The 72,089-nt window shown below is 31.5% G+C and overlaps 3 protein-coding genes across 3 annotated transcripts; all 3 read left to right on the top strand.

Annotated features, from left to right (window-relative positions):
• Positions 1–33,701: 33,701 nt before the first annotated feature.
• On the top strand, positions 33,702–51,589 carry LOC115887326 (lipase 3-like). Its single transcript, XM_030906727.1, has 8 exons — positions 33,702–33,896; positions 33,961–34,135; positions 37,253–37,391; positions 40,220–40,466; positions 47,630–47,788; positions 49,653–49,737; positions 49,801–49,943; positions 51,258–51,589. Exons 1-8 carry the CDS (start codon positions 33,834–33,836, stop codon positions 51,429–51,431), a joined length of 1,185 nt encoding a protein of 394 aa, XP_030762587.1. The 5' UTR covers positions 33,702–33,833; the 3' UTR covers positions 51,432–51,589.
• A 3,046-nt stretch (positions 51,590–54,635) lies between these two features.
• On the top strand, positions 54,636–55,211 carry LOC115887298 (craniofacial development protein 2-like). Its single transcript, XM_030906690.1, has one exon. The coding sequence runs from the start codon at positions 54,636–54,638 to the stop codon at positions 55,209–55,211; it is 576 nt and encodes a 191-aa protein (XP_030762550.1).
• A 309-nt stretch (positions 55,212–55,520) lies between these two features.
• Positions 55,521–56,282, top strand: LOC115887297. Its single transcript, XM_030906689.1, has one exon. The coding sequence runs from the start codon at positions 55,521–55,523 to the stop codon at positions 56,280–56,282; it is 762 nt and encodes a 253-aa protein (XP_030762549.1).
• Positions 56,283–72,089: the final 15,807 nt, after the last annotated feature.

Here is a 72,089-nt window from a genome sequence, read left to right as displayed (position 1 = left end):
AACAATTCGTAGTGTTCTCTTTAAATGTCCTCAATGCTTTCGCGCTAATCCAGTAATGCCTCAGCCTCCTATTATGGGAGATATTCCTGCTGTAAGACTTTCTCAAGTAAAACCTTTCTCTGAAGTTGGATGCGACTATGGTGGTCCATTCTCTTTATTAAGATATCGTGCACGAGGTGCTAAGTCCTGTAAAGCCTATATTTGCTTATTTGTGTGCATGGCCACGAAAGCTTTGCACTTAGAACTGGTTTCCGACCTTTCCTCCGAGACTTTTCTGGGTGCACTGCGTCGATTCATTTCTCGTAGAGGTCGCTGCAATCATATTTATTCCGATTGTGGAACGAACTTTGTCGGAGCTTCTAGAGAACTGATTAATATGCTAAAATCCGCCGCTGAGCAAGAACAAATTTCCTGGCACTTCAATCCTCCAAGCGCGCCTCATTTTGGTGGCCTGTGGGAAGCAGGAATAAAGTCTGTAAAAACTCACATTAAAAGGGTCATTGGTGATCAATTGCTCACGTATGAGGAATTTTATACGCTACTGGTTCAAATAGAAGCAGTGCTTAATTCTCGCCCATTGTGTCCACAAAGCTCTGATCCTAATGATTTGTCAGTTCTTACTCCAGGACATTTTTTAACCCTAGAGCCGTTAAACGCCCCTCCGGAAGATGATCTTTCCGGAATAAAATTAAATCATCTCTCTCGCTGGCAGTTGATATTGTAATAGAATAATATCAAGCTTTGTAAAATTTTATCTTTTTGGTTTGTTATTCTAAGATGGGACCATTTCAGTTTACGAAGTTATCAGTTGACATAGGCAAACGAATTTTAAAAGGCCTAAGCAAATAATCTAATGATATTCAAGACACATAAACTCTCTAAAAGTACGCATATATCCTGAGAAACTAACTAAGTAAATAATACAATCTTCTAAATATTTAAAGTCACATAAACGAGGGTAAAGTAGAACAAACATTCATCCCTTATTATCAAAACTCTATTTGACAGAGTGGTACCAGTTGTGTACCCTAGGGATATCTCAAAATAAACAACGCAGAAAAAGCATGTAGGCATGCTTAAGGAAATAAGTAAAATTAAATCATCCCCTCGCTAGAGGTTTTAAATTGAAAATTAAAAGTATTAAATATATGTTTTAAAATCAGAATCCAAATGTTCACGAGATGAATGTCTGAAAATGATAGAAATAGGATTATCTTTTTTCCGTTCCTAGAGTTAAATAGAAATAGACAAATGAATGAAATAATAGAGAAATGAATGAATAAATAAAGATTTCATTTCTAGGCGGTTTTTTAAGGTAATCCTATGTCACGATATCATTTGTATTAGTTAAGGTAGATTATGAATGTTTTTCAGCAAATTGGTAAAAGAGTAAGATTTACACGGAAGGGTTTAAAAATTACATTTAATTAATAAATAGGACATGCTGATGCCCTCTCGCGACAAGGACCAGAAACAAGGGTGAAAGAAGTCTAGGGATCTTTCGGGGAAGGAGTCCTTCGGCCAATTAAAAAGGTGCGAAATATGCATTTGGATGGGTATTCGAAGGTTCCTCAAACAGGGGCGTGCCGAAGATGTAGTAACGCCTGTCCGAGATAGTACCAGCATCAGTATTTTCATCTTCAAAATTAGTTCGGTACTGACTTTTAAATTAGACGGTCGAATTTACTCCGTGTAGATCTTATATTATCCAGTGGTTTTTTTAATTGTTTTAGTAAGTTCTCTATCTAAAGATTTTCTCAAGTTAGGAAATTCTAAACTATTCTGCTTACAGTATTTTAATTGTTGTTTTTGGATTTTCTCTAATATTTTTCTTTATTAATGATTTAAGACTTTCTGTTTGTTCTAAAGGCTTTAGTAAATTTTAGATGTCATTGCATAAGTGATTATTTTGCAATTGTTCTTTTTATTAAATTCTAATTTAAATTTAATTGTTCAGTGAATATTTTTTAATATATTAATTTTCTGCCAACGATAATTCTAAGAGAGATTTGAAAGTGTATGCTAATTGTAGATAATTTAAATTGGACTAATAAGAAGAATATTTTGTATTTTTTTTAACTTTATTATCTCTGAGTTTTAATTTCAATTCTCTAATTGTCATTAAGTATTTTTGATTCAATTTCTTTCTTTTTCATTAATTATAAATGTTTTGTTGTTAAATCTTTTTCTTTATTTTTTTATTTATTTATTTCTTTATATTAAATATAGTTAGGTGTTGCGAAAAATCGGCATTTTATTTCTTTATTTCACCTAATCACTAAAATATTAAGTTATATAAAAGAACACTGTGATAACCGGTCGAGTGGTTCAATCCAAAGTATGAGTCCAAGACCGAAGAGGTAGATCTACAAGGGAATCAATGAAATCTTCGACAGGTTCTTGTTGTTGATGTATTGCTGATGGATGTTGACGTAATAAGGTAAGTGGCAATAGAGTTTATAGTAACTGAATTTAGAAAGAGCCCTTACCATAAAAGTGCGATGCCTTAATTTCGATCTTTAGCTGGTTATATTTTGTTTTTATATGTAAACGATAAACTATATTTACGCTCTGAAAAGTCGGTGTTCTCATTATCCAAGTTCTGCCTACCGCTCAATAAATTATTTTAATTATAATTATATAAAGGCCACACTACCATGATAACGGACAAAGTCTTGAAAGTTTTGTCACAATATCACGCTTGCACCAAAGCTTTTGGAGCCGATGGTCTAAAGAATACCTTCAAACAATTTTACAAAGAGCTAAATGGAATGACTCTACTATTTCAATAGAAATAAACTCGGTTGTTTTAATAAAGGATGATAATCTAATTCCGCTCAAATGGAGCATTGGAAGAGTCTTAGAGATTCACCCGGGCCATGATCGTGTTACACGCGTGGTTACTTTAAAAACAGCAAAAGGCATTCTTAAAAGACCAGTGACAAAGATATGCCCACTACCTCTGCAAATCTCAAAATTAAAATTTACTCTCTAAAAAAAACATAATCGCAAAAAAAAACATAATCTCATTATAAACATAATTCACATCTCTTATTTAATTACTTTTCTCTACTCTATAACAAATGTAAACTCTCTTAATATTTAATTAAATTACACTCATGCATTAACCCCAATAATGCATTTCTCTAAATTTCCTCTAAATTTAACTCCATAAATTTCACTCTTACTTTCTTTTAAACATAACGCATTTTTTCACTTTTTTTTTATTTTACTTTACTATTCTCAAACGAAAATGGAAAATATTTCATTTTGGTGGGCGGTATGTTGGATTCTATCCCTTCCTCCCATCCTTTACCCGAAAAACCTGAGTGGGTACGTAGCCGTAGTCGAGTACGCAGCGTGACAAGATCGGCCGAGTACACAGTGTACACCTCCAAGCGCGCGCTATCCTCAAGTGTTTTATAAGCAAAAAATCAACAAGTACGAGTCAAGAACGGGAATAAAGGTGAGTGCCCACAGTCCTGATACATTAACTCACCCTAATGAACTGAGCCCCTTAATTCTCGCCCGTAACAGTCATCGTCACATCATTTCGTCAATAGTGAAGAACAAATATAAAATTGCAATAAACTTAAATGAAATATCAAGTTGACTAAAAGAAATCTCAATTTGAAATAATGTTTTTATATGGCACTATAAATACTTGAATATTGGCACTTAAAGTAAAATAATAGTCAATGGAATGGGACAAAAAACAAACAAATAAATAGAACAAACGTTTGTGTTTTTGCCGGGCTCAAAAAAGCACAATTTATATACCTATACTGGAAATAATGACATCGAAAGACCATTAAGGTAGCGGGACGAGCGAATAATTTGACAAGTCGCCTCTTTCCAGCAATAAACGTAAGTGGAATCCATTCGAAATAAAAAGCTATCGGTCCTCTTTGGCTCCGTTTGTCCTTTTTGCCATGGTTTTCGCATAAATCCATCGGAAAATACTAAAATAATAATAAAACCGTCGCCGACGATTGATCTATTGTTTTTCGCCGGCGCTACGTATGGAAATGGCATGGGTACAGTTGTCATAAGGCGACGCCATATTGACATAAATAATCCGGCTGCCGATTTCCGGTCTGCGGACAGGTGAAAAAGTCAGCTGCCGGTACTTGAAACATCACATTGTCAGTGGATTTTTGCTACTTTAAATGCAGAGGTCATTCGACTCGATATATTGTAGTTAAATTATTCAATTTGTAAAAATATAATAAATTCAAAATATTAATTAAGTTGGAAATTTGACCTCAAAATACTTATTTACTTATCCACTCCGTCAATCGTTTGTGTTGCTTCTGGAATAAATGTTACTCCATGTATAGTGAACCTAATACTGTACAGACTTAAACTGATCAAGTTTAGGACCAGGGAGTTTCACAATTTGTAAATAAATCGCACCTGCATTGGTCTCTGCAGTTTTGTATTCCGTTTGTTTTATTTGTTAAAGTTAATATACATCTTTTTCATGTTTTTTTCTTACAATATTTCTAACTACTCCTATACTGTCAAGACTTGAATATAGGTCAACTTGGGTTTATATCAAATTAGGAAAAAATCATGCTTAAGTAAGTCAGTTATATAAAAATCCAAGGAAATCGTTCACGTAAACGTCAACCTAGACATATTCTTATAATAAGCATTAACAATTAAAATCAGGTCGACGTAACGTGATGATTCAAATTATCACGAATATAGTGAACATATTTAGGAACAAAGGAAGTGCATCAGACTGCGGAAACTACCGAGGAATTTCACTGGCTCTTGGACGATACACATAGAAAAAATCCTCCCAGAATCACAAACAAAGCTCGCAAACCAGCGCAAAATAAAAGCTCGCTCACTATAGTGGACAGCAAAATGCAGGAAATAGGATTGGACATTAGATACAGATACGACGGCGGTCTGTTCAACATAAAAAGACTCAAGGCAAAAACGCGTCAAAATTCATCACAGAACTTCATTACGTTGATGACTGCGCTATAATTGCAAAAACGTTACAGCAATTACAAGAAATGTTGAACATATATACGAGGCTTTGGGCCTTAAGCTGAACATCGATAAAACTAAAATCATGTGCACTTCCTCGGCAAATCAAAACAATGTGATAAAAATCGGAGAAGAACTATTGGAATATGTAGCGGAATTCAATTATCTCGGCAGTTTGATTTCGGAAAAGGCCAATATCGACTCTGAAATTCAGCACAGGATTAGCAGCGCCTCAAGAGCATTCTGGAAATTAAAAGACAGGGTTTTCTACAATCATGACTTGAGCACAAAAACGAAACTTGCAGTGTACCGAGCAATAATAATCCCCACCATGTTATATGGAAGCGAAACCTGGGTGCCGTACCGCCGACACATGAGCGCATTAAACAAGTTGCAACAGAGACATCTTATGATGCGTTTAGACTTGAGCACGCACGCACTGATCCTCCGCGAATGCTCAAGCGTAAACGGCTGTGCGCGCACGCTCACTCTGAATCGGTCTGTGCACGAGCAGCCGCAAACGTGAGCCGTCTGGTGTCGGTTTTTGGTCCGTGCTCAAAGGGATTTTATGTGTGGGCTAACGCTCAGTTTGCACAGGCAATTTGTTTTGTCTGCGTTCGTGCGTGCGTGTGTGATTTTTTTTCGTTTTGTTTATTAATATTATGGAGTGGATCAATGAATCTTCGTTATTATTAATTGAAGAATATGTATTGTACAAAGCTTTTTATAACTACTACTGGGTAAATGAATTTCTAGGTATATTACGATTTTTTTTGGAACTTTAGTTTCGGAGATATAAATTTAATCGGACCTTTTTAAAAAAATTAATTTTATTTTTCAGAAACTATTAGAGACAGAGTTTACCAAAAATGCTTTTTATAACTACTAGTGGGTAAATGAATTTCTAGATATATTACGAATTTTTTTGGAACTTTAGTTTCGGAGATATTCATTTAATCGGACATTTTTAAAAAAAATAATTTAATTTTTCAGAAACTATTAGAGACAGAGTTTACCAAAAATGCTTTTTATAACTACTAGTGGGTAAATGAATTTCTAGATATATTACGATTTTTTTTGGAACTTTAGTTTCGGAGATTTTCATTTAATCGGACATTTTAAAAAAAAAATTATTTTTCAGAAACTATTAGAGACAGAGTTTACCAAAAATGCTTTTTATAACTACTAGTGGGTAAATGAATTTCTAGATATATTACGATTTTTTTTGGAGCTTTAGTTTCGGAGATATTCATTTAATCGGACATTTTTAAAAAAAATAATTTTATTTTTCAGAAACTATTAGAGACAGAGTTTACCAAAAATGCTTTTTATAACTACCTAGTGGGTAAATGAATTTCTAGATATATTACGCTTAATTATAAAGCTTGTATTATTAAAAAATGAAAAAAAAACGCATGGCACGACCTTGTAAATAAAATTAATATTGAATATGTCGATATTAATGAAATTGCTATTCTAAAATTTGTATCTTTTGTTCGTAATTTTTGGTGTTATTAAATTTTGTAAATATTCAAAGTCGGGCCTGGTCATTCTTGTAAAGTTTTTGAACTGATCATAGCCCTCCACAGACACTAAGTTATTGCAGTAAATTATATCGATTTCTAAAAATTTGGGTTTGCCACCAGCGACGTTGTTTTCGATTTTTCTCCTTTTTAATAATTAAGCTGTGCATAACAATGACTGCAGCCTCGACTATTTCTGGGTCGTCCATTATTTTCACCAACACAACTCTGCTGTGCGCGCACAAATGGATCACTTCATTCGTCGAAAAATAAGTTTTTAATTTGAACGGAGCCGAGAGCGCGAACGAATGCCATGCGCGCACGCTCAGCTCGTGCGTTCCACCATGTCTCAAATGTATTGGTCCTTGAAAAAGCTAGCTGCGAGAGTGTTGAAATCATAATTACAAAATCCCGCTTCAGATGGGCTGGTCACGTATGCAGATGGCAAGGAAACTGCCTACCACTAGACGGTAAGAGGAAATCGGGTGGACAATTCAAAAGGTACAAGGATATTCTTCACGAAAACTTAATGGGAATAAACATGCAGAATGAGTGGGAAGAAGCAGCGCACAATAATAGAACGCAATGGAGAAGAATTGTAAATTCAGTTCACAGCGACAACCAAGAAGTGCGGAAGAGAGATCATGTATCGAGCTTTCAGTCACAGAAAAGCTCATGAAAGAAAACGCCTTGTGTAGCCATCTTTTGATACGTGTCAAACACTTGTCAGTGAGTAATAGTATGTATGTATTCAAGGTGAAGTTCGTCGCAATTATCCGCGGTAAAAATATAGAGAAAATTCTTTGATGTACACCAGCCGATGACTGCGACGATAAGACGAATATTAAAGAGTATGCTGCAGATAGCGCAGAGGGTAAAAAGTCAGTGGATAGACAGTTAGTCAGTTACTAAGTGAATGAGTCAGCTGGTTAGGTGAGTCAGTTACCCAGTTAGTTGATGATTGGTGAGGTCACGCAGTCTTGAGATGTTTCTTTAAGTATTTCAGCATATTCTAGTGTGGGAATTTCACAGAGATTGTTTCCTCATATTTATTATACTTTTATTTTTATTTTTATTTATTTACAATAAATAGACCTTTCTTGTAATGGTTGTTTTAATATAATAAGAGAACCTTGAGCTTAAAAACTAAAACCCCCTAAGCTAGGTCGTGACGATATTATATTAATTTTAAGTAAATCATTTCATAACAAATTAACATGGTGGGAAAGGCGTGTTATGATTAATATCAAATTTTTTGTTTATTCTTTTTGTATCTGAGATGTTCCCTAAGAACTCATATAGTCCATATATTTTACTTATCTTCTCCAATCTCTTCAGCTATACATATACTGTGAAGTGTATATCTGCAACTTTGTTACAGTAGAAGAGAGAGGTAGATGTAAACCCTAAAGTTGGTGGTTTGGGGAGTATTGCTAACATTAATGGTTCTGATTTAGAGACATTAATAGCCAAACTATTAGCTGAAATCCTTTCATTTACCAGAACACATTCGTTTCTGTTATTTTTACATATTGTTTTATGTTATTAAATTTGAAAAATGAAATTATGTATAAAATAACTCTAAAGAAATAATAATTGAGGACAATGATAGTAAAGAAACATTGAAAACTGAAGGACAATTTAGCGTAAAGTCACACACACGTACGTTGTGTTCGAGGGCACCTAAAACATAAATCAATTAAAAGGGTTAGTTTAGCTCTTAATCCTGACCCTTTCCCAACTAATTGACATGTCCTAAAAACTTGTATAATAGTTTAACTCGACGAATGACCACTTGTACTACCACGACTATTAGGCAAAATTGCTGGATTTTAATTAAGGTCTTAATAGAGTGTATTTATGTTTAGAATAAATTCATAATATTTTTCTACAGTATATGACCCCGCGGTAAACATATTATATCGTCTAAAATTTAACTCAATTTCAGTAAGGCTTCACTCAGAATCGGCTTTCTGTTCGACAATAGAGCATAGCTTTATTTTATAAAGATGTTGGTTTTTTGTTATCATATTATGTAGATGACCAAGATAGTTCTAACCTGTAACTGCTAACATGTGACCGTAAGTTAGCGGTTAAGGTTCATTAGCGGTTAAATGTTAACCCAAGTTACTACTACATCTGTTTAAACTGGTTTTCATATACATATAAGTACGATTTTAAAATATATTGTAACCTAAATGATTGATTTAGAATATGCAAAGATGTAAAATTGATAAAACAGTAGAAGGGAAAAAAGTTGTTTATGACAGAATCCTTTAAAGCAATTCAAAGAAAATCTCGCGTGAACATTCGAGAAACATACTCGATTTGGCGCTAAAAGCATTTATTAATATTGACAGGAAATGAATTGAATTCCGACGATGTATGTAAATATAAGCAGAGCAAAACGTAGATATTGGTGTTGTCTTGTCTATTGACAAGCAAACGCTTTTTTATTACTTTAGTATGGAAAATATACAAGGTTATGTAATTTCTTTAGTGATAAAAATAGCACTGGCAGATTTGTGTTTTGAAATATTTTTTCCTTTGATTATATCAGTGCTTTGTACAATCAAAAGCTGTTATTTAATAAAATTTATCTTACTAAAAGTCCTTTTACAAGCTTTAGGTAAAATTAGGGTTTCTATATGTCCGGATTTACCTGGACATGTTTGGATATTTATGGTGTCCGGGATATTAGGTGATTAAATATTCCACAAAGTTAAGTTGTTTTTTGTATGCAGCAATGACTGTGTTGATTCCTACATACACGTTAAGAAGTTCAAATATTTTCCTGAAATACATCCTATATACATACTTTAGGTTTGCACTTAAACAAAATTCCCAAGTTTTTTATCTTAAGAGCTACAGATACCGACTATGTCTGGCACTATTGCCGGACCCTGTATAATTATTCTAAAAGTGTTAGGAAGTATAATTTATGGTAATTCTAAAAATAAACAAATAAATATTTTGATAACTTCAGAATGTCTAACTTTTGTCTAATTTTATTATACAAGCTAATAACTTGTTAAGGAAACTTAATATTTCATACAGGGTGCTACAAATTCGAGGTACGAGCATTGGTATATCGGAAACCGTTTGTAATATATAATATTGGGGCAAAGTTGCGCTTTGGGATGTTTACCAAGATGTCATCAAAAAGGTTTTAAAAACTTGAAGGATTGCTTTATCTTTTTTGAAAAAAAAAACGGATTTTTTTTGAAAATCAATTTTATTTTTTCCTGTTCAAATGTCCGAAACAAAAAAGTATCAAGTGTGGCAAATCATTGTACTCGCGAGACCAAGTTCTTTCAAAAACTGAAATAAAAAATGCAGGTCCGTATTAAAAAAAATTAAGTCGGCCTCTGTATCTCACAAATTATCAGCTAATTTTAAAATCTAAAAATACTATCAGATATCAGGTAACCCTAATAAAGTGGCTATAAGATTGTGCAATTAGTTTTTTGAGTTTCTAAAAAATCCGTTTTTTCCAAAAAACTCAGCAATCCTCGACATTTTTAAAACTAATTTGATGGCATCTTGATGAACATCTCAAAGCGCAACTTTGCCCCAATTTAACCATCTTCGTATCTATTACGGTTACCGAGATACCAATGCTCGTACCTCGACTTTGTAGCACTCTGTATAAAATTACTTTTTTATGTAGTTTATTAAATTAATATTAATCATTTTATTTTTTTTTAAATTTTAAATTGCCGCACCTACTTCCTGCAACATTAGTGTATGCATGCCCGAACACTAGGAAAAGTGTGGAACACATTTCATTAAACGTTGTACGATGAAAAAGGTTAGCTAATCAGTACGCGCCGAAAGTCTGAACATAAAACTTAAATCCTTTTAGAGACGATTCATATTGAGTGTATGTGTAAAAATTAGCGCTGAGAAGATCAAGATCGAGAAGAGGGCCCTCTAAAACTGTCTGAGACGACCATTAAAGGTAGGAGTAGGTTTCTCATTTCTCTGTGCGGTTTCTCCCAGGCTATTAATTTAATTTCCGTAGATAAAATAAAACCGGTCAAAATTAAAATTAATACAGTCCACAACTGCATTACTGCACATAACTTTTTAGATTAGTTCAACTACGGTAGCTAACATAGTTTAATGCACCGATTTTGCTAGCGGAGACATAACTGGTGCAGTTTCGGTTATAACAATTTTTTTAAAGGTACATAATTATAATTTTAGATCTTCATAAAAAATTAAGCACATGTTTCGTCAAGCTGCTTGAATCCTTTTTGCTTTTGATTAAATCAGTGTGAGTTGTAAATTATTACAGTTGAGGGTTGGAACTTTTGGTGTTACACTGCAAAATAAAAACACTAAATCACCACAATACACCAACTTTTACTTTTACACTGGACGCGCGTTTCGTTAACCATGTTAGCATCATCAGCAGATGATTATAAAATAATAATATCATCCACATACCTAAACCATACTCTTGGAAAATACTCAAACTGATTCTTAGCCACCACTTCAAACCTGCTCATGAATAAATTATCCAAAAATGGAGACAATGGATTACCCATTGCTGTACATTCCCGCTGTTCAAAAAAGTTGTTATTAAATTGAAAACAATTTTGTTTCATACATAACGATGTAAGCTCAATATATTCAGTCACAGTTTTGTTGTCGAGACCATTTGCGTTCAGTAATTCCTTCAAGTAGCCTAAAGTATGTGGAATTGGAACACTTGGGAACAACGAAGATACATCAAAGGAGACCAAAATTTCACCTTCATGCAATGTTATATCTTTAATTTTGTTAATAAATTCAATATTATTTTTAACTGCGTGAAACGCGCGTCCAGTGTAAAAGTAAAAGTGTTTGGTGTATTGTGGTGATTTAGTGTTTTTATTTTGCTGAGTTGTAAAGCTATAAAATGATGTTTCGGGAGAGTTGAATATCCAGAAAAGTTCAGTTATTCAATGTTATTGCACCCAACAACCATGTAATTACTCCCTCATGTACGTGTTAACATTTTTTCGATAATTTTATATTTGAAATTAATTGTCACAACACAAAGCGATGCCCAGTTCGAGTTCTTTTTCATTTATTTTTTACTACACGAAACAGAGTTCCATCACACAAAACCTCGTACCTGAGTGTTTTAGAGTTTCAATAGCACTATTAAAAACTGAAATACTTAAATATTATGACAAATCCACGATTTTCTTCACGAAAACTTCTGATTTCTGCCGTATCGAGCGCTGCGGTCGGAATTTTTATAATCAACTGAAATGTACTAAGACTATAGGAATTTGTTTATAAGGGTATTTGGTAGTACGTAATATTTCATATAATAACTTATTCTCAATAAAGATTATAAATAAAAATAACTCTATTCTTGTATATTAAATGTCAATATACAAAGGAAAAAACATCGTGTTGTCATGCATTAAATATTCTTTTATTATTGAACCGTAAAGCTTGCTTATCTATCTATATATTTTATACTGGTCTATGGGGAAATCTCAAGTTTAACGCTTGGGGCATCCAGAGGACGTTCAAAATAAAGATGCATAGCGAAGACTTTCAACTATAAAATATATGAGAATATGGTCGTAAGGAAGTTATGGAGATATAAACCAACTAATCATTTTAGAGGGTGTATAATTTATCCTACACGATATTAGTATATATAAATTTACAACAGTACAAACTATTACTAACTTTAATTAATAATACTTTAAATAGACATTTGTTTACAATAGTTTTTAATGGATATTTTGCTTGAAAGCTGAAACGTACACTCAGATGCAAAAAAACGCAACGGAGAAATTTTTGGCTAAATTTTAAACTGTTATATTATGTTTGTTATTTTTAGCCCTATTTTCATGAATTTTTTAGTAAGGTGTATATAATTATTTCTACTTTAATTCGTAAACTCAGATTTTTATAAACTTTTGTATATGATATATTATACAGGGTTAATCGAGACGCTGTTTTTTAACCTTAACTTTAAAACACTGATTAATTTTTAAGAGTGAAATGAACTGATCCCAATCAATTTGCAATTTTTTCAATTATCATTACTTTTTGATGTAATTTCTTAATATGACGAGATGGTTTTGGTGACTATTGTCGTAACGTCAATTACGCTGTATTCAATACTCTATACTAAATTAAAAAAAGCGTTAAAGACAGTCCTGGTTTTAATAAACATCAATAACAGAACCAACGATACTAAAGAAAACATCTGTAATACTCAATACAAAAACAGAAAAGAAACATATAAAATATTCCCTAATTTTTTATTGCTTTGTATTGCCTCCCTATGATGCTATAACTGTTGCAAGTTCATTTCGCTCCTAAAAATTAACGAAGGCATGTATTGACATGATCCAAAAAACAAAATGCACAGGAAACATGGTTCTGATCGCAAAATTATATTTTAGGAAAATTTACACAGGAAATTATTCCACAAGGTGTTTTCAGTTTCGAGTCAGAACCCACCGAGCGTAACAGTTAGATTTCCGCCACTAGAGTAGTAGGAACAAAGAACTTGAAGGAATTGGACCGTTGTCTCTGTTCATACTATCTCTACATTTATTAATTCTGATGCTTTCATATGCATCTAATTGCCTGTAATTTGAGACTTGTTTAAGTAATTTAGTTTAGATAGTATGAACAGAGACAACGGTCCAATTCCTTCAAGTTCTTTGTTCCTACTAATCTAGTGGCGGAAATCAATGTTACACTCGGTAGGTTCTGACTCGGTTGGCTAGATCTTGCCACGCCCACTCTGTGCCCACTGAGCGAGTATATAAACGCTCCAATTGTAGATTGTATTTTAGTTTATAATCATCTGCTGATGATGCTAACATGGTTAGCGAAACGCGCGTCCAGTGTAAAAGTAAAAGTGTTTTGGTGTATTGTGGTGATTTAGTGTTTTATTTTCCTGTGTAATATGCCATGCAAATACTAAAGTTTATAAAAACTGAGTTTACGAGTTAAAGTTGAAATAAATATATACAGCTTGCTAAAAAAATTATGAAAATGTGGCTAAAAATAACAAAAATATAACACTTTAAATTTGACCAAAAATTTCTCCGTTGCGTTTTTTTGGAATCTGAGTGTAGATACACTCACCGGCACGAAAAACGAGCACCTTAAAATTTTGTTATTATAATGTCATAGTGGACCGATTTTGATAATCTTTTAAGCAATTTGTAGCTAAATTATTTGACTCTTTAGTTATTTTTAGTATCTCTTTCTAAATGAAAAACGAAGGTTTCCATCTGACAAATTTACGAGCGAACATAAAATGTTGTTATGTTGTTGAAAGTTTGGAACATCCTGTAAAATATGTGAAAAAAACAAGGAATTTGAAAATTATTTTATCATCAGCTGCATCTTTTCTCAGTAGTATATTTTTTGGTTCATCCCAATAGCTTTATTTTCGTTGGAGATATTTGCTTTTCAAGAAGACACTAACATTTTTACGTAATTTTTACATTAAAACCATTAGCCTAAGAAGAGCTGACGACATATTTAGAGAACATATTTTAGGCAAGCTAGAATAACTAAAAATGTATAGTTTATTAACTGCTAAACCCAGAATCCTAAGTCTGGCTGGGGGGTTGGGGGTATTTCGCTACTGCCCATAACCCCCAAACCAACCCATAAAAAAAAATAAATTCAAAAAACATTCTTTAGGCAACTTGAAATTTGTTTATTCTTAAATTTTAGCATCTATTTAACCTAGAAATAAGTATGCCAGACTTTTTTTTCGGGTTTAAAGTGTAACCCGACCGTTCCAAATATGTTTAATTATTATACCTGGAAAACATACTTTAGGCATTCTAAAATTTTTGCAGCGTGTTTATTAGATGATATTAAAAAATATGTGTTAATTGCCAGACGAATTCAATGGGATTTAATACTTGCCAGACGCGAATAAAGATTTTAAATGAGCGCGATAAGAAAGTCTTCTGAGTTATCTATAAGCGCGAGAAAGATAGTTTATTGAGACCCGGTAGGCAGCCAAGCGTATGATTGACAAATGGGAACTTTCATTTTTAATTTTGGGTTACTCACAAGTCAAAAAATTAGCTAAATATTGCTTAAAAATCATAAAAATCGGATCACTACAAAAAAATATATTAAACTTTATAATATGCACCATATTTTAAGGAGTGGTCTTAAACGCATCAAAATTTTTTTTAAGGTGCCTGTTTTTTGTGGCTGTTAGTGTATATGTTACAATAAAAGTTGGAAATCAGTGATTGTTAACAATTACTAGTAAAACTTCACATTCCCTGATTTGCTAAGACTACGCCAATAAAAGTTCAACAGCTATTTTTGAAACCAACTTTTACTAGTGAATGTTAGCATTCCCTGGATGATAGCAGTGAATTTGAAAAATTCAGCTAGCAAGGTTGCCACATGTTGTAAAATATAAGGATGAATATAAGTTGAATAATAGGCAATATAAAGATAACATTAAATTGGGCTAAACGTTGGCAACGTTGACAGATATCTTTGTTTTTTGTGGTTATGTATAATTGTTTTGTTGTCGTTGTAAAAAGTACTGTGCGGTATTTTCCCTATGGAAGAAATTTTCTGTGAAGAATTAAGCTAAACTACATTTTTGCAATATAATGAAGTCATAGCAAAAGTTAAGCGTGCAAGAGAAAAATAAAAATATATTAAGGAACCTAGTGACTATGAACATATTAAACGTTTTGATATGCTTGAAGTAGCGGGTTTGAAAAGACGAATAACTCCCGTTGAAGAAAATTTGGGCATACTTTATTTTGTCCACAACGAGGTCCACAATGAAGAACTTTATTAAAAAAAAAACTTGTACCAATAAGTAATCTTATGTTCATTAATGTTTTTTTTGTTTTGTACGCTTTAAAATGTTTACTATGTTTTCCCTTTTAATATTTAGAAGGTTATGTGATTATTTTCTATAATTTTTAATAAATATACTAAAGAAGTATACTGTAATTTTAAGATATGTGAATCAGCTTGAATATTGAGATGATCCAATATTCTTAAAAGTTTTATTGGTTCTAACTTCCACCAACATTCTTCCTCACCACACTCGTCCTGCACAATAGAATAACTTTTACTGGCAACCTTCAGTGAATGTTACTTTCACTAGTGAATGTTAGAAATTACTAGAAAAAGTCGACAAATCTCTTTAAAATACCATATTCACTGGTCCAACGCGTAATTGTTACCATTTCCTAGTGAATGTTATAAATCACTGAATTTCCGACTTTCACTGTAGCATATATAATATAATATAAAACAATAATAATTTACCATGAGCATTAAACTTGCGTAAAAATTGCGAAACTCAAAACAAGATTTTATGTTTAGTCGACATCGGACTAGCAATAAATCTCTACCGGAATGACGCCTTATTTAAGGACCAAACTTGAGGACGACAATAAAATAAGACCCAAAACGTTGCATTCCAGTCTCCGAAGTATAAACTGGTCTCCATCCTTCTTCACTCTGCCTCCTTACTTCACTTCCTTGCAAACTTAAAAAGCCAAATTACTTCCAAAGTTTTCGGCTGCTTAAAATTTAGATTAGGTAAAATCAAATGAAGTTTTCTTTAGCCGAGCCAAAGTATTTTTAAAGCTTTGGAATTTATTAAAAGAAACAGCTTTCTGTGAAATACAACTTGCTAATACAAGTTTGTAAAATTAACCGAAATTTGTTTCGAATGATTGCAAATATGCCAACATTTTTGCTATGTTTTTTACATTTCTCTGTAAAAAATAATAAATTTAGAAATACATAGACTTCTTTCTTTTTATTGGTATGTATCAAATTATTTAATTAAGTAGTTTTTTTTAATTAAACAGTAATTTGAATGATTTTTTTTGTTATTCCAGAAAACAATTGTATTTTATATTACAAGGACGTTCATGTTATCAAATCAATTCAAAGTATTTTGTCAAGTTCTCTTTTCATTTTAAGGGTATTATGCCAAATTTGCGTGCAATACTGTTATGGCACGCTATCGTGTACTGATATTCTAATAAATTCTGTAAGTAAATTCTCTTTGTAAGTCATGAAGACAAAGAGAATTTAAAAAATTAAAAAAATCTATACATGATTAATTTAAAACAGTAATATGCAGTTGCAATATTCCGTGGACATAGAACTATTACGTATTTTTGGAATCGAAATAAGATCATTGGACACAATTTACCTCTAAACAAAAGTGCTTCTTTTGTCATTAGAGGGCATTGTACTTTAAAAAAATTAATTTGTTTTTTAAGATATTTTAAAAACCGATAGTCCGGTTTTATGAAGATTTGAAGTGCCTATGTTTTGTTAACTTTAATATTTGATTGACATAAAATTGGATATAAAAAAAAGATATGAAAATGTACGCGAAAGGCGAAAACTATCACTACCCCTACATAAATCTAATATACAGGGTGGCGCCTCTCATACGCCGCGGAGGCTTCAAGGAGAACGTCAATGAAAAATGAAATTTTGTGAGCATATGTAGGCTAATGCAGAGCACTTTCTAAAAATATATAGAGTTCTACAGGGAGTCCCCAAAAAAAGTTACATATCAAAGTTGTGTTTTTTGTAATGGAACACCCTATATAGTAATTGATTTTCGGATTATGGGAGAAAAATAAAGGTGAGTTTTATAAGAGAAGTAAGTTTTATAATGACCAAAATGTAAGGTTTTGACATATTAAACATTTTCTAGAAATAAAGAAAACTTCTTAAATTAGAATTTACCCGGTATAATCTAATATGTAGTAACTATTGTACTTTAAATCAATTTGAAACTTGATTCAAAAAGTTATCAGGGTGAGACAAAATTAATATTGAACATTGGTCACCTTTAAAAGCATGTTACTCTGTTATTTTAAATGGAACACACAGTATATTATTCCGATATTCAATGAAGAATTTATAGGTTTGTTCCAACCAGCATTTCGGGATCGTTTCGAAATCGTACTCGAATCGGTTTTCTTGCGCTTTGTTAGCATGCGCGGACTTCGAATAGTTTCGTGACGGTGCAAAAAGTATCAACGTTGGAACGCTTTGTGGATTGTTTTCGGGACTGTCAAAAGAGTCAAGCTTGCGTGTATCGATCGGTTTTTTGTTTTTCTTTAGAATTTCATAACATAACCCTATTATTTTTGTTTGCAATTTGCAATAATAATAATTATTATTCTTGAAATGGAAAATCAGAATCCAGTAATTGTTGGTAAGTGTTGTTTCAACTGTATACTCACTAACTCACTTACCTATTTTCTCTTTTATGATCCTGTTATGCGTAGTTTCCTGTTTCCTGATAGTTCATTGCAGTGGTAGAATCTTTGAACATTATTATATAAATAAAAAATTAATTACAATTTGTAAAATCGCTTATTTTTGGGGCTTACTCAACCGGGTCTCACAATGCAAATTCACCTCAAATATCCATTTAGTTGGTCATTGGCAAGCACTCTCTCATTGTACATGAAAATAACAAAAAAAACATTTACTGATCTGGATAAAATTAATAGTTAAATAGAAAGACTCACCCGGGGGTACTCCGCCCCCTAGCCACTGATATATTCTATTCAATATATCCCATTCCATATTTTCCATCTAATTCAAATATCATTCGGCTATATATTGGTTAATCATCTTCAACAACTAGCTAGTGTCACCTGAAATAGTATAGGGGCTTCCCCCGGACGCAATTCTGCCGCTAAACAGATTCGCATCCCAATCGAATAAGCTAATTGGGGTACCTCACTAGTCTCTCTACCCCAACGCCGCATCGTGTCAATCGAGAAGACAAGGGAGACCTCAAACTCTCAAGACCAATCTCGAAGGAAAGACGTCACAAGATAGATTTGTTCTAAGTAGATCCTTATTATTTGATAAAATCTATGTGGCTGGTGATATGTCTGACGTTACTTCAACATAGTTGTCTAATTAGTCTAACTTTAACAACTATTGTACTCATTTTAACAACTAATTATCATTTTGTGTCAGTTAAAACACAAAAAAAAATAGAAATTTGCCGAAAATGCAAAACTTATCCTACATCAGAGAGCATTGATATGATTCTATTAGTTCCATGAATGCAGTGTGTATTCATCAATTAATAAAATACTTAAATGCTCCTGATTTTATCTAGTCCGTAGTTTTTTTTATGGGGATATATCAAAGACAGTGTTTACAAAACTTTTTTTCATCTAGCTAATTTTTGTTGCATAATCATTATAGGTTTATATCTAGTTTTAATTCTGTAATAATTAAAATATGTTTTAAACGTGTATCTTTTTATTACCCTTGAGTATTTTACTCTACAATCTTCAATTTTTGTTAAATTAACAAAATGTATATCACACAACCGCCTAGATATTTTCAAATAATTAAAATTTACTGACGCAAAATCATAAAATTTAAAATATCTGGGAAAATCTGTGTCTGAGGAGTAGGCAACATTAATAATATTTTGAAGATATATAAATTCCCCATTGAACACTGGAAAAATATACTGGGTGTTCTATTTAAAATAAAGGAGTAACTTTCTTTTTAAAATGACTAATATTCCATATTAATTTTGTCTCACCCTGTATAACTTTTCGGGTCAAATTTCAATTTGGTTTAACATACAATGGCTACTGTAATTAAATATCAGGTATTACCAGGCCAACTAAATTTTCGGTAGTTGTTATCGAAATTTAAAATTTACTCTTCGTTTTCACAAAACGTGAAATATATTAAAATCCTCAGATTTTAAGTATATGCCTCTTTAATAAAACTCAACTTTATTTTTTTTTCTATAATCAGAAAATCAATTAATATATAGGGTGTTCTATTAGAAAAAAACACAACTTTGATGTGTAACTTTTTTTGGAGACACCTTCTATATTTCTATATATTTTTATAAAATGCTTTCAGTTAAGCTACATATGCTGCCAAAATTTCATTTCGATATAAACTACCGTTCTCCTTGGAGCTTCCGCGGCGTATGAGAGATGCCACCCTGTATAAAATTCATGTGTCGCGGTTTTAGTTACTATACTCCTCCGAAACGGCTTAACCGATTTTGATAAAATTTTATATGTATATATATTCAGTAGCTTTGACAATAGGTTATTATCTATTCTTTATGACCATATAAGTGATAAGGGTGATCCACCCCAATTTTTTGACTTCTCAAAACTACGCGACGTATTTTTTTTTACAAGAGACAAAAAACTTAGTAAATATTAGAATATCTATTATACGAAGAAAAATCAGTTGTCGGTGGAGCTAGAAAATATTTCTACTAAGATTTATGTAGGGATGGTGGTAGTTCTCATCCTCCCAGTATTTTTTCATGTTTTTTTGTGAAAGTTAATTGATAAAGATCTTAACAATCGGAATATCGGTTCTTAAAATATCTTAAGAAATGTGTTTATTATTTTAAAGTAGATGTAGGTACTCTAGCGGACAAATGAAGCATTTTTGTATAGAGGTAAATTGTATCCAATGAACTTATTTTGATTCCAAAAATACTTAGCAGTTCTATGTCTACAGAATATTGGGACACCCTGTATATATAACCAAAAATAAAGAAAATCTTAGGACAATTCCCATACTCTCAAACATATTCTGTTTTCCGGTGAGTTCACTTTTTTTACTGTACAAAAATGATAATCGTAAATATAAAGGGAAATTTTATATCTCCCTTTCGGTTATTTTTATGATAATTCTTTCAAGAAGAGCTTGTATTTTCTGCCGGAATCCAGCATTTCTGTCATCCAACCTCGTGTTTCTTTTTCGTTTATGCACAATTTCGAGAAGTTATTTAAAAAAACTGAAGAAATCCTACAGAGTTTATGGAAACGCTTTATTTTAAATAGCCGCTAGCGATATAATGTTTATTTTAGCTATATAGGAATATTATGGCTCGATAACTTCTGTTCTGATACTTCAACAATATTTCTACCTACAACTTGGCATGCTTATTTTTATTTCGATCTATATACCGTCTGCCTATGCTGAATACACGTGCTAAATTTGAACAATTTTGGACAAGCCGATTTTAATGCCGATAATTTATGTAAAACTGCATCTATTTTTAAATTAAACCAGGTATGTTGACATGTACCTGGTTTTGCATTATTACCTGTTCATAACAATGCAAAACCAGGCAAATGTCAACATACCTTAAGTTTTGAACCTATTATTTTATCTAATTTTTATTGTTGTCGATCCAGTAATATGTAATATGTATTTTTTAAATTGGATTAGGATCGAAAGTAATCAACAGAAGTCCTTTGTTTTAAATTTGTCGACGTTTCAAAAAAAAATCAAAGAATAAAAAAGAACTGAAATCCGGCATAATATATAACATTCCTTGTACTCAATATCCTAAAAGCTATGTTGGGCAGACCGGTAGATATTTAAAACAAAGATTAAACGAACATAAGAATGACCAAAAAAAAATTCTTTTGAAATCTAATCCTACCGCATTAGTAGAACACAAAATAGAGGCAGGCCATAATTTCGATTTTGACAATACCACTATTTTACAAACACAATCTAATTATAAGAAAAGATTATTTGCAGAGATGATAGAAATCCAAAAAAACAAAAATTGCGTTAATAAAAGAACAGACGTAGAAAACCTGAGTACAGCATATTTTAATATTCTTTCAAAAATTAAATAATATAACTTCAAAATTATGGTTTAAATCCAAATAATATTTTTATGTTTATGTTTCTTTTTTCGACTATTCTTTATATCCAGGTAAAAATTATATTAGTATTTTATCAACTAGAATTAGTTGCTCTCTGTATACGGTCAACATAGGTATATCTGCACTGCTTGTCTGTGAAAAGAAAAGATTTTCGTAATATTTATCTACCTAATATCTATGTTATGTTTTTTTTTAAATGTAAGTGTGTTATGTGTTTTAAATGGAAAAAAAGGGATATATACCACTCCCCTCTATAACATCCGTGTATTAATGGATATGACTAAGAAAGTCCAGATTTAAATGTGAGTAACATATACATATATTTTATTTAATTGTTTACATTAGGGTAGTTTTTACCAATTGTATATGTGTGGAATTCCACTGATATGTATTTTAAATTGTTTGTTAAATTTTTGAAAAAAAAATTTGATTGTATTTTGCTCTCTTAACTTTGTAGTGTCCTGAAGATGCAAATAAATTTTGCGAAACGTCGACAAATTTAAAACAAAGGGCTTCTGTTGATTTCTTTCAATCCTAATCCAATTTAAAAAATACATATTATCTATTATTTTATCACTGTCAAATGTATATTGTTGTGCTATTTTTACTACTATACAGGGTGGCGCCTCTCATACGCCGCGGAGGCTTCAAAGGGAACGACAGTTTGTATTGAAATGAAATTTTGTGAGCGTATGTAGGTTAATTCAAAGCACTTTTTAAAAATAGAGAGTTCTACAGGGTGCCCCAAAAAAAAGTTACATATCAAAGTTGTGTTTTTTGTAATGGAACACCCTATATATTAATTGATTTTCGGACTCTGGGAGAAAAATAAAGGTGAGTTTTATAACAAAAGTATAAATATGACTAAAATGTAAGATCAAAGCAATTCAAAGCACTTTTTAAAAATAGAGAGTTCTACAGGGCGCCCCCAAAAGAGTTACATATCAAAGTTGTGTTTTTTGTAATGGAACACCCTACATATTAATTGATTTTCGGATTCTGGGAGAAAAATAAAGGTGAGTTTTATAAGAGAAGTATAAATATGACTAAAATGTAAGGTTTTTGACATATAATTAACATTTTCTAGAAATAAACAATTTTTAAATTACAATAAAAAAATACCTAAATTGGAATTTACCCAGTACAGTCTAATACGTAGGTTAAGCTAACTATTGTACTTTAATTCAAATTAAAACTTGATCTGTTTCTGCAGAATGGCATCGTTAAATGAATCCCAACATATCGAAATTAATTAAACCGAATTGTTTAAGTGATATTTTCAAAACTCAATAAATCTGAAACAGTTGGTTATGTATATATCGATTTTTGCTTAGAACTGAAATAAGAATTAAAATATGTAATAATATACAGAGGGTTCTAATTAAATAAAATGAATTTGATGTGCTACGATTTTATGAGCGACCTTGTATACTTAAGTTTATTACTCGCTAATAGATATTTAAAAACCCTATATCACTTTCATATTTAACTTTTTGCGGTACCTCGTATATGCGTCCCTATATGTATACAGGGTGGCGCAACTCATTAGAAACTAAACATTTTATGGATATACCGGGTGCGTCTCAAAAGTAGCTCACCCGTATATTTTTTTATTTTTCAGATAAAAAATACGAGATTTGGTATGTTAGTATATGGCATAAATTAGGATTGATTGACGCATTCAATTGTTTTTGGTCACCTCCTGTTTCACCGGAAATGACTATAAATTTTGATTTTAAATGACACTGTCTGTATTTTTTTTTACTTTATTCGATAGAAAATGACAGTCTGAATAGAATGACATATCGTATGTCATTCTATTAAGGGGTTTCACCATTAATGGGTTTCATATACATGGCAGGAACAAACTCGCTTCTTATTGTCTTTAACAAGTACCTTTACGTTTAATTTTTATTTAGAGGGAAAAACCTGGAAATCTCTGGAAAGAGTTTGTATACTGGCCCTTTCCGTTATTACTACAGGTTATATATCATATATTTAGCAAATTAATATAAAGGCAATCAAAACAGTTAATTAACAATTTAAAATTACACCAAATAAAGCAAAATAATTAAATAATATGATAACTACTTACTTACATCACCGGGCGCGTAGTTGCCATATTTACGATAGAATTGCTACTGAATCAAAATCGTTGGTTATGCAACTACTATGACCCAGGGTGTCAAATATCCCTAAATAAGAATATTTAGTGGCAGTAAAATTGCGGTACAAAATTCCGTACGCGCCCGCTTGAGGGTTAAAAATAAATGCAGTTTTTCTTAAATTAGTTAAAATCCGTTTGTTCAAAATTGTCTAAATTTTGCATATGCATTCAGCAAACGAAGACCTTTAAAAAACCTATTGACGACTTCGCTGTAAAATCAACAGGGGAACCAATATTTGAACAATTTGCATGGGATCCTCTGTTTCCAACGACGATGCACCACCCAGTATTTATGGAGCTACAATATTATCTTTTGGACTGTCAAATTACACTAGTTACACTAGTTAGTTTAGAGCTAAATGTTACAAGGAATCATAATATTATTTAGGAATTCCTTACTTACTTTAAAAATCATAATAAACTTATTCTTATTTGATGCTTATTTTTTGTTTAAAATAGCTAGACCTGAGTAAAATAAAATCTAGGTTTAACGATATTTGAAAGAGATACCCAGTTTATTTAATGAAATAACCTAAACTAATCAATCAAAACTTCTGATCGCTAATGAATGCAATTTATAAAACTTGTAATTTATTTTTTTTTGAAGAAAACTGTATTTAAAAAACTGTTATGAAAACCAATTAAAAAATATTCAAAATAATGTCTTTTCTATTAAATGATTGCAGTAACGAGCCTTTAATTATATAGTATGTAAATAACTAGCAGCAATTACATCAGCTTGCATCTGATGATTTAATGCCACTAATTAAACTGCTACAACGTTCATTATTAAGAGTTTAAATATTAGAAAGCACTTTTTAATGATTTCAAAAAATTATTGCTCCTGATCATTGTCCATAATTTTTAATTAGTACTTGTTGATAACACGTGGTTAAATTTTGTATTAATTTATTTAAAGCAAAGTCAATAATATATTTTTTCTGTATAAATAAAACTGTAGAGTATTTTTTACTGAAAAGTTGAATATTTATAATACAGGGTGGGCGCGGCGCCTCGCATATGACGCGGGGGCTAGAGGGAGAACGACAGTTTGTATTGAAATTAAATTTTGTGAGCATATGTTGGTTAATTCCATAGACTTAAAATAAAATATAGACTGAGCATCTCATTCATAAATAGCTGGAACATGCGGTCAGACACTGTCTTGTTATTGTTGTGTTATTGTTTTAGGTTATAACGAGTGCGACACGAGCGATAGATAGGTTGTCTCTGTCGTAACGGTCGTTCCCTGACGACTCTGCCGAGAAACACAACACTGTCTTTCGTTTCTCAAGTACACCTGAACTCTCCGTATCATAGCCGGGTAATTTTTTATTTTAATGAAGCTATAATTAAGTTAAAAAATATATCGTATTTAAACTTTTTATATTTTATTAAGATTTAGGACAGGTTTTTAAATAAAAGTTTAGAAAAAACAATTTAGAGTCCAAAAGGATAAAAATAATAAAATACACGTTATAGAAGAAATTTTATAATCGAAATTACGTAATTTTTGAAATTAATAATAAATTATTAATTTTAGTCAAACATTTACAACCCCTAATATTAATCAAAACAGGATCTATTCCACAGATATAATAGAATCGGCGACAGGGAGAGAAAAAAATAATATATAATTGTTGTAATTTTTTTTCTGGTTAAGTTATGTCTTATGTAAATTAGAGAAAACATATATCCAATCCATTAAAGCAAGGAAGGTGATAGGAAGTGGATAAAATGAAAACTACATTTATTTAACTCGGTACTGTCTTTATTATACCGGGTGCATCCCAAAAGTGGCTCATCCCCATAATTTTTTTTATATTTTCAAATAAAAACTAAGATTTAGTATGTTAGTATATGACATAAATTAGGATTGATTGACGCATTCAATTGTTTTTGGTCACTTCCTGTTTCATCGGAAATTACTATAACTTTTAATTTTTAAACGGCACCCTTGGTATATTTCTACTTTATTCGATAGAAAATGACACTCTGAATAGAATGACATATGATATGTCAACTTTTGACATTTTCGCATATGGTTTAATTGTAATTGTAACACGCGGTTCATAACGACAATTTGACTCGAAATACCAAGTGTGTGGTATCAATATATTCATAAAAAAATGCTTTTTCCAAATATGCTAACGAGTCACCCTTGTTCCATTTGAAAAAATTGACATATGTATGATTAAAAATACGATATGTACATCTTTTAACCGGCCTAGACAAGACACGAAACCCATTAGACGATCAAAACTATTTTTCCAAGGCTCCTTGATTAAAACTTGGATTGGAATTTTAAATAGGATTTGTTTTTAAGCGACAATGTCGAAAGTTGACATATGATATGTCATTCTATTCAGAGTGTCATTTTTTATCGAATAAAGTAGCAATATACCGAGGGTGCCTTTAAAAATCAAAAGATGTAATCATTTCGGTGAAACAGAAAGAGACCAAAAAAAATTGAATACGTCAATAAATCCTAATTTATGCCATATACCTACTAACATACAAATCTGTTTTTTTTATCTGAAAAAATAAAAAAGTTATAGGGGTGAGCCACTTTTGAGACGACCCGGTATATTAAAAAATATTGTTTCATAATGTAATATCATTTTAAAATTCTTGTATGTTATTTTAGATTCTGAAGATAATTTTAGAATAAACCGGAATATATTTTTAATAAAAACATTATTTATTATTAACAGGGTTATAATTATGATTTTGTTACAATGTAAGTAAGTAAATAATGTAATGTAAGAGAAAAAAATCAGATTTTACATTTTACTAAAATATTATCTAAATAAGCGCCTTTCTACAACAACGCCACTGACTCCCAATGGGTAAATTGAGAGTTGCCTACCGGTCAAAAGTCGTTTCAAGACTTAAATGGATTATTAAAGTCAAATTTCTTGCAAATTTGGCACTGGCGAACCATATTTTATAGTTTTTGAACAGAAAAAGTCAATAAAATAAACAATTAAGGACTACAAGCTAAGAAAATGCGTTAATACAGCCGCGGAGATAGCGGCAACAAAGCTTTACCGCACACGTGCGACACGTACTACAAGGTAATAAATGAATGAATAGGCTCCCTCGCCTCTAATCGGTGTTGTCATATTGTAAAGAACTTATCCTTATTAAACAGTATCCGACTTATAATTTAGTAGAATAAGGACTATTTAATACATCTATGGAATATTAAAACCTACTTATTAAACTGTAGTATTAATATCTCAATATATGTGTATAACAAGAAAAAAAATATTGATAATATTAAAGACGTGACAACATAGGCTGGATGAGGAAGGCTCGGTCGACTGTACCCAGAAGTAAACATGTGTACAAAAAATATTGTTTGTCCGCGTTGAGATGTAAATAGTGTAGTCTATATTTTATTTTAAGTCTATGGTTAATTCAGAGCCCTTTTTAAAAATATTATAGGGAGTTTGACAGGATGTCAAGAACCAAAAGGTACTTCTTAGTTAAGTTTATCGGCGAATGCTAAATACTTAATGATATTAAGATCATTATCATTTTGAGTATATTTTAAATTGGTTCTCCTGAAAATTGTGGGTTTTTGAGATGTGACGCTCTTCTTCCGCATTGATATATAGGGAGTTCGACAGGGTATCCCCAAAAAAAGTTACGTATCAAAGTTGTGTTTTTTGTAATGGAACACCCTGTATATTAATTGATTTTTGGATTCTGGGAGAAAAATAAAGGTGAGATTTATTAGAAAAGTATATGACTAAAATATAAGGTTTTTGACATATTTAACATTTTCTAAAAATAAAGAACAATTTTTAAATTTCAATAAGAATTACATAAATAGGAATTTACCCGGTATAGCCTAAAATGTAGTTAAAATAACTAATTTTACTTTTTAAATCAAATTAAAAGTTGCCAATGCCCAAGCCTGTAATTAAGTCGTTAATCTATTATTAGGAACTTGTCAGAGTGTGAAGTAGTCGAGCCTGTTTCAGATAAAAAAAATAATGATCAAATCGTTCTGATAGTTAATTTCTGTAACTACTTTATTTTTTTACTATTGAGAGGTGCCGTTCCATTTCACACTCGCAGATCGAAATCAAAGGCATCGGAAGATATTACAAACGTCGCGCAGAAAAGACAAATGGCACGGCTGAGGTTATTAGAATCAATGCGAAATAGAAATTACTCTAATGAACTCCGTGATTTATCACTGTGCCATACATAGAGACGAAGCGCTCATACCGACATTGAGAGGTACAAAATGAGGGTGATTTCATACAGGGTGTAAATAAAAAATTATGAAAAAATTCAAAGAGTACTAGTTTTCTTCTAAATAAAATTCAGCTTTATCTATACCGGGTGTTTTAAGAAAGTGGCTGACCCATATAACTTTTTTTTTCAGATAAAAAAGCGATATTTGGTATGTATCGACTTAAATCAAGATTGATTGACGTATTCAATTAGTTTCTGTCACTTCCTGTTTCACTGGAAATGACTACAACTCTTGATTTTCAAGTAATACCCTAGGTGATAAAATTGCATTCTGAATAGAATGACATATCACATGTCAACTTTTGATCTTTACTTAAAAATAGTTTTTTAAAATTTAAATCTAATAATAATTGTAAGATGTGATAAAACCATTAATTTTTAATCAAGTAGCCTTGAAAATATTAATTTGATGATTTAAGGATTTTTGTGATTTTTTCTTGCCAAAGATGCTCAAATCGAATTTTTAATCATAACCCAATTTTTTCAAATAGAACGAAGGTGGCTCATTGGCATATTTGGAAAAAGCATTTCCTATTTCGAATCAAATTTTCGTTATAAGCTCAGCCATGACACTCCAGATTAAATTTTAGAATACTATTTTTTAAAGCGAACATCAAGTCAAAAGTTGACGTATGAGATATCATTCTATTCAGAATGTCATTTTTTATTGCATTAAAGTATGAACATATGTCGAGTGTACGATTTAAAAATCAAAAATTGTAATAATTTCCGGTGAAACAGGAAGTGATCGAAAATAACTGAAAACGTTAATGAATCCTGATATGCATATACAGGGTGGTCCGACCTGTATTCCGGAAACTTCGACAGTATATTCTGCAGATAAAAATAAGTAAAAAAGTTCGTATAAATGTATATTCTAAAATGCTTACTTTCGGATATACAGGGTGTAGAAGTTTCATTTTTATTTCGATTTTTCCAAATAATTTTTGAAGAAACGTCAATATTTCGATCAAAATTGTTGTCTCGGAGTTTTTTTGACATGAGAAATTTAATTTGGATGTCAATATGACTCCTACTTGTAGAGGGCATCACCTATCATTGGCATAAATTAAACATGTTAACTAAATAGTTATTAGATTAAAATAATAAATTTGAAATGATTTTGTGTCAAAAGTTTAACAGAAACTATTTTATCATCATTTATTCGAAGAAAAATTTATGATTAATTTAAAAAAAATTAAAAGTTCCCTAAATTTATCATTTTAGTCAAATAACTATCTACTCAACATGTTCATTTTTTGTCAATAATGACATGAGTAATGTGTATTGACTATTTTTTTTTCCATACTAAATATCTTGAGAAAGATTGCTCATAGCGATTTTTATCAAGATACATTTTTTACGTAAAAAATCACGAAAGTGTATATTTTTTGACTCAGTAGTTTTATACAGGTATGGACGAAAGGTTATTACTCTTCAAAACAGTTAAAATACATGTAGGTGGCGCCCCCTACAAATAGGAGTCATATTCACATCAAAATCAAATTTCTCTTGTCAAGAAACTCCCAAACGCCAATTTTCATCCAAATATTAACATTACTTCAGAAGTTATTGGAAAAAAATCGAAATAAGAATAAAACTCCTTAACCCTGTATCTCCGAAACTAGCAATTTAGGACATACAATTTATACAAACTTTTTTACTTATTTTTATCTGCAGAATATTACAGTTGAGGGTTGGAACCTTTGGTGTTACACAGCAAAATAAAAACACTAAATCACCACAATACACCAAAACACTTTTACTTTTACACTGGACGCGCGTTTCGCTAACCATGTTAGCATCATCAGCAGATGATTATAAACTCAGGTGTATTGTGGTGATTTAGTGTTTTTATTTTGCTGCAGAATATGCAGCCAAAGCTTCCGGAATACAGTTTGGGCCACCTGTATATACATACTTACCAAATTTTATTTTTTTTATCCTGAGCCTCTTTTGAAATACGGTAGTTATAAAAAAACTTTCCCAAAACTATGTATATCTATATTTGTATTATTTCATTAAGTGTATTTTATATGGATTTCTCCCTTTTATTTAGGGCAAACTAAAACAAAATACACGCAAAAAAATGTTGTGAATAATGCTATAATTGTAATATTCTTTGTTTTGCGATGATTGTTGCAAGAGCTTGATTACAAATATATAAGACTAACTGCTAATAAAACCTGAATTTTTGATTTAGCTAAGTAACAGCAGAAACATTTATATCAGTTGATAATACATCTACTACTGTGCTACAATTTTGTAACAAAATTTTCTGCTGGATTTTTTTCCGTGTTTGAACAACATAATGTCCGATTTGAATTTACACAAACATGTTGCAGGAGTGTAACATATATGTTTATATAAAGCTGCACATATACGCAATCAAATCTAATCGGCCAAACGGCTTTATAAGAATACATTGTTTTCTTCATGTTTTCGTCATTCAACTAAATCATGTCAGCCCCACGTCTGATGTGTTGTAAGGCTACAACCATAATAAATTTTTAAAGAAACGCTAGATCGACAGATTTTATACTAAAAACTAATTTTATATACATAAAAATCAACCTTCAATTTTTTCTTGCACTTCTTCATTTACACCCTGTATAGAGAAAGAGCAAAGAGTAACCGGCAACGTAGCGGTGGAGCGCAGCCTCCCTCCCTATAGCGTTAAGATAATTCATTACCGCCATATCCATTATTTCTGTCAATTACCTTTCTTATTGAAATTTTGCGCCACGCTGTTTCCCAGTTTTGATTCTTCGATATTCTATATTTCTCAGTTCATCTCATTTGGCATAATGAAAAGAACGATATTTTTCTAAAAAGCCTTAAAATGTTAATAATTATATTTTCTGATTACACGGGTTTGGGAAAAATACATCATTTTCAAACAAACTATCAATTTAGTCAAAGAATACACCGAAAAAAAACTGGAAATTAGTATTTATTAACTGTAAATGTAGTTGTATCTTCTTCTTAACTCCGTTTAGAGCCAGCAGATTTAAAAACTAACCTAGCATATACAGGGCAATATCGTTAATTCGAACAACTAATTGTCAGACCTTGTTCATATTATCGATTAAGATCTAGTATTAGCAAATTAGTGATTGTGAACTTTTACTAGTTGTTTGAAACAAAAAACATTTAAATATTTACCAAATTCTGGCTTTTACTGTAACATACAGGAGGGCGCATCTTATACGAAGCTGAGGCTCTAAGGAAAACGACAGTTTGTATTGAAAAGAAATTTTGTGACTTTTTTTATATACATAAATGTTTTTCGAAATAAAAACTTTCGCTTAAACTTAAAAACTTAGAAAGAAAGGGCACAAGTCTGCCGATTTTATCCTTGGTTTATTTTTTAGACCAATGTAATCTGACTGAAAATCTGTGGATCTGGCCTGTGACAGGCTTGCTTAGCCACAGGCTTGGTCTGCCACAGACGTGGTCCGCCATATAAACACAAAAGACCAGGTATGCAGGCCAAATCTGCAGGACAAATCCTCTGGCTATTAAATAATACAGATTATTCAGACCCTGTGTAGAGCTGTAGATCTTTTCCTGTCAAGTTTTATTATCATCATTAGCGTGGATTCGGATTATCGAAGTAACACTGTATTTGTTATTGAACAGCAATTTAAACGTACGACTTTATCTTTTTTGAAAATGCCGTTGAGTTTGAAACTTGGCAGATTTAAACTTCTCAGTGACGCGTGAACAAATTCACCTAACCAAAAGAAAAGCGTAAAAACTTTAAATGTTAAGAAACATGTTAGAAAAATAAAATTTGCCAAGAAACGGATTGGGTTCAGAAACAAAAAATATTTTTTCCGATATTTCGTTTTATGTGTTTATTGTTCATTTTTGTTGTTTTCGAGAACATATATGGATAATTATTTACTACAATTTTACTAAATAGTAGTAAAATGAAGTAACAAACAAGACTTCATCCAATAGACAATTACTGTTTATCAGATTTTTAGCTCAGCGCTTATTATAGGAATAATTTTTAAGTGACAGCATGGAATAAAACGGGATATATGTGTTTAATTTTTCCTGTTGTTATTTTACGCTTGATTGACACGAGTACCGTAATTTGTCAATGTGTCAGTGTCGGAAAATTTTATCTTACGTTAATTTGGAATTCAGTAATGATATATCTTATATCACACAAGCGAAATCGTCATTTTTGTACCGGGTGTTTATTTTTTTTTGTTTAATGCTTTTTGTAAAGTGCTTACATTTTCTATGAACGTCTTCTAAAATTATAATTATGTTCTTTTAACAAAAATCGTTAGAACCGAAAAAGCCCCAGTTGTGTCACCGCTAGCAAAATCGGTGCGTAAAACTGCTAGCTACCGTAATTGAACTCATCTCAGAGGTTTTATTGTCTTAGGGGTTCTTTACTAGTTCACTATTGTATCTACCCTGCAATATCTACTTCTCCTAAATACAGGAATCTCCTATAAACTATAAAAACATTAAAAAATAATAATAAACAGAAAATATATTCGGATAAACCTACTAATGACTTCCTTGGATGCACCATAACAATTTAAAAATAATAAAGAATAATTATATGTAGATAATTGAAAAATTAGAATATTAATGAAGATTAGGTAACCAAAATGATTAGTTTTGTCTTTGACGACTTAATAATTATATGTCGTATTAATTAGAAAAGTTGCTTTAATTGGTTCATGAATATTAAAGTAATATAAAATATTACTTTATGATTACTTGCCGAAAAAAAAACGGCGTCGGCGATGGCTATGAAATGAAGATCGCTGTCATTTTATATGTAAAAATATACTCAGAATGTCATCGATCGTCATTTCCAAGCCAACTGGATGCCTTTTTTTTCGATCATACGAATCATTCGATATCGATCATATGATTTCGGCACATATATGATTTGAAAATTAAACGGCGCTATAGTGGCATTTGAAATTTTAATGTAAGATAATTGCAGAACTAACACCTAGTAGGCCAGTAAACGCAGCGCAGTATTTATGTAAAGGCGAGTGTAAAAGTAAAAAAAGATAGTAACCAACTAATCTCAATGGGAATATGTAGATAATGATCTCCTATTTAACCCCTCAAAAATCCCATTCGGTCCCAGTTTGGGAAGTTTGAACAAAACCGCTGCCATCTTGAATATTTTCTTTTTTTTTAAATATCCCCGTTTGCATAACTTTTTTCGAAAATACTAAAGATATGTCTTTTGTAGAGAATTTTAGAATAGTTTACCTTCAATCATTTCTTTTTCTAAAATAAATAGTAATAGAGATAGGGCACTAAAAAGTTACACTTAATAAGAAGCACAAAATTTATTATTTCAATGCTACGGAAAGGATGTTAATAGTTATCGGAAAATGTGATACTCTTTAACAATAGCAAAAAATATGACGTTAATCAAAATTAATAAGGACCACCTATCAAAGAATGAAATCAAAATGATATTATCATAGAAACGCTATTTGATTTTTAGGACTAAACGGTATGGAAATTTGAAAATGTATATAAACGGAATTAACCATTTTAGAACAAGCAAAAATTATTATGTAAAATGCATTTTTCTCAAAATGTCAATAATAAAAAAGTTGTTGGTCTTCTAATCCGGTAATCCGGTAAACAGACAATCCAGGGTCATACTGTAGATCATACCTATTAAAACAATTTTGAACTGTGTTATAAATAGTAATAATTATTATATTAGAAAGCGTTACAAATATAATTAGCTCTAAATGGAGTACTATAATAAATACTAGGTGTACTAAAACAAGTTTTTCATATTTATTTTTCAAAAAATGAGATAGATAAATTTTATTTATTTCAAAACATCTGTAATTATAATGGATAACTAGCTAACTCGAAAATTGCTAAATTACTTGTTTATAAGAAAAATCTGACCAGAGTAAACAGAAATTATATTTTGTAATGTATCAAATAGTCGGTGTATAATACGATAAACAATTTTATTTTATTGTTGATAGTTAGTGCATGTAATTACATAATACAATGCGGAAGCAGTTATTTCTCCCTCCATGATTGAAAATTATAAAAAAACATTTTTATATCATAGAAAATTAGTGTCAAATAGATTTTCTTAGCGAATAGACTAAAAAAATTATAAAAAATGAACCGGTAACCATGTATATTAATACGTATTTAATCCTTATTTTCTTGTGTAACTATGTTTACTCTGAAACTTTCGTGAGTACTTAGTAACAATTCTTAACTTAATTTTTCATGATTCTTTATTCTTTTAAAACTCTAGTTGCAAATTTTAAAGAAATACAACTACCCCGCGGAGGAGCACGTGATAGAAACATCAGATGGGTATATTTTGAAAGCACAAAGAATACCTCATGGTGCAGATGGTACACAACCGAGGGAAGTGGTACTTCTGGGTCATGGAATGGGTGGCAGTGGAGAAAACTTTATTCTATTAGGTATTTATTTTATTTCTGTTCTCTTTTTTAATGTAGGTAATGTTTAAGTATTATAAAGTTAATAATAAGTTCATTATTTGGCGTGTTTGAGAACATAGACTAATTCATAATAAGAACTATTTAAAAAGATTAAAAACAAATAGAAGAATAACAAACTTTTATAAGTATAAGTTTATTATACAGGGTGAGTCTTAAATAAGTGCAAATATTTTCAGGGCTAGTAGTTTTCCATAAAAGAAATACATTTTCTCTTTACCGTTTTTCAAATAAGAAGTCAAAATAAATAACCGACTTATTTTACTTTTAAAATTAGAAAAAAAAAGATTTTTGCTTAAATTTCTTTCTTTTATGGGGTTTTCTTTCTTGTAAATTTAATCTACTCCCTATGCTGCCATATTATCAAGAAATTATTCTTTTTCACGGAAAACTAAAAATATTTATAAAAATTAAAAAAAAAATTCTCTAAAACAACCCCATATACGTGTTTCTGGTGTTGAAATATATTACCCCTAAAAAGATTTGAAATTATTTAAGACTCACCCTAGCTGTACAGGGTGGCGCCTCTCATACGCCGCGGAAGCTCCAAAGAGAACTGTAGTTTATATCGAAATGAAATTTCGCCAGCGTATGTAGGTTACCTGAAAGCATTTTATAAAAATATATAGAATTATACAGGGTGTCCCCCAAAAAAGGTACATATCAAAGTTATGTTTTTTCTCATGGAACACCCTATGTATAAATTAATTTTTGGATTCTAGAAAAAAAAATAAAGATGAGTTTTATTAAAGAAGCATATACCTAAAATCTAAGGATTTTGACATATTTCACATTTTGTGAAAATGAAGAGTATATGTTAAATTTCGATAACAACTACCTAAATTTTAGTTGACCTTGTATAGCCTGATATTTAATTACCTACAGTAACCATTGTATGTTAAACCAAATTGAAATTTGACCCGAAAAGTTATACAGGGTGAGACCAAATTAATATGGAACATTAGTCACATTTAAAAGCAAGTTACTCCTCTATTTTAAATGGAACATCCAGTATATTTTCCGGTGTTCAATGGGGAATCTATATATCTTCAAAATATTATTAAGGTTGCCTACCCCTCAGACAAAGATTTTCTCAGATATTTTAATTGTTAAGATTTTGCGTCAGTAGATCTTTATTATTTGAAAAAATCTAGGGTGGCTGTGTGCTATACCTTTTGTTAATTTAAAAAAATTAAAGATTATAGAGTAAAATAATCAACGGTCATAAAAAGATACACGTTTAAAACATATTTTAATTATTACAGAATTAAAACTAGATATAAACCAATAATTATGTGACAAAAATTAGCTAGATGAAATCAAATGCTCAAAATGCTTCCTTTCCTGTTAACTGCATAAAAAAGTCTGCTGTCTTTTCAAAAGGATCTTTTCATTTTAAAAGGCATATGTGGAGTTCTATCTCGAAAAGCAGCTACAATAATTTCTCTCATGTTGTGGACATTAGTTGGTCGAGTTTTGTAAACACTGTCTTTAACATATCTCCATAAAAAAACAGACTAAATAAAATCAGGAGCATTTAATTATTCTATGGTAATTATTGGGAAAACTGGAAATCGTCCGATTTTCACCAAAATTGGTATACACCCTATTTTGAGGTCGTAGATTACGAATCTGAACTTTTTTCTTGGCGGTCTCTTACCGTTTTTCAGAAAAACGGAAAATTATTTCAACATTGAATTTTTCTTTATTTCGGCCCTATAAAGTAATAATTTCACTATATTTTCATTATATTATAGTTTATCTAAAAGCCACACTTGATTGGGATAGAAAAATGTTACTGAAAAACACTTTTCTTAACAAAATAACAAAGAAAATTGAGACCAGATGGAAGTTTGACATTTGATATATCCTTCTTTCTCTCTCCTATATAATGAGAGACAAATATATTCTAGACCTAATCTAGAAATTTGAAAATTTACAACGTTGCCATGTCTTCTATCTTTTCGGGTGATTAGGGATTTTAAATAAATGACCTATTATGAGATCGACAATAATTAAATATACCTACCTATATCCACAAAGTTACGCGAAAGAGTTTTGATTGCATTGGTTTCAACTTCTATGCGGAAGGGGTTAATCTTTTTTTTTTTGTTATATTATATTTATAACCACCAAGTTACACGAAAGATTTTTGATTGCATTGGTTACAACTTCCATGCGGAGGGTGTTAATCTTTTGTTGTTATATTATATTTATAGCCACCAAGTTGCACGAAAGAGTTTTGATTGCATTGGTTACAACTTCCATGCGGAGGATGTTAATCTTTTGTTGTTATATTATATCAAAAAAATATTAACCCCCTCCACAAAGAAATTGTATAAAGACTATTTATAACCACGAAGTTGCACAAAAGAGTTTTGATTGCATTGGTTTTAACTTCTTTGCGGAGGGAACTTCTTTGATATAATATAACAAAAGATTAACACCCTCCGCATGCAAGTTGTAACCAATGCAATCAAAACTCTTTCGTGCAACTTCGTGGTTATAAATAGTCAGATCTCGTAGGTAAAATAGCAATTATGGGAAGGAGCCATTCTTCTGGCGACCGCCTTTTGTAATCCCAGAATGAGCGAAAAAACACGCTAAATTTAGGTTTAGCATTGGCAACGTTGCTTTAAATGCCAGAAACACATAACACAACATTTTCATATTGTTAACAAATTTATTTTAGCAAATTTTCCTCTATTATGCATAGAATTGGTGAAAAAAGTAACAGAAAATAGCAATAACATCATTATTTATTGAATACCTAACAAAATATGTGCTAGAAAACCTTAAAAATATGAGAAATTAAGAAAAATTCGATGTTGAAATAATTTTCCGTTTTTCTGAAAAACCGTAAGAGACCGCCAAGAAAAATGTTCAGATTCGTAATCTACGACCTCAAAATAGGGTGTATACCAATTTTGGTGAAAATCTGACGATTTTCAGTTTTCCCAATAATTACCGATTCTATTAATTGGTGAATGCACACTGCAATTGAGAGGCGCCACCCTGTATGCAGATATACAAACTGCACAAATGTAATTAATTATAAATATAACAATCCTGTTTATTTAGGACCTCCTGATGGTTTAGCATATTATCTATCAGATAGAGGATTTGATGTATGGTTTTTCAATGCCAGAGGATCATTACATTCCAGAAAACACAAGTCTCTGAGTCCAGACAGAAACAGAAAGCAATTTTGGAATTTTAGGTAAATATATATCTGGGGTATTGATATATTTTGTTACTTTATAGACATACAGGGTGTCCCAATATTCCGTGGACATAGAACAACTTCGTATTTTTGGAAACAACACATTTTTTCCGATGTTTTAAGAACCGTTATTCCGATTTGAATACGATTTTAGTTGTCTATGTTTTGCTAAGTGCTTTAACATTTGACTTTCACAAAAATCAATAACAAGTACGGGAAGGGTAAAAACTACACCTACCCCTACATAAATTTTAGTATAAAAATTTTCCAATTACACCGACTACAGATTTTTTTTATCTCTTGTAGAAAAGCGCTACATCGCATAGTTTTTGAGAAAAAAAAAATTGGAGAATTGATTTTTCCAAAGCTGATCTACAAAATATACAGGGAGTTGTGATATTCCGTTGACATAGAACAACTACGTATTTTTTGGATCAAAATAAGTTAATTGCACACAATTTACCTTTATACAAAAGTAACGTGCTTCGTTTGTCCGTTAGAAGAATAACAAAAATAAACCCGAATGTTAATTAATTTAAAAATATTTTTTTAAGCTTTTTATGAAGCTTATTACCAAATATAATTTGTGATACTAACATAAAATTCCATATTTTCGCTTACTAAAAAAAAATGTATTATGCTCTAATAATCGAGCATAATAAATTTTTTGCGCCTCCATAGATCGATGTGACAAAAAAACATTTTTTATAAGTCAACTGTGGAAAAATAATTTTTTCCTCAAAAAGTATGCACGGTGGCGTTTTTTTTCTTCAAGAGACCAAAAATATAGTAAATACTATATATATAGAGGGGCCCATTTTACGAAAAGACATTTGGCGTTTGGTGGAGTTGTAAAATATTTATATTAAAATGTTTGTAAGGGTGGGGGTAGTTTTGACCCTTCCCATACTTTTTCTTGATTTTTGTAACAGTCAAATGTTAAAGCACTTTGTAAAACATCGAGTAAAACATAGATACCCAAAATCTCATTCCAATCGGAAAAACGGTTTTTAAAATATCTGAAAAAATGTGTTTCATGCCCTTTAGCCGACAACCTAAGCAAACCAAAGCACTTTTGTATAGAGGTAAATTGTGTCCAATGAACTTATTTTCTAAAAATACGTACTTACTTACTTACTGCCATTACTCGCTGACCAGTATTTGACACGCATCAAAAGATGGTTACGCAAGGCGTTTACTGTCATGAGCTTTTCTGTGAGTGAAAAGCCCGATACGTGATGTTATCTCTCTTCCGCACTCCGGACATTCAAAAATCTCATTACTTTGTTGCCTCTTTACTTTTTGGTTGTCGTTATTAACTGAATTTACAATTCTCCTCCATTTCGTTCTATTGTGCGCTGCTTCCTCCTGATGCTGCATACTGATGCTGCATACTTATCCCCTTTAAGTTTTCATGAACAACATCCTTGTATCTTTTGAGTTGTCCACCCGGTTTCCTCTTACCCTCTATAAGTTCACCGTAAAGAAGAGATTTCGGTAGGCGGTTTTCTTGCATCCTGCATACGTGGCCAGCCCATCTTAAGCGAGATTTAGTAATCATGACTTCAGCGCTCTCGCGTCAGCTTGCTTTTTTAAGGACTGATACGTTTGAGACATGGTGGTACCATTTGATTCTTAAAAGTTTTCTAAGGTGTCTCTGTTGCAACTTGTTTAATGCGCTCGTGTGCCGGCGGTACGGCACCCAGGTTTCGCTTCCATATAACATGGTGGGCATTATTACTGCTCGATACACTGCAAGTTTCGTTTTTGTGCTCAAGTCATGATTGTAGAAAACCCTGTCTTTTAATTTCCAGAATGCTCTTGAGGCGCTACTGATTCTGTGCTGAATTTCAGAGTCGATATTTGCCTTTTCCGAAATCAAACAGCCGAGGTAATTAAATTCCGATACATAGTCCAATAGTTCTACTCCGATTTTTATAGCGCTGTTATGATTTTCCGGGGGAGTGCACATGATTTTTGTTTCATCGATGTTCAGTTTAAGGCCCAAAGTCTCGTATGCCCAGGTATGTGTTCAGCATTTCCTGTAACTGCTGTAATGTATTTGCAACTAGAGCGCAGTCATCAGCTTATTGGAGTTCTGTGATGAATTTTATACGTATTTTTGCCCTGAGTCTTTTTATGTTGAACAGACCGCCGTCATACCTATATCTAACACCCATTCCTCTCTCCTGCAGTTTGCTGTCCACTATAATAGAGAGCGCTGCAATGAATATGTTGAATAGGAGAGGAGCTAGAATATATCCCTGCCTAACTCCTGTATTTGTCAGGAAGGGATCGCTCAGTGATCCATGATGTGACACTCTCGACTTGTTATTATTATGGTGGCTTTTACACACACTAAGAAATTTGTTGGGCACTCCGAACTTTTGCATAATTGCCCAAAGTGCATCTCTGTTTACAGAGTCGAAGGCTTTTGTTAGGTCGATGAATGCAACATAAAGTTTACTCTGCTGTTCCTTTACTTTTTCCTGTAGTTGGCGGACGGAAAATATGGAATCAACGGTACCGCGGTTGGTGCGAAAGCCCGTTTGCGATGCTGGGAGGATTTTTTCTATATGTGGGTGCAGGCGGTTTGACATAATTTTTGCGAGAACTTTACCTCCGATAACCAGTAGTGCAATTCCTCGGTAGTTTCCGCAATCTGATGCACTTCCTTTGTTCTTAAATATATTTACTATATTCGTTACCAAACCAAAAATACGTAGTAGTTCTATGTCCACGGAATATTGGGATACCCTGTATATCTCCATATTATCGGAATCTACCTGTTTTTCAATTACGTTTTCATTATTTATTTATTTTAGTTGGCATGAAATAGCAACAATAGACTTGGTCGATACAGTCAATTACATTTTAAGAGTCACCGGTAAAGACGGCTTGTTCTATGTGGGACACTCTCAAGGAACCACGATTTTGATGGTTATGTTAGCGGAACACCCGGAAATGAACCAGAAAGTCAAGGCGGCAACTCTGTTGGCACCTTCTGCTTACCTTCAGCATACCTCCAGTCCAATTCTTAGTTTAGGGTCAAAATTAAGAAGATTAGGAGAGGTAAATATATTATAATGTTAATATTATACTAAGGGCTGGTAAATGTTTGTCTTGGGTCGAGATTTCCGTATGTAAGAAGAGTACAATGCGTTCATAATGTACTGAACAAAGACAGAACAGTAAACACTTTGCCAAACGTATTAAATAAACCGAGAAAGTGTGCACGTTGCTAAGAGACGTGGAAGTGAATATAGCAGATTTGTCGCAGTTGACCGGTCGACCCAATCCCAATCAGTATCAGTACCTCTGTCAGTACTTAAAGTTCTAGGGAAAAGTGTACATCATGCGTTCAGCTTTACGATTTAATTACGTCTCGTGATACGGTATTTCTTTATTTATTAACAAGTCGTTGTAATTTTCCCTATAGCTTGAAAAAATTTAAGTGCAAGCTAGAAACACTTGCATTTTTGGTAAGAATAAGTGGAATTGAGTTGGTGTTCAACAGTGGTTGTTGGAAAAGAACTCTGAATTCAAAAATCGATATTTCGAAATCACAGATAATTGATTGTAGTTTTTTCAAAAACTTTCTTAATATTTCTGCTGTATTTTTTTCGTAGCGGATTGTTAAAAGGGGGAGCGACAATTTTTCTTATTTATTAATAATAACAACTAACCATAACAACTAACTATACCCATAATTCTTATCTAACAACATTTTCTTCTAAAAGTTACTAGAGTTGCCAACCTAGTTTTGGGCGCCGAAATTTAAATAATTCTTAAAATCAATAAAAAAATTACACGATTGCTGAAAATTGAAATGCTCTAAAAGTAAATGGATGGGTTCACTACAATTTTTGAATGGCATAAAATAATCTTATCGAATTTTCCTTATGTAAACATATTGTAAAGGATCCGATCTTCAAAATAAAAAACGTTTCAATATCTAAAGTGGTTCTGGAGTTATGGACGTGTGTTAAGTTAGCACAACCACTTTAAAAAAAATGTATGGAACTATGTGAAATAATTGCCATAAATTAGCCGTAAATTTGCCGTGAAAACGAAAAATTTGCCGCTCTTCGCTAAGTATGTTAAATCGATGATTGTGCTAAGTTAATATTAAGTTAGCACAACCACCATTGGAAATCAGTGAAAGAACATAGTTAGGAATTTTATAGTATAGCAGGAATTTGCCGTTTTTTGCCGTTCTTAGATACAATTAAAAAAAATATCCTCCGACCATTCTCTATCCCCCTGCAACAGAAAATGTAATAGCGTCAAGGTCACATATTAAGTTAGCACAACCATTCCAGTAAACGTTAAGAAAATGTCTGAAAGTAGGTGGAACAATTGCCGTAAATTAACCGTAAATACACCATGCAAACGAAAAATTTGCCGCTCTATTATTTGTTTACAAAATCGATAATTAACGTAAACAATAACGTTAAATTAGCGCGATTTTTCTTAAAATTCACTAAATGGGATCAATAATAACTTTTTAGTACAAAAGGAATATGCCGTAAATAAGCCATGAAATCGAAAAATTTGCCGCTCTTTTATTTCTTTATAAAATCTACAGGGTGATTCAGGCTTCCGAAAAAGCTCTATGTTAGGTTTTTGGTTTATGAATTTCATTTTATTTTTTTATATAATATGGGGGCAATGGTAACGCATATTTTGAAAATATTTTTGTCAGCATACAGGGTGATTCAAACATATTTTCAAACCAAAGTTGTATATTTTTAAATGGAATGCTATATATATTTTTTTAGTTCAGTGGATTTGCCACTAAATTTCTCTTTCAAAATACCCCAATTTCATATACTATACCTAATGGTTTTTGAAATATAACCGTTTTTAAACTAAATTTACTGCTTATTTAAAGCCGTCTGAAAATTATAAATGCGAAGAATTTTAAAAAAGTTTAACGGGAAGTACTGTATAATAATGTCTTCTTCAAAATTCGGTCTACCAAAATTTGTAATATTGTTTGATATATACAGAGCGAGTAAAAACTAAATTTTGTATTTTTATCTACTATTTTAAATGGAACACCCTGTATTTTGTATCATAATTGAACAAGGTGTTGTTTAATCTTTTTGTTTTATTAATGCCGAAAATCGATATTCAATAAGAAAATTATTTATCCCCCTGCAACAAAAAATGTAATAGCGTCAAGGTCATATATTAAGTTAGCACAACCGTTCCAGTAAGCGTTAAGTAAAACGCCTGAAATTAGGTGGAACAATTGCCGTAAATTAGCCGTAAATACACCATGCAATCGAAAAATTTGCCGCTCTATTATTTGTTTATAAAATCGATATTTTTTTTAATTAACGTAATCGATAACGTTAAATTAGCGCGATTTTTCTTAAAATTCACTAAATGGTATCAATAATGACTTTATAGTACAACAGGAATATGCCGTAAACAAGCCGTGAAATCAAAAAAATTACCGCTCTTTTATTTCGATTATGACCGAAAATACAGGGTGTTCCGTTTAAAATAGTAGATGAAAATACAACACTTAGTTTTGACTCACCTTGTATATATCAAACAAGATTGCAAATTCTGGAAGACTGAATTTTGAAGAAAACACTATTATTCAGTACTTCCTGTTAATTTTTTTTTTAAATTCTTCGAATTTAGAATTTTCAGAGAACTCTTTAAATAAGCAATAAATTTAGTTTAAAAACGGTTATATTTCAAAAACCATTAGGTATAGTATATGAAATTGGGGTATTTTGAAACAGAAATTTAGTGGCAAATCCACTGAGGTAAAAAAATATATAGTATCCCATTTAAAAATATGCAACTTTGGTTTGAAAATATGTTTGAATCACCCTGTATGCTGACAAAAATATTTTCAAAATGTGCCTTACCATTGCCCCCATATTATATAAAAAAATAAAATGAAATTCAGAAACCAAAAACCTAACATAGAGCTTTTTCGGAAGCCTGAATCACCCTGTAGATTTTATAAAGAAATAAAAGAGCGGCAAATTTTTCGATTTCACGGCTTATTCACGGCATATTCCTTTTGTACTAAAAAGTTATTATTGATCCCATTTAGTGAATTTTAAGAAAAATCGCGCTAATTTAACGTTATTGTTTACGTTAATTATCGATTTTGTAAACAAATAATATAGCGGCAAATTTTTCGTTTGCATGGTGTATTTACGGCTAATTTACGGCAATTGTTCCACCTACTTTCAGACATTTTACTTAACGTTTACTGGAATGGTTGTGCTAACTTAATATGTGACCTTGACGCTATTATATTTTTTGTTGCAGGGGGATAGAGAATGATCGGAGGATATTTTTTTTAATTGTATCTAAGAACGGCAAAAAAACGGCAAATTCCTGCTATACTATAAAATTTCTAACTATGTTCATTCACTGATTTCCAATGGTGGTTGTGCTAACTTAATATTAACTTAGCACAACCATCGATTTAACATACTTAGCGAAGAGCGGCAAATTTTTCATTTTCACGGCAAATTTACGGCTAATTTACGGCAATTATTCCACATAGTTTCATACATTTTTTTTTAAAGTGGTTGTGCTAATTTAACACACGTGAGTTATGGCGTGTTATGTGTTAAAAAGTTGAGTTTTTAAATTATCGCGATTACTGACGTTTTCTCGTTATAAAAAAATGACACCCTAACGATATCCTTATAATTCCATTTCAGATGCTCAGAAACATGTCTAATTATTGTATTTAGTTATTTTTTCAAAAAAAAAGTCTTTTAAATATAAGCGGTTTGCGATCGTGATTTTACTTTACTTGATAGGAAAAGGCGTACCGGCAACGCCGCAACAGCACGCCGTCGCATTTCTCTCACTCCGACTTAACACGATCCATATGCGATTTACTTCTACACATGTAAATGCCGACCCAAAAATAACAGTTGCCAGCACGGTATATAACTATTCTACAATATACCTATCACCAGATTGTCTTTAAAAAAGGAAATTTTATTACCGAAATTTTGAAAAAAATGCATTTTTTTATAAAAAAATGCTTAAAACGGGATTAACCATTTTACAACAAGCAAATTTTGAATGCAGTTTTCTCAAAATGTCAATAATAAAAAAGTTTTTCCTCTTGTCAGATAGAGGATTTGATGTATTCCGGGGGACATACTGTAGATATATTTCCACAAAAATAATCACTTAAAGATGAAGATATTGGATCTGTTTAATTAAAATGACACTGTGAAAGATATCAAATATCAGGGTAGCGCAATGCATTCGCCTCGGTTGATTATACGAAATGGAAAGATGTAGGGAAGGCAATGTGCAGAAAAAATTAAAATTATTTTGAAATGTAGAAGTTATGTCAGGACTAAGTTTGTAACTGCGTACTAAGTTTGTAAACACACCAAAATTATATTTTTTTTCTTATTTTCTTATTTCTTCTCTTCGGTATTTTATTTAATATTTGGATCCTTGGACACAAAATAAGGCATTTATTATAAGGGTTAAACATGTTTACAAGCTTTGGTTTTTGAGATATTTGAAGATATTTAAATATGCATGTGCAAAAAAAATATCAATTATTGTTGTCACAAAAATGAACATTGCTTTTTAGAATTCATTTTTGTGCTGACATTTAAGCCAGAGAAATAAACTTTACTGGAAAATGTGATTGCTTTGTTTAATGTATACAGGGGTATCAAACATTACTGGTCTATTTTAAATATTTATTTTACATAAAAACTTCGTTATTTCAAATCCAACACCCTGTATTTTTTTTAAATTAATCGAAGCAGATTTAAATGATCTTTCAAACTATATTAGGGTTTTCTATACCTATCTAGCTCCGATTTCAATAAAGGGAAATTGTTCAATAAAATGGCAACCAAGAGGGCTGATGTCGTCATGGCAAGTTTATAGTGACCTTAGTAGCTATTTTCAAAATATTTATTTTCATTTACCTCAATAGTTTAATAAATAATATTTATTAAATATGTATTTATTATTCTATCTAGAAAAACGAAGAAGTAGTTCTTTGATTTATTTTACGATGACCCGTAGATATATGGATTTTCTATAAAAGACCCAATAAAGGCAAATTAATTTTCTTCACTTCCAACGACAGGTTTCTGCCTAATAGGTTTATCATATACTATACTACCAGCTCTGCGAAATAGGACAAGTAATATTTCAAAGGAACGCTTATCAGGGAGATTCCTATTTGGAAATATTTAAGCATATAAGCAAAGAATCTATACTAATATAATATAAAATCCTTAAATGACTGACATACTGATTAATCACGATCCTGCTCAAACCACTCAACGTAAGAAGCTCAATTTTGGCATACAGGTTGATTCTATGGTGTAGAGGTTCGATAAGAAGGGATTTTTCGAAATTCCAGTTCCAAGAGGGTGAAACCACCCCTCAAATATTACAATATTTTTTATCTAAAAAACAGTCAAGTTTCCGAAAAAACGCTTAAACACGTATATTTTATTTTGTTTTTTTACATATTTTAAGATTTTTTTAAAATGTATACAGGGTGTTTCGAAAAATCTGGTCATGGATTAATCACGGTCCTGCTTAAAGCCCTTGACGTAAAAAGCTGATTTTTGGAAAACAGATTGACTTTAGGGTGTAGAGGTTCGATAAGCAGGGATTTTTCGAAACTCGAATTCTAATGTGTGAAACTATCCCTCAAATATTAAAATATTTTTTATTTAAAACCTGTGACTTTTTCGGAAAAACTCTTAAACACGTATATTTTATTTTGTTGTTTTACATATTTTAAGATTTTTCATAAATTTATACAGGGTGTTTCATAAAATATGACCATTGAGTAATCACGATTCTACTTAAACTGCTTGACGTTTAAAGCTGATTTTTGGCAAACGGATTAACTGTAGGGTGTAGAGGTTCGATAAGGAGGGGTTTCTTGAATCTCAAATTCCATGAGGGTGAAACGCCCCTGAAATATTACAATATTTGTTATTTAAAAAACGGTTAGTCTTTCGGGAAAACACTTGGACAAGCATAATTTATTTGGTTTTTTACATATTTTGAAATTTTTTAAAAAATCATACAGGGTGTTCCAAAAAGTTGGGTAATTTCTTAACCACGATTCTGCTTAAACTGCTTGACGTAAAAAGCTTATTTTTGGCAAACGGATTTTTCGAAAGTCAAATTCCAACGAGATGAAACTACCCCTCAAATATTACCAAGTTATATAATGATAACGCCATATTGTTTTTTTTTCATGCTGACATAAATGTGAGGAAATTTTATCCAGTTTGTATGTTAATGGAAATTCTTGCTTTGCTTTATCATCACCATTACAAATGATTAATTCGACGCGAACGAAATCGCTGGTACACGCTAGTATTTTAATATTCTTTTGCATAAATCCTTGAGGCCAGAGAAGCAATTTTCCTCACAAAATAAAATCACTAGTAACATATTCATTCGTTCCGCCAGCAGATTAATTATTCATTATTTTTCTTTATAAAATAATGAATACTTATTTATTAAACGATTATAGGTAAATTTAAGTAAACTGTTATAAATCTAAATAATAATAATAATAATAGCTCCCGTATATAGCGTTTGACGCCTTGGGAGTAGCAAGGTACAGCTTGCCATACCTAGAGCCGTTCGGTATACAAGGAAGGTAATGTGGCTAGCCCTACGCTTCAACCGCCTATTATTACCTCAAGATTGTGAATTCCAAGTACTCATTTAAGGCTGAGTCCGACCTAGGTACCCAAACTATTTTTATTTTAATAAAAATAGTCGGCTGATGAAATGCCGGGTGTGGGATTCGAACCCACTACCTTGAGATTGGTAGACGAGAGCCTGTACCTCTACGCTACCGGGCACCTTTAAATCTAAATAATAATGTTAATATACTAATCTCGATTTTGAAAATAGTTACTAACTGTCGCTAAAAAATTGTCATGGTAACACCAGCCATCTTTTGTTTCAACATCTTTCTGTTTTCGTGTAATCAACCGAGGCGAATACGAGATGTGCCACCCTGTATACAAGAAATGACATATCTAAATTTGTCTGCTTGGATTGAAAATTCAGTAGCTTTTTATTTACAACAGATTCGGTTATTTTTTTAGTTTTCTTATCTCTATAGTGATATTATGAGAAGTTTGCCGAAATAACTACCTAATGTTGTAATTTTTATAAAATTTCCGAATTTTACTGAGCTTTGACGATTTATATTCTTTATATAGAGTATCACATCGATGCTAAATATGTACGAACTTCCGATGTCCAATGGCCTTATCCTCAACAGGTTTTTGAAAACTCTATGTAACAGATCCAGCATGAAAGACATTTGTATGGATGCCGTTTATTTGCTAGGAGGAGCAAATTCTGGATTAGTTAACAAGGTACACGTAAAGAGTTACAGTTATTATAAAGAAAATTTATTTGATATTACAGTGTTATTTTTAAAATTTGAGAAATAAAAAAAAATACTTTAAAAAAATCCTGGGTTTTTGGTGACTGAAACCGAGACTGAAACTGAAATTTTAAAAATAAAAATTTGTTTAAAAAAATGCTGCGTTAGTATCAAACATTAGATATACAGAGTGTAAAAAAATAGTGTATCTAATTTCGGTGGTTGATTCTGCAGATAAAAATAAGACAAAAAGTTGCTATGAACGTATGCCCCAAAAATGCTTCCCAAAGAAGTTACAGTCCTCGAAAGGGTAAATTAAAATAATGTATTTTGTTTATATTTAAGAATATTGGTTAATCGTTTTTCTTGAATTTTTGTACTCTTACACACATTCTAATGCCAAAGCGAATGGTAGTGTAAAATTCCGTAACAGCCCTGAAAGGGTACTTTCAATTTTTAAATTAAGGTAAAGAGAAAATAATAAAATAAGAATATGATAAAATGTAAAGAAATTATAAACTACTTAATCTCATGATTTCGCTAATACTCATAAAATCGATGCATCGTAATCTTTAAACGCAAATAACTTGAAAACCGTTCACTATTTCGAACTAAATGAAGAGCACCTGTTTACGTCAAAAAGTCCTAGTTTTATGTCATTTGTTATCCTATCGAAAGATGCGTACAATTTATCTTAGATAGGAACTATCAAGAACAGGAAATTGCCATCCTATCCGATAGTCAAGCAGCACTAAAGGCGATCAACTCAGTAACCATCAATTCGAAGTTGGTCAAAGAATGCCTAGAGAAGCTCAATAAATTAGGCAAAGAAAATAAAGTTCTCCTACTCTAGGTGCCTGCTCACCAAGGGATAGATATACATTCCACTAAGTGGACCAGAACCGTTCTGTTTTCTAAACGGGAACTAACTGAAAGCGGAACATGATGCATCTGAAAGACTCCATCCGTAATTTGGAATAGGTGTCCTCCAACTGTCTAAGACACTCGAAAAAGTTCCTCACAACTTACGACCGAGAGAAATCAAAGGTTTTCCTTGAGTTAAGTAAAAACAATCTTCTCGGATTGCCACGGGGTTTCTAACAGGACACTGTGTCCTCAACGAACACCCCAGTAGGCTGAAGCGGAGAAACAACGGCGAATGCAGATTCTGTGGGGAAAATGGGGAAACACCAGAACATCTTATCACTGAGTGCGCCGAGACGACGACCATTCGTGCCATGAACTTTGGTACGGCTGATGTCGAGGATGAAGAGCTGGCCTCTGTTAAAGCCCTGAGACTGTATGATAAGTTATAACTCGTTATAACTCAAGAAAGGGGAATACACAATAGAGATCTGTAAGGTCGCGGTGATTAATTCCCCTCTTAAACATTCGATATCCTACATGTCATTTGTTAAAATTACTGTATTTATAAGGATAGAAGAAGTACCACCAGTACTACCTTCTACCCTAATGGAAAGTACCTTTCAGGGCTGTTACGGAATTTTACACTATGCCATTCGCAGATTTCGCAGATTCGCAGATTCGCATTCGCAGATTTCAAAAAAGACGGTTTACCAATGTTCTTAAAAATAAACAAAATATATTATTTTTATTTACCCTGCCAAGGGTCGTAACTTCGGGAAGCATTTTAGGGCATACGTTTATAGAAACTTTTTGTCTTATTTTTCTCCGTAGAATCATCCACAAAAAAATTGTGTATCTGCACTACTTTTTATCCTGTATATTAAATTAAAAATATGGAATTTAAACATTAGAGTTTTTAATTTTGTTCAGTATTTTACCAGGTACTTTTCTATCTTGTTTATAACATATTTATAATCTTATTTCAGACTTTACTACCAATGCTGATCGAATTTATTCCATCTTCTATATCTACCAAACAAGCGTGGCATTACGGACAAGTTATTGCTTCAGGTAGTACTAATTTTTATAATGTTTACTTCATTTTTATGTATAAGTGCATTTTGTATATTTTAGGAGAGTTTAAACAGTACGATTATGGTAAAAAAATGAATCAGAAAAAATACAATAGTCCTACACCACCTATGTACAATATGTCAAATATTGAAGTCCCAATAGGGTTGTTTTATGGGGACAGCGATCCTTTTTCTACCCCGAAGGTAAATAAATGTTATAATGATGAACAATACAGGGTGGTTTGCACTATGTTCCGGAAATTTCTGCATCATATTCTGCAGATAATAATTAGTAAAAAAATTCGGATAAATATATGTCCTATAACATGCTTAGTTTCGGAGATGCAGGGTGTTGAAGTTTCATTTTTATTCCGATTTTTTCCAAATAATTTCTGAAGTAATGTCAATATTTGGATGAAAATTGGTGTCTGGGGTTTTATTGATATGAGAAATTCGATTTTGATGTCAATATGACTCCTACTTGTAGAGAGCCCCACCTACATATTTTTTAACTGGTTTGAAAAGTTATAACTTTTTGTCCGTACCTGTAAACAACAACTGATTACAAAAATATACATTTACGACTTTTTTATGCAAAAAAGTCTCTTGGTAAAAATTGCTACGAGTAATATATGGTTCTTGAGATATTTGGAATCGAAATTATCAATACCTGTTATCACTGACATAAATTAAACATGTTAACTTAATAGTTATTAGACTGAAATCATAAATGTTAAATGTTTTTGTGCCAAAAGTTCAACAGAAATTGTTTTATCACTTTTTCGAATAAAAATTTATGATTAATTTAAAAAAAGTTCCCAAGTTTATCATTTCACTCAAATAACTATCTACTTAACATGTTTATTTTTTGTCAGTAATAACATATATTGACTATTTTCATTCTAAATATCTTACGAATGGTTGCTCGTAGCGATTTTTACCAAGAGATATTTGTTACGTAAAAAATCACAAAAATGTATATTTTTTCACTCGGTAGTTTTATACAGGTACGAATGAGAAGTTATTACTCATCAAAGCAGTTAAAACACATGTAGGTGGCCCCTATACAAATAGAAGTCATATTGACATCAAAAACAAATTTTTCATGTCCAAAACCTCAACCAGACACCAATTTTCATTCAAATATTGACGTTACTTCACACGTTATTTGAAATAAAAGTCGAATCGAAATAAAAATGAAATTTCTACAACCTGTATCTCCGAAACTAAGTATTTTTGGACATAAATTTAGAAGAACTTTTTACTTATTTTTATCTGCCGAATGTTCTGCCAACGTTTCCGGAATACAGTTCGGACCATCCTGTATAATAAATGTTAAAACTGAGCACAACCTTAGTTCTTGTAAAAATTGTTTAGTAGTTTTTCTTCTAATAATTTCTAATAAAATATTGTATTGTAAAACTGTAGAAGACATTATAACAAGAAAAACGTCATGTTACAAATGTTTTTTTTTAATTAAAATGGGCCAACAAGTAACACTTATTTTTTTTCTTTTAGATGATAGACGAGTTTGTCAAAGTTCTACCAAATATAGAGCTGGTGTATAAAGCCCCAGAGGAAAACTTCAATCATCTGGATTATATTCTGGCTTATAATGCCAAAGAAATCATTAATGACGTATTACTGGATAAAGTATTCAAGAAATATATGGATGACAATACTGTTGATTAGCTTGAAGTTAAAAAGTTATATATAAATAATATTTTTATGAAGTAACCCATCTCAAAAAAGTATTAATTAGATCTTATGCCTTTTTAGCTAAGAAAATTTATTTACAAATCTATAAATACTCATAGTTTATATAATAATTAAATAAATTATTTCCAGTTCAGTAAACTCTTTTACTTCTGTATATCGTCAGTGAAACATGATAACCTGCTAAGTCCATTTTTGATTTAAAGTCGGGTAAAGCGGATGTGTGGCCGAAGGAAATATATATTATATTTCACAAATCTGCCTAAGGCTTAGCCCGATGCTGTCGTATTTAAGCCATACCCGAGATTCTAAGATTCCATACACACGTTCTTTGCTTAAGGCTTGATTAAGGTTGGCAGAGATTCAGCATTTGTTATAAAATAACGAGCACTTTGTTACAAAACCATATAAATTATATATCACTGTTATCACAAAACTTCAATCTATTTCCGTATTGTTGCGGAATTTTAAATTACATCTTTATTTTTGCGAAAATTTAGTCCAAATATAAGGAATATTTTGTTGATGTTTGACCATCAAAATCTTAAAAATAAAGAAGTTGTCTAAAAATGTGCTACAATACGGATATAGTATAATTCTTAATCTTTAATTTCTTTCTTCATTTGTGTAAAAATATCTAGCCAGTTTTACGTAAAATGCCGAACGCTTATTTTTCCACTTTTTCGGAATAGTAAAATGGACTCTTAAGGTGCGTTCACTCCGGCTGCGTCGCTCTCTAAAAAGTTATTTTTTTACGACGGTATTTGTTTTATTTTACTCAGTACTATCTAAATAATATCAGTATTTTTCAACTAAGAAAACCATACCTAGACATTTACTCTTTTTTATATTTAAAACACACAAACATCTCATCTTATACCTCTATTGTCCATTTTCTTGGACAAATTTCCATTTTAAAGGTACAGGTTCGTATCAGATACATGCAAATGAAATTTAAAGAGCTATTTTCAAAATGTCCCTTGGCGTCTTTGCAAGATCTATCCTATCTGTTCTCGTCCACCTTTTGAAAAGCAAAACCAACCATAAAAAGAACCGATCTCGATTCAATCTTTTTTCTTATCTTTTCCCCGCAAATGACGTACTTGTAGGATCCTTTGTGGCATAATATGTATATAGGGTTATCAGATTTTGAGGAATTTTTCTTTTATATCTAAAATTAGCATTTTTTAAAGCAATGTAATTTGATAATGTTCTAGAGAATATTCCTTACATAAATGCAAGGATATTAAATAATACTATGTATTATGGAAGTAGGAAGTCCAGTTCTTCTGGATGAACCTAGTTCTAGTTTGAACTAGGTTTTCATTACTTATAGTTCCTTGAACTAGGTTTTTAATTCATATTAGTTTCCGACTAATACTGACATCTGTCGCTTGCTCTTGGGTTTCATTTCCATTACTATACAGAATTGTGTAATTTTTATAATATATGGGGGGAGGGGGGAAGGGAATACTACGAAATGTGTAATTTTTTGCGTATATAAAAACCTCAAAGTTTTATTTAAATAATTATAATCTATACTAATATATAAAATCCTTAAGTGACTGACATACTGATTAATCACGATCCTGCTCAAACCACTCAACGTAAAAAGCTCAATTTTGGCATGCAGGTTGATTCTAGGGTGTAGAGGTTCGATAAAAAGGGATTTTTCGAAATTCCAGTTCCAAGAGGGTGAAACCATCCCTCAAATATTACAATATTTTGTATTTAAAAAACGGTCAAGTTTCCGAAAAAACGCTTAAACACGTATATTTTATTTTGTTTTTTACATATTTTAAGATTTTTTAAAAATCTATACAGTGTGTTTCGAAAAATCTGGTCATTGATTAATCACGATCCTGCTTAAAGGGCTTGACGTAAAAAGCTGCTTTTTGGAAAACAGATTGACTTTAGGGTGTAGAGGTTCGATAAGAAGGTATTTTTCGAAACTCGAATTCTAAGGGGGTGCAACTATCCCTCAAATATTAAAATATTTTTTATTTAAAAACCGGTGAGTTTTTCGGAAAAACTCTTAAACACGGATATTTTATTTTGTTGTTTTACATATTTTAAGATTTTTTACAAATTTATACAGGGTGTTTCATAAAATATGACCATTGAGTAATCACGATTCTGCTTAAACTGCTTGACGTTTAAAGCTGATTTTTGGTAAACGGATTGACTGTGGGGTGTAGAGGTTCGATAAGGAGGGGTTTCTCGAATCTCAAATTCGAAGAGGGTGAAAACGCCTCTCAAATATTACAATATTTGTTATTTAAAAAACGGTTAGTCTTTCGGGAAAACGTTTGGACAAGCATAACTTATTTGGTTTTTTTACATATTTTGAAATTTTTTAAATTATACAGGGTGTTCCAAAAAGTTGGGTAATTTCTTAACCACGATTCTGCTTAAACTGCTTGACGTAAAAAGCTTATTTTGCAAACGGATTTTTCGAAAGTCAAATTCCAACGAGATGAAACTACCCCTCAAATATTACCAAGTTATATAATAATACTGCACACGCCTGTACATGAAGCACAAGACAGGGAATTATGGAGACAAACCTCACACATCACCTGACCACTACATTCCTTTTATAGGAATAAAGACAGAGAGAGAGAGATATATAATAATATTGTCATATTGTTTTTTCTCATGCTGACATAAATGTGAGAAAATTTTATCCAGTTTGTATGTTAATGGTAATGGGAACTCCGCTACGCCAATCCCAAGCCTGGAGTCTTATCAGCAAGAGATGAGAAAGGAGGAGGAGGAGGAGTAATAACCTCGTTAAAAAAACAGATTTCATCTGGCCCGGATGATAGTACTCTGTAAGGGCTCCTGCCTAGGACTCAGGCAAAAAGGTTCAATGGTCTGGAAGTTAGAAGGAAAGCACATCCGCTGAGAAATCTACAGAAAGAGCAGATGAATCCTCCAAAGGGGCAACTGATCTATATAGTCTGGTAAGACAAGCAGTATAAGGGAAGAAAACCCTGAAAGAAAATTACCCGGTCCTCCTGGAAGGGGGTTGGATCGCAGGGCTAGCTATCCGGCATCCTTAAAAAACATCCAACTGCTAAAAATCCTTGCAAACCGCCTCGGAACCCAAACGGATCAACTGGAAAACGACCACCGCAAAGAAATAGGACTATGAAAATTGGAATACACAAAGTATGAATGGAATACACAAAGTATCAGAGGAAAATTGGAAGAAGTAGTGAAAGAACTAAAAAAAAACTAAATATTGACATTGCGTCTTTGAGTGAAACAAAAAAGAAAGGACAAGGTATTGAACAGGTCGGAGATTATATCCATGTTTACAGCGGAGTACCAAAAGAAAAACGGGCCTGTAAAGGAATTTCATTGCTGATCCACTCGAAATATAAAAAGTTTATAACTAACTGGACACCTGTAAATGAAAGAATCCTTACGGCTAACTTGAACCTTCTTGGATATAAACTGACAATTATTGGAACATACGGACCCAACGAGGATGAAGAAGTGGCTCTAAAAGATCAATATATGGAATTACTAAATCAAACAATCATAGACATTGGAAGTACCAGAGAAATTGTGTTGATTGGAGATCTTAATGCCAGAGTAGGACGAAGACTTAACCATCATATGGTTGGTAGACATGGTGAAGAAACAGAGAATGAAAATGGACGACGCTTAATTAATCTATGCGAGCAACGCGAATTAAAGATCATGAACGGATACTTTACTCACAGGGACATTCACAAGTTTACTTGAAGGCAAGAAACAAGACACCTAAAATCAATTATTGACTACCTCATAGTGACACAAAAAACTAATCTTAAAATTAATGATGTTAGAGCTTGCAGAGGTCCTGAGTGTGGAAGTGATCATTATTTAGTAAAAGGGGAGATAAGAAAGCCATATAGGAGACAGAGAGAAAATATAAATGAAGCAACAAAAACTAGCTCGACCAATACAATTAAATATAATCTGAACAGTCTATACGATTAAAGCACTAAGAAATTATATCAACAAAGACTAGATCAAAAATTGAGAGATGATTTTGAAAATGAAACGACAGAAATGATATATGAACACATAAAATCGGCAATAAATGCAGCCGCTATGGAGGCATTGGGAGAACAAGCAGCATGCAACAACAACAAAAAATTTTGGTGGAATAATAACTTACAGGAGCAGAAAAACCAAAAACAAAAATTGTACTTCAAATGGCTACAAACTAAACAAGATGCGGATTACTTAGCTTATAAACACCAAAGAGCAAAATTTAAGAAGATAATTTTGGAAGAGAAGAATAACCAATGGGAAAAACAATGCCAAGAGTTAGAAAGCTACATAGGAGGAAGAAGAACATCAGAATCGTGGAAATTCATAACTTCCATTCAAAATAATAAGGAGACCAAGCTAAAACTTAATGTAATTGCGAAAGATAGCTGGAAAGAATATTTCGAAAAAATGTTAAATGAACACAGAGATGAATATAAATTACAACCAGAAGAACTACCATTTAATTTAGAAGGTGAAAAAATTAACATCGAATTAGATCAATTAAAAACGGCAATTACCCAACTAAAAAATATAAGATCAGCCGGCCCAGGAGGAATCCCCAATGAATTAATAAAATGTGGCACACCAAAACTTCACAATATCATTAAAACACTCTTTGAAAATTGTATCAATGGTCAACAAATACCACAGGAATGGAACGAAGGATGGATAACTCAAATACATAAAAAGGCGCAATTAACATATGTGAGAATTATAGAGGTATTTCTGTTAACTGTTCATTGTATAGACTCTATGGCAAAATACTTAGCACATTAATAACAAATGACTATGATTTGTACCAGACAGAAGAGCAGTCGGGTTTCAGAGTCGGTCGCTCCACGGTAGATAATATTTTCTGCATAACACAACTGAATGAGAAAGTGTTAGCTATAGGTGGAGAGATACACATGATTTTTGTAGACCTAACCAAAGCGTATAATATATATAAGAATATCCCAATAAAACAACTTTTTCACGTACTTGACCGGTCACCAATAAATATTACCCTAATAAAAGCAATAAAGGAAATCTACAAGAACCCGCTAGCACGAGTTAAAATTGGAGCCGAACTCACAACATCATTTAATATAAGTAAGGGCCTTCGACAAGGATGTGGTCTATCTCCAATTTTATTCAATATTTACTTAGATGCAACATTGGAACAATGGAGAAGAAAATGTAGTGGAATGGGCATACCACACGAAAATAAAACAATATATACCATTCACTACGCCGACGATCAAGTAATACTGGTTCGAGATGTAGATGACATTGAGTACATGTTTAGAAAATTAAATGAGGAATATGATAGATGGGGTTTAAATAAATTTTAAAAAGACGGAATATCTATGCGTGGGCAACAAAAGACAAGACCTAGAAATGGAAAACGGCAACAAAATAAAATCATGTACAGAATTCACATACCTAGGTACTAACATACATAATAATGAAAAAAGCGACAATACCATCAATAATAGAATCAACAAAGTCAGAAACATTACAGGGGCACCAAATTCTATTCTTTGGCAAAAAAATATAAATACCACAACAAAAACCCGCATATGTGACACTATAGTTAAGAGCACACTTACTTATGGCGCTGAAGTATGGCAGATGAGCAAGTCCATGGAAGGAAAGCTTTTAGCAACTGAATGGACTTCCTCAGAAAGATCGGCAAGAAAAATCAAAATTGAAAAAGTGCGAAAATGAAGAAATAAGAAGAATAACGAAGAAAGAGATAACCATCATAGAAGAAATCCAAAAAAAAACAATTAATCTGGTATTAGCATGTAAACAGAATGGGAGAAGAAAGGCTACCAAAGAATATAATAAAATGGATCCCAACTGGAAAAAGAAAACGAGGAAGACCCCGAGACACATGGTTAAAGGGGGTAACAAAGGCAATGTCATTGCGCAATTTACAAGCCGATGACTGGATGGACAGAAGGCAATGGCGGCAAGGAACCGGAAGGCGGATCACGCTGTAGAACCGGACTTTCGTTTTATAAATATACTGCGTGTACCAGCGACTTCGTTCGCGTCGAATTAAGCATTTGTAATGGTGATGATAAAGCAAATCAAGAATTTCCATTAACATACATATATATATATATATATATATATATATATATATATATATATATATATATATATATATATATATATATATATATATATATATGTTATATATATATACTTGCTATATTTATTAGTCAGGAATATTTGTGATCTGACATATTCTCTTTTTTAATTCTTTTTCCACATTGATTGTGTTTGGTATTATTTGATTAAGTTTTCATTTGGGTTAATACGTTTATTTTTCTAATGTTCCTCTGTTTTATCTTCAAACGTTTCTCATAGACATTACAGCCTTCATCAGTGTAAGAAATCGTTCATATATATATGGTGAATTTATTTGTTCGAATTTTGCACAAAAGTTTGTTATATTTCGTTTTCTGTGAATTTTTTTTTGGATAAACACATTATTGTATCGGCTATTAATATTTTTATCGTAGTCCAAATTAAAAGTATTTTAAGATATAGTTAAGAAATTTTCTATTTAAATTTAAAAAAGAAAAGTAATATGATTCATTTTGAAATTTAAAAAGTTGGTGTTAAATTGTCACTTTTAAATTTAAAAAAGTTAGTGTTAAATTGTCCACTTTTACATCTCAGCAAAAAGTACGTCATGTTCTTTTGATTATAAGTTTAGAAGTTGAATTTTCTAAAATGTTTCATTAAGCTGACAACTTCTTTGTTATAGATGGATTCAATTGACTGGTATTTAGCAGATTTTCACTCCATACTGCACTTATATTCTTGATCAAGTTTATTATTATTGAACCTTGTAATTAAATATTCTGTTTTTTTTTTTTTAATTTTCTTGGGATTAAGGTTCATCGAAAACTCTGATTAAGTTTTCTGAATGGGTTTTCATAATTTTTATTTCATTGGCCGTAAAGGAAATAACCAAACGTTTTGCGGTTTCAACATTACAGCCTTCATCATGATTTATATGGTCTATAACACAAATGCCAATTTCAAATTAACTTGACAAAAATCTGTTAAATTGTTTTTTTTTTTTTTTTTTTGAGAAACACATTATTTATATTAAATCACGAATACGTAGTTAAAATTAAGAGTCAAGTAATTTATGTATAAAACCTTAAGTAGCAAAGTGTGACAAAGTTTATGTAATAAACACAATAATTGGTTTACAAAATTATTTTTTTTTTTCCATACTTATTTACCCGCTATTGAAAGTTAAAATAAAATCTTTTACAACACTCACCACAGTCAGAGCATTTTTGTCATATTTATTTTTTTCCATAGCTTATTTACCTAGGATGTTTGGGCAAAGATTTAAGATATGAGAATTTTACAACACGCAGACGGAAATCAAAACAGTGTTCAGACATAATCCAAAAATTACATAGAACAAATTCCTAAACACACACAGCATAATGTTTACTATATTCAACAAAGTTTATATCAGCTTGTTCTAGAGGATGGCTACATTTTTTTTTTTAAAAGATTATTCGTAAGACCAAAACGATCACATATCCTATATTGACTACGGCTTTGACAATCGCACTTTAATCCTAATTTATATTTCATTGGCCAATTAAATGCCTGTAAAAAAACTATTCAAAGAATGGTTTCCAAAAAGATTACTTGTTATCCGATATATACATGATTTTTTTATATACAACAGGGAGAAAAACAATAAACAAAATTAACAACAACAAACTCAAATACACTTGATTCAAGTTTTTATATCAGTACTATCATTCATAGATTCAGGTTCTTTTTTAATATAGATCTTTTCCAAAAATTCTCTTTTATGCTTGTTGTATTCAGTGGCTAAAATTTTGGTCTCCTAATAATTCATTTTGTGATTTGTCGTGCTTTCATGTTTAGTCAGAGTAGTTTTATTTTTTTTTGTCATACTTATGACCTTTTAACCGGTTTCTAAATATTGTGCTGTTTGACCAATGTAGACGTTTGGGCAGTCTTGACAGGGAATTTGGTATACTATATGAGTTTTTTATTAGTAGGTATTTTACTCTTTAGGCTATATGAGTTTTTATTAGTAGGTATTATTTTTACTCTTTAGGCGACTAAAATGCTTTTTTAACGTGTTATATCCCTTGTGACATACGGAAATATTGCTTTTTTTGAGTAAACTTTGGAATCCTCTACAGAATTGTTCTTATATAGGGAGTGGTAGATATCCGTTGTCTTTTTATTTTTATTGCTACTTCAATATTTGAGTTTATTTGTTGTTGGATTTTCTAATAGTTTCTTTTCTAGATTTTATGATACCTATTTATTAAAACTCATATCAGTATACCACATATCCCAAAAGAAATCCCAAACGTTATTGGTCAAACAGACCGAGCTTTAATTCTTAGTGATCCTCCATACAGATTAAATGCCTTAAAAAAAATCAAAGAAGTTTTAATGAAGAATAGCTATCCGGAAAATGAATTATCAGGAGACCAAAATTTTAGCCACTGAATACAACAAGCATAAAAGAGAATTTTTGGAAAAGATCTATATTAAAAAAGAACCTGAATCTATGAATGATAGAACTGATATAAAAAACTTGAATCAAGTGTATTTTAGTTTGTTAAATTAATTTGTTTATTGTTTTCTCCCTGTTGTATATAAAAAAAATCATGTATATATAAGAAGTAATATTTTGGAAACCATAAAAAGAATAGTGTTTTTACAGTTTATTGGCCAATGAAATATAAATTAGGTTTAGTGCGATTTCAGCCGTAGTCAATATACATACGTGGATCGTTTTGGTCTTACGAATAATCTTTTAAAAAAAAATGTGTAGCCATCCTCTGACAAGCTGATATTAGTTTTGTTGATTATAGTAAACATTATGCTGTGTGTGTTTGTGAATTTGTTCTATGTAATTTTTGGATTATGTTCGACACTGTTTTTTTGATTTTGGTGAGTGTTGTAAGATTTTATTTTTAACTTTCAATAGCGGGTAAATAAGTATGGAAAAAAAAAAAAATAATTTTTGTAAATAATTATTGTGTTTATTACATAAACTTTGGTCACACTTTGTTATAAGGTTTTATACATAAATTACTTGACTCTTAATTTTAACTAAACGTATTCGTGATTTCCTATAAATAATGTGTTTCCAAAAAAAAAAAAAAAAAAAAAATTTAACAGAGTTTTTGTGATAAGTTAATTTGAAATTGGCATTTTGTTGACACTAGCTACACTGATGAAGGCTGTAATGTTGGCTGAAACGTTTGGTTATTTCCCTTTAAAATGAAATAAAAATATGAAAACCCAAATGAAAACTTAATCAGAGTTTTCCCGAACCTAAATCCCAAGAAAATTAAAAAAAAACAGAATATTTAATTACAAGGTTCAAGAATAATAAATTTTCCAAGAATATAAGTGCAGTATGGGTGAAAATCTGCTAAACTACCAGTCAATTGAATCCATCTATAACAAAGAAGTTGTCAGCTTAATGAAAATTTTAGAAAAATTCAACTACAAACTTGCTAATCAAAAGAACAGACGTACTTTTTTGCTGAGATGTAAAAGTGACAATTTAACACCAACTTTTTTTAAATTTCAAAATGAATCATATTACTTTCTTTTCTTTAAATTTAAATAGAAAATTTCTTAACTATATCTTAAAATATTTTAAATTGGATACGATAAAAAATATTAATAGCCGATACAATAAATATTATAAAATTCACAGAAAACGAAATATACAAACTTAAAGCAAAATTAGAACAAATACTCTACCACCATATATATATGAACGATTTCTTACAAGAGAAAATTATGTCTATGAGAAAACTTTCGAGAAGATAAAACAGAGGAACATTAGAAAAATAAACGTATTACTCAAAAAGGGGCCAAGTAATACTTCAAACACAATCAATGTGGAAAAAGAATGGTTAGAAAATATGTCAGATCAAAATATTCTGACTATGCTACCTGAAATTTAAGCTTAGGTGGAGAATTTGTTTATCCAATTCAATCAGCGACAGAAATGCCTATCCCAGAAAATTATTTCATCTATTGAGGTCTCAACTTATAAATTAACAAATAACCAAAAAACAGATCAGATCAGCCAGCCATGAAATACTAACAAAATTTAAAAAATAAATTGGACACCAACAAAACTACAAGAACAAATAATAATATGTTTTGAGATATCACTAAATAAAAAAACGTCTGAAGAACACAAAAGTTCCTTAAGCACCACCCAGAACTAAAGATTTTTAAGACCGGACAAATCACATAAAACAGTCATTATGACATCTACGCAATACGACGAAAAATGAAATTACTGTTAAATGAAGAAAATACGTACAAGAAACTTAATACTGATCCTACAAATGTTCTACAAAAAAAGAATAACGACATTAAGCAATGGGAGGAAAAAACTTACATTTCCCCTAATACAGCTAAAGCTTTAAAAAATATTAAATGCCCAGCCACCAAAAAATATATGGCCTACCAAAACTCCATAAAGCAGGTATACCTATGCGACCAATTGTTTCTTGTGTACAGTCACCTCTACATAAACTGTCCAAGTTTTTAAAAGATATCCTTCAAAAAGTAACTGGTACTACAAATTCATATATGACTCATGGGATTTCAAAAACAAAATTAAAGATGTACAACTTCCGAGCAATTATACATTAATATCTCTCGTTTCTCTCTACACAAATATACCAATTAAATTGGCACTAGATATTGTCGAAAAAAGATGGAATGAAATTGAAGAATTTACAGATATTCCTATACAAGATTTTAAACAAGCAGTAGAATTATGTCTTACCTCCACTTATTTTATGTACGAACAACAAGTGTACAAACAAATCGAAGGGTGTGCAATGGGCTCGCCAATCTCAAGCGTTATTGCACAAATGGTTCTAGAAGATCTAGAAGACTCAATAATACCAAATCTTAATTTTTCTATTCCGTTTTATTATCGGTATGTTGATGACGTTATTACTGCAGTACCAAATGATAAATGCAACTCTATACTAACGTCTTTCAATATATTATAACCATAAACTACAATTCACTATCGAGAAAGAGACAGATAACAAAATCAACTTTCTCGATATGACATTACATCACAGTGATAATAAAGTTTTAACAGAATGGTATACAAAAAATACATGGTCCGGCAGATACTTAAATTTCCACTCTCAACATCACATATCCCAAAAAAAATCTGTGGTTATTGGCTTGACAGACCGAGCTTTAATCCTTAGTGATCCTCCATACAGATTAAATGCCTTAAAAAAAAATCAAAGAAGTTTTAATGAAGAATAGCTATCCGGAAAAATTAATAAATTGTATCATAAAATCTAGGAAAAAAAAACTATTAGAAAATCAACAACAAATAAACTCAAATATTAGTAGCAATAAAAACAAAAAAGACAACGGATATCTACCACTCCCCTATATAAGAACAGTGTCTGAGGGATTCCAAAAGTTTACTCAAAAAAAGCAATATTTCCGTATGTCACAAGGGATATAACACGTTAAAAAAAGCATTTTAGTCGCCTAAAGAGTAAAATACCTACTAATAAAAAAACTCATATATATACCAAATTCCCTGTCAAGACTGCCCAAACGTCTACATTGGTCTAACAGCACAATATTTAGAAAACCGGTTAAAAGGTCATAAGTATGACAAAAAAAATAAAACTGCTCTGACTAAACATGAAAGCACGACAAATCACAAAATGAATTATCAGGAGACCAAAATTTTAGCCACTGTATACAACAAGCATAAAAGAGAATTTTTGGAAATGATCTATATTAAAAAAGAACCTGAATCTATGAATGATAGAACTGACATAAAAAACTTGAATCAAGTGTATTTTAGTTTGTTAAATTAATTTGTTTATTGTTTTCTCCCTGTTGTATATAAAAAAAATCATGTATATATAAGAAGTAATATTTTGGAAACCATAAAAAGAATAGTGTTTTTACAGTTTATTGACCAATGAAATATAAATTAGGTTTAGTGCGATTTCAGCCGTAGTCAATATACATACGTGGATCGTTTTGGTCTTACGAATAATCTTTAAAAAAAAAAAATGTGTAGCCATCCTCTGACAAGTTGATATTAGTTTTGTTGATTATAGTAAACACTATGCTGTGTGTGTTTGTGAATTTGTTCTATGTAATTTTTGGATTATGTTCGACACTGTTTTTTTTGATTTTGGTGAGTGTTGTAAGATTTTATTTTTAACTTTCAATAGCGGGTAAATAAGTATGGAAAAAAAAAATAATAATAATTTTTGTAAATAATTATTCTGTTTATTACATAAACTTTGTCACAAATTAGCTACTTAAGGTTTTATACATAAACTACTTGACTCTTGAAGGCTGTAACTACGTATTCGAAACGATTTGTATAAATAATTTTCTTCAAAAAAAAATAAAAATATAAAAAATTTTTGTGATAAGTTAATTTGAAATTGGTATTTTGTTATAGACACTAGCTACACTGATGAAGGCTGTGGCTGTTGGTCGAAATGTTTTGGTTATTTCCCTTTTAAAAATGAAATAAAAATATGAAAACCCAAATGAAAACTTAATCAGAGTTTCTCCCTGAACCTAAAGAAAAAAAGAAAATTAAAAAAAAAACAGTATATATATATATATATATATATATATATATAGATATATATATATATATATATATATATATATAGCAGTATATATATATATATATATATATATATAATATATATATATATATATATATATGCAGAACAATATACATATAAAACACTTATATACTTATATTTATACACTTTTCTGTGAGAATACAAGCTGCTATAACTATTAACAATAAATGTAAATAAAATATTAAATACAATAAAAAATTATATGTATATACTTCGAAAAAAATCAACTGTATCTTCATTTTTTTTATAAAAAAAAATTATAAAAAATGTTTTTTTCTCAAAATATTAATAATAAAAAAGTTATTCCTCTTGTAAAGATGATCCGAGGATATACAGTATATATATTTTTATAAACGTTTGTTAGAGAGATATACAGGGTGTTTTAAAAAACATATGCCATCTCTCATGGAGGGATTCCTCTCGTAAAAATAAGATTTGTTTCTCGTATCAACATAGGTCCCATTCTGCTTTGTTTCATGGCTACAGAGTGTTAAAGTCTTAATAGTTTTTTTGATTTATTATAATTTTCTTTCAAGTACTTTTCGCATTTCGAATGAAGTTTTGAGGGTAAAAGTTACTATAAATGCCACATATTTTAGTTAAAAAATGTCGGCATATTCACCAGGGACGGGCTATGGGTTATCACTGGAATGTTTTTTTATTAAAAGTTGTCTCTTGATATTTTGTCGATTTAAACCTCCTTGATGAGATAAACGCAATTTTATTAATCAAAACTAATAATATTAAAATAAAAATAAAATTAAAGAATTTTATATTTTACCTAATTTATTATTAAATATTATTATTCTTCGTTATTATAGCTATTAGTCCAACATACATAATAAAAAACAATGGTATTTAAGATACATACAAAAAACCAGTAAACACTAAAATTATGCATTTCCATACCCATTACCCATGTTACTAATAGAAACTTTTTTTCATATTTTTTGATGAGGAATCAATGATTTAAAACTCTCGCAAGTTAATGATATTAAAATGTTTTAAAGGTTGCTATTAAGGTACATTCAGGCTGAGAGCGTCGAGCGTCGCGTCGCGTTTGCATTGAACTCGAACCCCGACGCTCAGCGAACGCTAGCGCAACGCCAAACGCGACGGTGTCTGCCTGAACGGTCTAATTTAAGTTAAGTGAATTGATTCCATTTTGACATGCGGACGCGACGCAAACGCGACGCGACGCTCGACGTTCTCAGCCTAAATGTACCTTTAGACTTGGATCAAGGCAAATTAATAAAATTGCATTTATCTTATCAGGGAGGCCGATATCGACAAAATATCAAGATGCAATTTTTAATCAGCATTAAACTGCTTACACTATTTCGCAAACAAAAAAAAAGAAAGAAAAAAAGTCAGTGGCATACATGCTTTTTTTAGAAAAATATTCCAGTGATAACCCATATGCACGTCCCTGGTGATATGTCAACACTTTTTTAGCATTAAAGTATGTCGCATTTATAATAACTTTTACCCTCAAAATTTAATTTGAATTATTAAAAGTACTTGGAAGAAAATTATAATAAATCAAAAAAATATTAAGATTTTAACACCTTGTAGCTACGAAACAAAGCAGAATCGGACCTATGTTGATATGAAAAATAAATCTTATTTTTACGTGAGGAATCTCCCCACTAGAGATAGCACATGCGAAACACCCTGTATAAGAATGGTGTCTTGTGACTACTAATATATTTTTATCGAGATTTTTCTTATATTTCAGACACTAAATCCTTTACTTGCAAAATTGTTTATGGATTTTAAGTCAGTTAGTCCGAACCCAAAGAGCGTCTAAGAGTATTTGATCCAAGTATGACATTTTGACCGTGTCAAAGAGGCTTTAACATAACCATCAAAATCGTGGTTCTGTGCGAGTGTCCCACGTAGAAGAAGCTGTTTTTATCGATGACTTTTAAAATGTAGTTGACTGTACCGGCCATGTCGATTATTGCAATTTTATGCCATGCATAAATAAATATAAATTTAATACAAGTAGAATTCTTTCATATGGAGATTTATTAGTATAAGCTAAGTAAATATAAATGAATCAGTAAGCTACTTTGTAAATGGTGGCAAATTATTGATCTAAAATTCCAAAATGACTTTCTGTTTTTGTCTGAACTGGGAATTATTTGGAATGTAGGTAATGTTTATCTTGCAGAAAAACAATTAATTGAAATTTTCATTGAAATCTAAAAGAAATAAGTGCCACTGATTTATTCTGTAGAAATTTCCCTATACTTATTTATTATTATATTTCCATAAATATTTTATTATTGTTTGATATAATAACGGCTTCTTTATTCGTTTATTCCGATTTGCAGTGAGGTTTGTTGTGGAAAACCTGAGCTTCCGACCACTTTATATTGTGTTGCTTGGCCCACACATCAATTCCTGACTTCATTTATTTATATTTTCTGCATGTTTCTTTTGTTTGTTTAATTAGACATTTAGAGGATATTTGCTTTCTTTATCAAAACTCAATGATTATTCTGTTAATATTTACCGCCTCTTAAAGTAATTGCACTTATCTAAGACATTCGTATATTAATAAACATTTTGTAGGGTCCGTTTTTGTATGTCATTATTATTAAATAGTAGCTTTGAGTTAAATTTATGAATGACGAGTATCTAAGATCTTTTCGTAGCTTTAGTAAGTAAATATCCTACTATCACGATACAAAACACCCTTTGCTCAGTTAGTTCATTATTCAAAACAGGTATAGACAAGTCGCCTTGTTCTTTGAGGATAGCTAGCTTTAGCTAGCTGTTCCTCAATCTCATCGCAAAGCAAAAACGCCATCTCTGGGGACAGGGTCTAGTCGAAATCAAAGCAGCCGTGTAATTTAGACGGCTCAGAAAAATAAGTAACTCTAGAGGCGGCCTATTACAACATAAATACAATACTATATTTAAGTGAGATAAAAAAATAGCAATGTCAAAAATAAAGGAGTACTTATGTAAAAAATGATAAAATGTTTACAAGCAAGGCAAAAAAAGTAATTTTTACTCCGAATGGAAAATGCTATTTTTTTTCAAACGTCACAAGTAAATTTTTAAACAATTTCAAACATTGCTAATTATATAAAAATATTTCAAAGTAATACCTTGTAGGTAGTAATTATATATTGAGAAACTCTATAGTTACTCCCGTTGAATTTGACACTTTATGTCAGTATATTATTAAAAATAAAAAGTGAAAGGTTCTTGCAGTATCAATATGTAATATTTAAAATAAAAATATTTCTTGACATATAACTGCTATATTGTCAAAGTTTCTAAAAGTTATGTTTGTTTGCCGTTATGGTACACATCTTTCGATAGCATAAACTTCAGGTAGAAAATTACGCTATCGACAGATGCGTACAATTTATCTTAGATAGGAACTATCGAAAACAGAAAATTACCATCCTATCCGATAGTGAGGCAGCACTAAACGGGATCAACTCAGTAACCATCAATTCGAAGTTGGTCAAAGAATGCCTAGAGAAGCTCATCAAATTAGGCAAAGAAAATAAAGTCCTCCTACTCTGGGTGCCTGCTCACGAAGGGAAAGAAGGCAATGAAAAAGCAAATGATCTAGCTAGACAAGGAGCGAACACTCCACTAACCGGAGTAGAACCGTTCTGTTTTCCAAACGGGAACCAGCTGAAAGCGAAACTGAAGTATCTGGAAGACTCCATCCGTAACATGGAATGGGTGTCCTCCAAAACGGTCTAAGATACTCGAATAAGTTCCTCAGAACTTAGGACCGAGAGAAATCAAAGGTTTTCCTTGAGTTAAGTAAAAACAATCTTTGGATTGTCACGGGGTTTCTAACAGGACACTGTCTCCTCAACGAACACCTCAGTAGGCTGAAGCTGTGAAACAACGGCGAATGCAGATTCTGTGGGGAAAATTGGGAAACACCAGAACACCTTATCACTGCATGAGTGAGCCGAGACGACGACCATTCGTGCCATGAACTTTGGTACGGCTGATGTCGAGGATGATGAGCTGGTAGATGAGTTATAACTCGTTATAACTCAAGAAAGGGGAACATACAATAGATCTGTAAGGTCGCGGTGATAACTCCCCTCCTAAACATTCTACATTCTACATTGCCGTTATGGGGAAACCAGCCACCCTCGTTACCGGTTTCTGGGCCTAACTTTGTTTTTCTTATAGATACATGTAAACTACGTAGATATACTATATACTGTAAACTACTAGAATAGACATAATAGTAGATAACCTCTTTTAAAATAAAATTACAAATTTAGCATAGAAAGCACAATAATTACACAGAATGTCAGAAATATTTTCAGGGCTGGTAGATCTCGATAAAAGGAACATATTTTTTCTTTGCTGTTATTTCAAACAATAAGTCCAAAATAAACAAGATATTTTACTTTGAAAATTTCTTGTTTATACTTTGAAAATTTTTTTGATTTTTTGCTTAAATTTTAAGAACTATTGGGACTTTTCTGGGTTTTCTTTCTTGTAAATTTAATCAACTACCTATGTTGCCATGTTATCAAGAAATTATGATTTTTAACTAAAAACTAAAAAACAATCCAAAATTTTTTTTAAAACTTCCGAGAAAAAAATTCATATCGTTTTTCTGGGGTCGAAATATATCAACCCCTAAAAATATTTGCACTTATTTAAGACTCACCCTGTATATCCAGAAAGAGAAGTTATTAATTTGAACACATGTAATTTTAAGAAAACCCTAAACCAGTAGAGTTTTACAAGATAACTTGTTAAACATTTATTTAAATTATTCTTTTAGGTCGCTGATGTATAATAAATAAAGGAATCGTTTTTTATTTGTTTAATTTCAATTCTTAGTTGGACTGTCAGATTATTTAGCTTAGTTTTTGTCTTCTGATATAATTTCAAAATTTCTATTGGATAATTGTTATCTTTTAGCTTTTTTTAGATTTCTGGGGTATTTTTCCAAGCTACATGTCGAATGTCTTTCATTAAATTTTCTACTTCAAAATCCAGTTGTTCATCGGTTGGTAGAGGAACTGCAATTTGGGTTTGGTTGGAATTCTATTAGATTAGGTATTAGAATATTTTGAACGGGAAAGCGGTAGTAATGGTCCTTTATGTCCCGTAAGTGCTGTTAAGAAGGTGAGTTTTGTTGATGTAAATAACTGTTTATATATTTATAATTATTTTATATTTTTGTTTCCTAAAATATTTTGATTAAAAGAAAATATATGAAAGTGGGCAACGCTGTGCCGGTCAAGTTTAATCCGAGGGGTGAACACTTAGGGGATTTATGGTGTACACATGAGAGGATTTCAAGGGGATGTACCGAGGATGTAGTGGATGTACCGAGGATGTAGTGGATGTACCGAGGATGTACTAGAGGATGTAGGGGATGTACCGAGGATGTAGGGGATGTACATAGGATGTACTAGAGGATGTAGGGGATGTACCGAGGATTTACCGGGGATGTATTTCGAATTATTTGGGGTGTAATTTGCCGAATGCGATGTTTCAAGTCATCCAAATTTGTGGGTTGTCTTTTGAATACATTTTCCATAAGGTATCCTCTTCGGTATCCTCTTAAAAAAGGTTTTTTTCTAATATTTTTTTTTCACTGTTTAATTTTTAAATGAGAATAACTCCAAAAAGCTTGGATTTGGGCATAGCACTTACATGGAAAATATTCAGAATTTTAAGGGCAATTCAAAAATGCAGAGAAATAATAATTATGTTGCCACGAGGGTTGCCATTAAAAGAAATTGTTTTGGACAAAGCATTTTTGAGACACCCTGTATAATATTCATTTTTTGCATAATCTGCCCCGGAAAAATTAAAATAATTGATGTGGCCGAGCGATTTCCAAAAAATGTGGTTCTCGAGATGTTGATATTTATTCAATATTTTACAACCACCCTGTACGAAATCAAATAGGATCGAATATCGATATTGAGAATATAGATAGATATAGATATTTCCGATATGAAGTATTCATAAAGAGATATAGCGGTATCTGTTATATCGATAGCTATATCGATATTTGTGGACGAATATATCGTTACTTGGTTTTCACGTATGTGAATTAGCTTGTGCACATCCGCTTTTCTCAATGAATTTATTAAATAAAGTTTGCACAAGCCGATTTGCACAAATTTCATGGGAGTGAAAATGGACCTTTATTTGATATATCGATAAAAATATCGATACTCAAGGCTTTGTGGCTCACCCCTACTCATAACCTCAAAATATCTCGCAAAATGTATGTATAAGTCAGATATATAACCTTTCCATATCTCTGGTATAAGTTTATGCAAAAATGTGTTTGGCATGTGTGTTCATATCTTATTGCAGTGCCGTAAGTGTTATGAATTAAAGGGAAGTGTGTGTAAATAATTATTATTGTACCCTCTATATGTCAAAAACGAAGTTCATAAATGCGAATGCCTTTAACGTTGCCTATTTTTAGGTCTGTTTTATAAAGTAGATCCTCGGTAGCTACTAGATCTCATTTTTATTTGGGGTTCAAAACACGAGATTGATAACTTTGCACATAATATAGGGCTTTACGCATGACTAAGTTATTTTTTCCGCCGACATAAACTGCATAAACCGAGGCATAAACTGCTGTTATACAGGGTAAGTCTTAAATAAGTGCAAATATTTTCGGGGTGGTATATTTTGACCCCAGGAACACGTCTATGATGTTTTTTTTTGCAAATAAAATATGTTGAAAATCGTGCATTTTCTTTTAAATTTCCCTGTATATTTTTCGAAAACTTTTTAGAACTGCCTGTTCACCGCTAATTTTCCCACGTTATAAATTCTTAATCTCTGATATTACCAGTTACAGCTTTACTCTATGGTTACGGCACTAAAAGGGATGCAAATACAGAAAAAAATCAGGTGGCTATCAAAATTAAAAAAAATCAATTTTTTTTAAATTTTCAAACTTAAATAACTCGGTTATTTTGGACTTATTTTAAAAATGGTAAAGAAAAAATATGTTTCTATTATTTTATCGAGATCTACCAGCCCTGAAAATATTTGCACCTATTTAAGACTCACCCTGTATAATAAAAGTAACGGCGAATTGTTGTAGGCACAATAATAGCCGAGATTGTTACAGCTCTGGCAAGATTTGATATGGGTTGGCGCGCCTTAGTTCGATTCTCGATGACCCCATATAATTTTTTTAAATGGTTTTGATTTTTTTTATCCTTTTGAATTCAACAAAAATATTAGGTGTCAACTATATTACTAGCCAATAAATTGTAGAGGTTTGAGAAATTTTGTGTAGTTATACATATAATAAAGCTCGTAATAAAGTGGGAGATCGCTCTAACATAAATAACAATTCCGGTTTCGTCGTAAGTAAAGTAACCTTAATTTTGTTATTTTAAATAAAAAAACACCCTGAAAATTTTTATATCCCTCTAGTAAATGTAAGTCGAAATGGTGCTTCATCTTTTTTTTTATATATTTAAAAGTTTCGGAGATAATAGCGTTCAAAATTTTAACTTTCTTTTTACCATTCAAATAAAATTTAAAAAAAAATATATACAGTGTGTCCAAGATAAGTATATCTCGAAAAGTATTTTAGATACGTAAAACGGTTCATCACGAAAATTATTCTAAATGTATGGCGTACACATGAGAGGATTTCCAGGGGATGTACCGAGGATGTACTAGAGGATGTAGGGGATGTACCGGGGATGTACCGAGGATGTAGTGGATGTGCCGAGGATGTAGGGGATGTACTAGGGGATGTACGAGGATGTAGGGATGTACCGAGGATGTAGGGGATGTACCGAGGATGTACTGGAGGATGTAGGGGATGTACTAAGGATAGAGGATGTAGGTGTACACTTTTTGCCCTATG

The sequence above is a fragment of the Sitophilus oryzae genome, unplaced genomic scaffold (assembly GCF_002938485.1).
Source record: "Sitophilus oryzae breed Bouriz unplaced genomic scaffold, Soryzae_2.0 scaffold_562_pilon_pilon, whole genome shotgun sequence".
Lineage (NCBI taxonomy): Eukaryota > Metazoa > Arthropoda > Insecta > Coleoptera > Curculionidae > Sitophilus > Sitophilus oryzae.
The sequence above is the reverse complement of the archived record's forward strand: the minus strand, read 5'-3'. Positions and strand labels throughout refer to the sequence as shown.

Bases quoted from the DNA above. Each gene is read 5' to 3' on its own strand.
- LOC115887326 (XM_030906727.1), top strand. From the start codon at position 33,834: ATGTATATTAATACGTATTTAATCCTTATTTTCTTGTGTAACTATGTT. The intron at 33,897-33,960 runs GTGAGTACTTAG...TTAAAACTCTAG, and splicing joins ATGTTTACTCTGAAACTTTC to TTGCAAATTTTAAAGAAATA. The intron at 34,136-37,252 runs GTATTTATTTTA...CTGTTTATTTAG, and splicing joins AGAAAACTTTATTCTATTAG to GACCTCCTGATGGTTTAGCA.
- LOC115887298 (XM_030906690.1), top strand. From the start codon at position 54,636: ATGGAATACACAAAGTATCAGAGGAAAATTGGAAGAAGTAGTGAAAGA.
- LOC115887297 (XM_030906689.1), top strand. From the start codon at position 55,521: ATGATATATGAACACATAAAATCGGCAATAAATGCAGCCGCTATGGAG.